Source organism: Miscanthus floridulus, chromosome 5 (genome assembly GCF_019320115.1).
Source record: "Miscanthus floridulus cultivar M001 chromosome 5, ASM1932011v1, whole genome shotgun sequence".
NCBI lineage: Eukaryota > Viridiplantae > Streptophyta > Magnoliopsida > Poales > Poaceae > Miscanthus > Miscanthus floridulus.
In genome coordinates, this window is record NC_089584.1 from 55,495,246 (window position 1) to 55,567,334 (window position 72,089).

Below are 72,089 nucleotides of genomic sequence, written 5' to 3' on the forward strand. Positions count from 1 at the left end.
TTAGTGGTCTTCTTCTTTTATTAGCATAACTCTTTTGTCTTGATTAAGCTACTTTCATATGTTGTTGGATAATGTGTACCTGCTCTTCAGCTTTGGTGACAAAGTCAATGCCAAAATATCTTCTTTCTCTGAGCTCAATCCAATTCAAGGGAGTTCTACATTTCTAACCGTAAAAGGCCTCAAAAGGAGCCATCTTGATGCTCGCTTGATAACTGTTGTTGTAGGAGAACTCGGCTAAAGGTAACCACTTCTCCCATGAACCCTTGGAAGATATAACACATGTTCTCAATATATCTTCTAAGATCTGGTTCACTCGCTTGGTCTGTCATGAATTTTGCAGATGATATGCTGAACTTCTAATTAGTTTAGTTCCCAAGGCCTGGTGCAAGTGCTCCCAAAAATGAGCTATAAACTGTGGTCCCTGATATGAGATTATGGTCCTTGGTACTCCATGTAGTCTTATGATCTGAGAAACATATAGCTCAGTGTACTTCCAAGCTAGATACCTTGTGTTCACCGGTATAAAATGTGCTGACTTGGTGAGGTGATGTACAATGACCCATATAGAATCATGACCTTGCTATGTCATTGGATGGCCTGTAATAAATGCTAGACTTATTTCCTCCCATTTCCTAGTCTAGAATAGGCAATGGTTGAAATAATCCAGCAGATTTCAAATGAATGGCCTTGACTCTACTATAATTATCACACCTAGCGACATAGGCGGTGATCTATTTCTTCATCTTGGTCCATCAAAAACATGTTTTTAAATCTTGATATATTTTGCTACTACCCAGATGGATAGACAACTTGGATGAATTAGCTTTATCCAAAATTTGATTTCTAAGCTCATGGTCTTTTGGTACCACAAGTCGGTCCTCAAACCATAGCACACCTCTTTTATCCAACCTAAAATGCTTGGTTTCTTGTTCTTTCATCTTTCACTTGATGAGAAATACACCTACATCTGTCTTCTATAGTTCTATGATTTTGCTCTCAAGTGAGCAACTGACAATGATATTGTGTAGCACAATAGGTTGTAACAAATTAAATCCATCTTCCAACAAGGCTTCCAAAGTGTTGTAATGAGATTTCTGACTAAGTGCATCAGGTACAACATTGGCTTTCCCTGGATGGTAGTGCACTTCCAAATTATAGACCTTAATCAGCTCTAACCATCTTCGTTGCCTCATGTTTAGCTTAGGTTGAGTGAAGATATAATTGAGACTTTTGTGGTCAGTATATATGTGACACATGTTTCCCAACAAGTAGTGTCTCCATATCTTCAATGCATGAACAACTACTGCAAGCTCTAAATCATGCATAGGATAATTGACTTCATGCTTTCTCAACTATCAAGAAGCATAGGCAATAACTCTTCCTTCATGCATGAGCACACACCCCAAACCTATATCTGAAGCATCACAGAACACATCGAAAGGCTTTTCAATGTCGGGTTGTGCTAAAACTAGAGCTATAGTTAACAAGGTCATTAGCGTGTGAATAGTAGCTTCACACTCTAGCATCCAACTGAACTTTTCATCCTTCTAGAGTAGTTTGGTCATGGGCTTAGCTATCTTGGAGAAATCAGTAATGAAACGACGATAGTAACCTGCTAACCCTAGAAAACTCTGAACTTCATTAACCAAAGTCAGGGCCTTCCAATCCATGACCTCTTATACTTTGGATGGGTGTACAGAAATTCCATCTTTAGATAAGATGTGACCCAAGAAAGGTACTTTGCTCAACCAAAATTCCAATCTTGCTAAATTTGGCATATAACTTATGTTCCCTCAATCTGGACAAAACAACTCTCAGATGCTCTACATGGTCTACCTCATTCTTTGAGTAAATCAAGATATCATCGATAAACACAACCACAAACTTGTCGAGCTTAGGCATGAATACCGAATTCATCAAGTACATGAAGTATATAGGAGCATTTGTCAGTCCAAAAGACATGACCGAATACTCATACAAGCCATACCTAGTGGAGAAAGTTGTTTTAGGTATATCCTCTGGCTTGATCTTAATCTGATGATAGCCAAACCTCAAGTCAATCTTAGAGAATACCTTTGCTTTTTCCAACTGATCGAACAGGATATTCGATACGAGGCAAAGGATACTTGTTTTTAATTGGTCACAACATTAAGCGGCCTATAATCCACACACATTCTCAAGGACTTGTCCTTCTTTACAAATAAAGCTAGACATCCTCATGGAGATGAACTAAGGTTGAATGAGACCTTTGTCCAATAGTTCTTGTAACTAGATTTTAAGTTTAGCTAACTCATCTGATGGCATCCTATATGGTCTTCTTGAGATAGGTGCCGTACCTAGCACTAACTCAATCTTAATCTCCACATCCCTATCAGGCGGTAAACCCAACAACTCAACTAGAAATACATCAGGAAGCTCACAAACCACTGGAATACCGCAAAGGGTAGTGGCTTGGATAGCACAAGATATGTTTTGGAGATCAAAACTTTGGGGAAGTGGTACTAGAAAAGCATTACCACCCTTTGGTTCTCTCAACATAATTGTCCTAGTGCTAGTGTCAATTAGAACCCCATGATCACTCATCCATTACATGCCTAAGATCACATCTATGGCTAATCCTAGGCAATACTATCAGATCCATCTGTGTACTCCATCTCTTGTATAGAGATGAGCACATCTCTGACTATTTGATTTGTAGAAATAGTAGCCCTAGCCGAACTTATACTATAACCACCCTTGTTTACCTCAATTATTTTCTGATCATACTTAGATGCAAATGCTTGGCTCATAAATGAATGAGAAGCTCTAGAATCAAATAAAACAATGGCGGGATATTTGTTAATAAGAAACATATTGGTGGTGACAACTTCTCTAGCAGGAACTTCTTCAACAACTGTGTAATGCATGTATCTAGGACATGCCTTAGGATTGACCTACTTCTGATTTCCCTAGTTTTCATTGCTGTTCTTCTTAGGATGGGGACACTCCTTAGACCAATGGCCCAACTGATTATAGTTGAATCATGGTTGATTGCTCTTGGGTACTACTGAGCTTCCTTGCCCTCCATTCGCCTTAGGTAGGGCAATGGTGAATGCCTTATGAAACACCTTCTAAGGATGGCTGGTCTGGGCTTTTCGCAGAGGAGGCCTAAAATTGGGCGCTGGTGGACGAAACTATGGCCTAGCTACCACTAGAGCTCTGACTAGGAAGATCCTAAGGCGCCTACCTTAGCTGCTCTTTTGTGCCCCTTACCTACTATATGCAAATTGTTCTAGTTCTCCTAGGTCAAGACATCACTGATGAACTCATTGTATGTGGTACACCTTGAGTTGGCCATAGTTTTCATTAGCTTAGTGCCAAGGCCTCTCTTGAAGCTTTCAATCTTCTTTTCCTCTGTATCGATGAACCCTAGGGCATAATGGGATAAATTGTTGAATGCATGCATGTACTCCATAAGGGTCTTGGTCCCTTGTGTGAGTCGCATGAACTCAGCTGCTTTCATGCGCATTAGCCCTGGGGGAATGTGATGTCCCCTAAAGGCTAACTTGAATTGCTCTCATGTGACCTAAAAGTTGGCATGTAGAGATGATAGGAAATGGGTCCTACCATATCTCAGCCAGTCCCTGCAGTTGATGGGATGCATATTCTGCCTTCTGATGCTCTGTAACCCTCAATAGATAGAACTTTTGCTCGATTGTGTTAAGCCATTCATCCACTTGGAGTGGTTCTTCAACCACCTTGAAGATAGGAGGCTTGGTGTCTAGGAAATCCTTGAAAGAGTTATATTGATCCGACTTAGGCCCTTGTCACTATTGATGGACATGAGCGGTGTTCTACGCAATGAGGCACAGTGTCTCCTCCATTGTTCTCTGACTACCTAGGAACTGTGCGAAGAATTCATTCACAGACGGTGATGGCGGTGGTGGTAAATCACCATTGTTGCCACCTTGGCTATTGTTCGCTCCAGCGTGAGTGCAAGTCATCTGCAAAGTTGCAACAATAAGTGATTATTGGATGATGTCAGGAGATTGTAGATGAATTGTATAATCATGCCAAACTAAAATTATTGGAGAATATTAAATTCATACAATAAAACAGAGGCATAATAATTCATTCTCACAACATGATATCACTAATTTGATCACTTATCATGCTCACAACGCATTAACATGGATGTCATAATCCACTAGTAAAATGAAACTAGAATTTTATTAAAGTTCAACCCATAGTGAAACAACATGCAAGGTGCCAATATTACATTGAAGTCAATTCACGAATACTAAACCTCTAGCTACAAGTCCATTACATAAATAATAGGGATACATCTAGCGCTTTAACTAGTCACTAGGCGACTCTAATCTTTCACGTGCTCTCTATTGAGGTTGGAGATAGGATCATCCTGATCCTCTAGCTCCACTTCTTCTTCCTCCCAACTGTCATCGTCGACCAACATCTCTAGATCTTCTTCTTCCTCCTCAAGGATTGGGTGCAGTTGGTTGTTTAGAAAATGCACCTCATGCTGAAGATCAACCACCATGTTCTAGGTCTGTGCAAGCTACTGGTGAAGGTCCCTATCGACACTATCCTATTGTATGCTCAAGGCTTAGGTCCTATCTCGTTCTGCTTCTGCCATAGCTGCATAGTTGTTTGCTAGGATCCGGTAGTGCGTAGCTATCAATGCCTCAGCACGGGTGGCCTCCAGCATCTCCCATAGTCCTACTAGTACTACCTCTTGGGCAGCAGCTCTCTGCTGATCAACTTGCTCCATTTGGGTGTGGAGATTTCCTAATGCTACATATGCCTGATCAGTTTCCCATCGAGCCTCACTTGCTACCTTTTTGAGCTTGCACACATGCTTCTTTATCTTATACTATGCAGCTTCGGCTCTCATGAGCTTATCCATGCAAGACGTATAGGATTCCTGCCAGAAGTCCATGGTGTCCTAACGAGTATAGAACATCTTCATCACTGCAAACATTGCGCTCATAGCAGGGCAAGAACTGCCTACCCGCTCATCTCGATCTCAGATCAACACATTACTATTGCGTTGTGCCCATACTATTGTGGTTGGATCCACCCTGAGGAAAAGTACCAACAGCACTACTAGTAAGCTCATCCCCGTGCTGCTGACAAATCTAACTCAGCACCTCAAAAGCCACTACTTATGTAGCCTCCCAAGGAGTTCTTCCTTTAGATTCCGCCTTCTATTCCTGCTAGAAGGGTGCTTGGTTATGAGCTGGTATGGTCACCTATACTTCATACCATGGTTGTCCCTCTAGGTATACTTTGTTCCAGTAATAGAGGGCGGTTCATAATACCCCGCATAATGCAACTCTCCAAAGTTGGGCAGGAGTAACAAACATCAACAGGAAATTCTTACTTCCAGCCAGTGCTGCCATCTATACCAACAACATGGTGCAACTCTCCTAAGACAACGTCATAATGGATAAGAGTTACATAACCGAGAAAGAAACATATAAGGTGAGGAACAATGCAAGTATGAAATAATTATTTATCATGATGCATGCATGTTCCGTATGTCCTCACAAACTTAGGAAAATTTAAAACTTCTAATGGCATACATATGTTCTCTCATATATAATGTAGCAAATTGGGCTACATGTTTCGTTGTTAACGTACATGCACAAGAATTTCATTTCAACCCAACCCCACAATTATATATGCAGAATGTAAATCTGGGCTCTAAGTTGGAAGCTAAATACTTCCATATATATATATACCCAAATAAATATACTTCCGTATCAAAACTACCTGAGAGTATATATGTCCTATATATACATACAATTATGCATATAAAGACATATTAAAGCTAACCCATAATTAAATACCTCCATATATATATGAGACATATATATACTTCAGTATCAAAGCTAACTCTCCCCATAGACCGCACACTCACATCTTGTGGTCATGCCACTGTGATGATGATTGGCATCTTACCTTGGGTGTAGAGGCATTTGTGTCATAGAACCGACCAATTTATAAGAGTACAAGTACAATGGTAGCCCGTAAGCGGTCACACTGTCATACTTGAGCCTATATAAACCCGGTAGTCCATTGAGTACCACGACAGGTCTCGATAAACGATCCACATACAACCAAGATCATACATGATTCAACATACATGTCACATGTTACATAAAGTTCACAGATACAGTTCATTCATCAGAGTACGAAATAGAGTTATTACAAACCAAGTTCGATAGATAGTAGCGGAAGCAAATTAAAGTTCAAAAGTAGCATTTGCTAACATAGTTCATAAAAGCATATAGAAGGATTATTAAAGATGACTACCCAAGGCTCAATCCTCATCCATGGCTAGATAGAAGCAATTCTTGCAATAGCCATGATAGACAGTACCATCTACAACAATGGGAATAAAACCTTGAGTACGAGAAGGTGCTCAGCTAGACTAACCCATCATAAACCAGAAATAAATTAACTCCAAGGATTATGCAAGGCTTTGTAAGTGAAGGTAGCTTGACAACATTTTGCATAAAAAGCGATTAACTCATTTATACAGTTGTACTTATGTCATCAAGTTAATTATAGCTATTCATCTCTAAATTAGCAACTATCCTATGCCAAACATGTGGTATATCATTTTCAGAGCATACAATAGTAACCATAGCCAGTGTAGTAATTCCACGTTTATCCGAACCATCACATTCCATAATACAATTACTACGATGTTGGGACTAGCCAAATTTATCACTATCAGGGAGAGATGGTGATTCGAATTGATTTCAACTAGCTAGGAATTTATTCCTAACACAAACCTAGGTAGACCAGATCAACGGTCACCTTAGGTCACCTTTGGTACAACTCAAGTACACATTTCGCAGGTTCGCCTAGTGCAACACAATCAGGGACAACCAGCTGCCAGGATGATCAGGACTACCCTACCCTTGGACTCAAGGCTGGCTCACAACACATCCTTACTACCATCCAGAGTGCGCACTCTAATAGAGTGGGGCCCGGCTTGAGTTGATCTACTCAGCTTCGTGGTCGGAATGAGTTATTTATCCAGCTAAGTGATAGGCATGTGTTCAATCTTGTCAAAAGTGCCAACAATGGTACAATCCTTAATCGGCGTAGACTGAAATCACATGAGTCAACCAACACATAGACTCCGCTTGACCTCCATTTACTTTACCCCATTGTTCTTTTCCACGATAGCAAATATAGCCAACCGTGCTTCGGTATCCACCTATATCTCGTAGGTGATAGGAAATCACCCAACTTCTACCGGTCTAAGCATGGCTAAGCATATATTCAATCCTGGACCTACTCAGGGTTAAAGGTGTATATATCTGGACAAGGTAGTTCCATGCATCAAGTGTTTCTAGTCAACTCTTATAACCGAATGCATCAATCATAAAGGACTCAAGTAGTATTTTGTAAAACACTAGGAGACTTAGAATGCTCCGGGGCTTGCCTTTGAGAAAAGAGGTGGGGCGGTGATCTGGGCACTCAGGGAGCTCTTCTAGAGTTTGCTCATCTTCTTCTAGAGCTACTGTCTTGAGGAGTCTCCTGTTGATCCCCTTCCTCTTCTTCGTTGAATTCCTAGCAATGTTATCTCTTCGGTCGATCCTATATGCATGAATATGGCATAAGATATCGTAAATGCATATATGATGACACGTATAATATGATAAAATATGATGAATGCATCATCATAAGTATTTTCAATAGTATGGTATTAAAGTAATACAAGTGCATCCTATTCTACTAAGTAGGTGCATATCTCTTCTCTATTACTTTAGCAAACACTTCTACAATTCATTTACCGAATCCACAAAATAGCTATCTACTTGTTTTAACCATAACTGGAGTTATATACATCAAAATCATATAGTTATGGACATTCTAGAAAGCTTATGAAATTGTCTACAACTTTATTTTAATACTCTTATTGTGATTCAATAGTTATCTAGGCCAAACAATTCAGTCAATCAAATATATCCTGAGAGCAAACAATTAGGGCAGCAAACTTCCAACAGCCAAAACTCTTAAACCCTAAGGCCTATGACCATGAAAATTTAACACAATGTAGATTAGTAAGTTATCTACAACTTTGTTATTAACAAGTTTTACAGAAAAGGCCATTATCAACATGAAATCATCCACACAACCAAAACTGATACATGCAGCCCTTTATTTGAATTATAAAGTGATAATTAATTAGTTGCATACAACCATTTGATTCTAAGCCTTACTATTAACATCAACAAGTTCATATGTATCACAAGCACCATAGAAAACATTATGGTCAAGCACAATCTATTTATTCTATTTATTTAAATGCCTTTATTAATTTAATTAAATAATTAGGGGAAATAACAAACATATACCAAATATGCACCACAAATTCTCATAAAATTATAGTAGCTCCCAAGTGCTGACAATAGATTACTGTGAAAATTTCATACCGTTTGGACATGTATAACATCCTATACAAAAATGACAACCTAGCAAGGTCCATTTTAGTGAAAATAGTAACCCTATAGAGAAGTGTCAAACAATAGATTCCATATTTTTTCTAGCTTCATATTAGTGCCATACTACTGTACAAAACTTTGCATAGCAATATGTTACATATTTTTATCTCTATAATTTTCCTTAGAAAATGCCATTTATTAATAGATAAATAGAAAGATCATGTTTCCATCAAGTTTACTGCTAAGTTTACTATTTTTCCTAGCTATATCATGTCAACACAAGACTAGTAAAATTGGAATCACAATTTTTTCACATTCCTAGCTCAAGTTACACATTTTACAAAATTGTAAGCATTCAAAAAGCACTTATCTAGCCATATTTTATTCACCACTAAAAATACTAGAATCTTCACATCTCATATTTTTATAAAATACTACACTTCATAAGGAACACAATAAAATTTGGTTCACCAAAAATGGATATATAGAACTCAACTTATGATTTTTCAAAGTTATTACAAAAATCTGTGAAAGAATTAACAAAAACCCTAACTAGTAGTCGCTGACAGAGGGGAACCCACGAGTCAGTGGGGTCCACCCATCAGTGAGCCAAAGCAGAGCATGATGATCAGCCAATGTTATCTCACCAACGGTGAGCACTCCGGTGAAACCGACCACACCTACGTACTCGGCTCACCAAGCCACTGTCGATTGGTAACCATGGTGACTGCAGCGGACATACCAGAGCTACCTCGTCGTCAGGCCATGGTGGCATGGCAGTGCTACGCTGGAGGTGCGCCAGCCACTATAGGCCACTGGTAGTGCTCGGCAAGAAGCGCACGAGCTCCACGGTGTCCGAATGAGTCTACCGAGGCTACTACAAATAGGTGAGAGGCACCGATGAGTCCTACCCGCATGTGTGGTGGCGCGGCGGTGAGAGCGCGGTGGCGCTGCATGTCATGTTTTGCGCTTGGTGAGGCAAACAAACTCAGTGAGGTCATGCCACTAGCTAGTCTACACTCTGACCAAGCTTTAACTAGAGGAATCAAAAGCAATGCACATGCGAGCTAAGCAGCGGCGAGCTCACCGTGGAGGCAGGCCATGGGAGGCAAGATCTCCAGCGAGGATGGGAACGATGATTTCACCCGCACCGTAGCTCATCTAGCATAGTAACCACAGTCAAGGAGGTAGAGGGGAATGCGGCGAAGCTATCTACGAGATGGAGGCGGCAATGGCATGGTGGAGCGGGCGCTAGGAGATGGCGGAGCTACTTAGTTGCTCGGTGGAGCTCGGTGGTTCCACGGCGAGAGTGAGAGAGGGTAGTGGCGAGTGAGCGGGTGAATGCAAATGAGGCATGTAGGGTCTCAGGTATTGAGCGCCAGCACGCTACAGGCGAGTGCCCGATGCCAGTCACACGGCGGCCTGTCTTTGCCCATGGTCGACCACCTCGGCGCGCAACGCGACGTTCAGCAGAGCCTGAATCAGCGACTGATAGAGCATTTTTGAGGCGCTAAATCTCTCGATCCACGGTGAATCAGTGAATGGTGGTAAAACCAAATTTGTAGAGCTACATATCAGCTACAAATTTGCTTAAGAAGCCAACGTCCAATTCTCAATGGTTTGGAAGATATATCAGCACAAAGTTGAGCACGTCACACTATAAACTCCAAATGACTTAGCAAATTTTCTAAGTGCTAAAAATAATAAAATCTTGATTCTTGTGAGATAAATTCAAGCATGTTAGGAGCTGAACTAGCCTACGACCCAAAAATAAAAGTTGTTGCTCTACTCAAATACTACAACTTTGCTTTAGTGAACACATCCATGCAAAGGCTCTATGATATAGTTCAAACTAGGTCAAACATACCACTTTCAAATGATGGCTTACACTAGAATTATAACTTAGAGATCAAACTAGCCCTAGTCATGAATACCAAAGTTGTTCAGTAATGACATTATAAACATGGTTAAGGTGTTGCTAGGGTCAAACAAGCATTTCATACTTTGGTTACACATAATGCTTCCTAGGTGAACAAGCATATCATCACTTAGGAGCTTAATTAGATAAAGTGATCTACATGAACATGGTTCCCTTAGTCATCCTAAGTGTAGCTAAGGTGCTTTAGTGACCAACATCAACCATTTACACTTATTCACTCATGATCATAAGCATACACAAAGGAAACATGAAATAACAAGGCATGTTTCAGTTGTATGTTTCATATGTAAAAGCTCATATATGAATGCTTGATGATTATGCTCATGCAATGCAAGTCAAATTATGCAAGCCTAACACCTAGGGTGTTACAATTTGATCCATACATTACCACTCAAGTAAATGACATCCATACAATAGCATGCCTTATGGACGACGAAAATAAAAACCCCAAGTTAGTACTTAATTAGCCACCTAAAGTTCTTAACTAGGCATAAAGGAAGTGATCACTAGCACACTTTAGATTCAACTCTAGGTTTTAAACACCTATATATAACTATAAGTTGCTCAAAACTAGTTTTGGAAAATAAAAACATTTGTTTTAAATACACATGTGGCAATTAATGTTGAATCTTGCTCTGAATGCCAGCTGTAGCAGAACCGACCAATTTATAAGAGCATAAGTACAATAGCAGGCCCACAAGCTGTCGCTCTGTCATACTTAAGCCCATATAAACCTGGTAGTCCACCGAGTACCATAAAGGGTCTTGATTAACCATCAACATACAACCAAGATCGTACATGATTCAGCATACATGTCACATGTTACATAAAGTTCACAAATATAGTTCATTCAGCAGAGTACGAATTTAGGTTATTACAAACCAAGTTCAATAAAATAGTAGCAGAAGTAAATTAAAGTTTGAAACTAACATCTGCCATCATAGTTCAAATATTATGCCAGCTCATGATCACATCCAAAAAAGCATATGAGAAGTATTAATAAGAGATGCCTGCCCAAGGCTTACTCCTTCATCCACGGCAGGACAAAAGTAGTTTTTGTAATAGCCATGATAAACTATACCATCTGCAATAATGGGAATAAAACCTTGAGTACGAGAAGGTACTCGTCTAGACATACCCATCATAAACCAAAAATAAGGTGACTCCAAGGATCATGCAAGGCTTTATAAGTGGAGGTAGCTTGACAACATTTTGCATAAAAAGCTTACCAATTCAAGTATATAGTTATAATTCAGTCATGAAGTTAATTATAGCTATTCACCTCTAGATTAGCAACTAACCTGTGCCAAACATATGGTCTATGATTTAGTAGCATACAATAGTAACCATAGCTAGTGTGGTAATTCCATGTTCATCTAAACCATCACATTCCATAACATAGTTACTACGATGTTGGGACTAGCCAAGTTTCTCACTGTCCAGGAGAGATGGGGATTCAAATTGATTTCAACTAGCTGGGAATTTATTTCTAACACAAACCTAGTTAGACCAGATCAAAGGTCACCTTAGGTCACCTTTGGTACAACTTAGGTACACATTTTGTGGGTTCGACCAGCGCCGCACAATTAGGGACAACCAGCAGCTAGGACGATCAGGACTACCCTGCCCTTGGGCTCATGTCTAGCTCCCCACACATCCTTACTTCCATCTAGAGTGCGCACTTTTATAGAACGGGGCCCAGCATAAGTTGAGCTACTTGGCTTTGTGGTCAAAATGAGTTATCTGGCTAGCTAAGTGAGAGGCATGCGTTCAATCTCAACTAAAGCGCCAACAATGGTACGGTCCTTAATTGGCACAGATGGAATCACATGAGTCAACCTACACATAGACTCTGCTTGGCCTCCATTTACACTACCCCCATGGTTCTTTTTCACGATAGCAAATATAGTCAACTGTGCTTTGGTATCCACCTATATCTCACAGGTGACAGGAAATCACTCGACTTCTATCGGTCTAAGCATGGCTAAGCATATATTCGATCCTAGACCTACATAGGGTCAAAGGTATATGTAACTCTACAAGGTAGTTCTATGCATCAAATCTTTCCAATCAACTCTTATAACCTAATGCATTAAACATAAAGGACTCAAGTGATATTTTGTAAAACATGGAAGACTTAGAATGCTCCGGTGCTTGCCTTTGAGGAAAGAGGTTGGCCAGTGATCCAGGCACTTAGGGTGGTCCTTGAGAGTTTGCTCCTCTTCTCCTGGTGATTCCCCTCTTCTTCCTCGTTGAACTCCAAAAGAGTTATCTCTTCGGACGATCCTATATGCATGAGCATGAAATAAGATATCACAAATGTATATATGATGACATGTATAATATGATATGATGTGATGAATGCATCCCCATAAGTGTTTTCAACAGCATTGCATTAAAGTAATAACAAGTTGCATCTTATTTTACTAAGTACAGTGCATATCTCTTCTCTAGTAACTTAACCAAACACTTATGTAAATCATTTTCTGGACTACAAGATAGCAACCACTTGTTTTGACCATAACTAGAGTTATACACATCAAAATAATATGGTTGTTCCTACAACTTTCATTTAATCATATTAATGTGATTCAGCAGTTATCTAGGTTAAACAAATCAATCCTTTAGATCTATCCAGAGAGCAAGCATTTCTGACAGCAGACTTCTAACAGCCATAATTCTTAAACTATATGGCCTATGACTATGAAAATTTAACACAAGGTAGATAAGTAAGTTATCTACAACTTTGTTATTAATAAGTTTTACAGAAAAGACCATTATCTCCATGAAATTATCATCACAACTGAAACTATACATGCAACCATCTAGTTGAATTATAAAACAATAATTAACTAGTTGCTTACAACCAATTGCTTCTATGCCTAACTAATAACATGAACAGATCATATGCATCACAAGAACCACATAAAATATCATGGTTAAATATAACAAATTTATTTATATTCATTTATTAATTTCCTTAGATAATAAGGTGATTTAAAGGATAAATATTTCCAGTACTTCATAAATTCTGAGAACATTACAGTAGCCTACAAATGACCTCAATAGTCTACTGTACAAATTTCATGCAATTTGAATAAGTATAACTACCTTTAAAAAATGATAAGTTATATAGGCTTATTTTAGCAAAAATAGTTTAGCATAGTAAAAAGTGTCAAGCAACAGATTTAATATTTTTCTTACATTCCTCCAAGCATAAGAATACTGTGCAAAAATTTGCATGAGCCCAAGTTATGTATTTTTGCCTTATTTATTTTTACTAGAAGCTACCATTTATTTATGATTAAATAAGAAGACCATATTTTAATAAGATTACTATAGATTTAATATTTTTCCTAGCTATAGTATGTAAACACAAGACCAGAAAAATTGGAATCACAATTTTATCACCTTCCTAGCTCAAGTTATGCAATTTATAAGATATAAACTACTTTAAAAGCACTTATCTTGCTCAATTTAATTCTCTTAGAAAAATACCCTAAATAGTATATTTCATATTTTTAGCAAATAGTACACTTTAATATGAAACTAACAAAATTTGGTTCACCCCATTTGGACACTCCTACCTCTAGATGTGAATTTTTGAGGTTTGCAATCAAATTTGTGAAATAAATCCAGAAAATCAAATTCAAAATCCGACTGACAGCTAGGGCCCGCAGTCAACGGGACCCACCCATCAGCGAGACCAAGATAGGGGATGGCACTGACCGGCAAGAACACACTGACGGTGAGGTCTCTGGTGGTTGCGTCTTCACCGTTGCACTCTTCTCACCCCCGCACATCAACTGGTAGGCTTAGTTGGCTCGGTGGCTCACCGAAGCAAGCTCAACGATGGTCATGGTGGATGGCAGAGGTTGGGTGGTGGTATGCTAGCCATCTCCTACTATGGCACACTCAGGCAAGGACATCTACTACATCCTAGTGACCTAGCGAAGCTACACGGTGCTGGTGAGGGCTCGAGGTGGCATCGATGAGCATGTCCACGTGCATGGTCATGTGGCGGTGCACGGAGCACAATAGTGCTCTCACTATTCTAGCCAGACAGTAGTGAAAGGTGGGTCTCCATCATGCCACTAGCTAGGTCTAGGGTTACTGAAGGGTCATTGTTTGGTTTTGGTAATTGAGTGACAACCTACGTGGACTAATTATGTTTATGTGAGATACACAAGTGATTAGTCCATAGGTACATATGTGTGAGCAACATATGCCATGAAGGTGAAAATGGCTTGGAAATGTTGCAAAGCTCACACATGTGATGATGAAGGAGCTTAAATGCACATGAGACATGACATTGAGTCATGTGATCAAGGTGGAGAAGATCAAGACAAGACTTGGCTTGATGGACCGGTTGCAAGCGTGAAGGGCAAGTCGAAGGCTTTGGAGTGATGGACCACATGGCGGTGAATCTTGAGCATGACTTGGCGCTGATGGATGATGGCAATGGTGAAGAGCAAGTGAAGTCAAGATCGATGAACCAATATGATCACGTGATGATATGAAGTGGATCATATCATTGTTGATTGTGTTGGTGCATGTGTTGCATCGACATTGGAGGAGATGGAATGGAATGCGCAAGGCAAAGGTATAACCTAGGGCATTTCATTTCACTGGTCATAGGTGTGTAGAGAAGTATATGACTGGGTTTATGATAGATGGCCATACTATCAAGAGGGGCAAACTTGTTTGCATATCGGTCATCTAGTGCCACTCGAGTGATCCAACTATGCATCGTCGCTAGGATCGAATGGCGAGGCAAGTTGAGTGGCTAACATCCTTTGGGACATGATTGTGAAAAGCTAACACACATACACATGGTGGTGTACACTTGGTGGTGTTGGCACATTTACAAAGGAGATGGAGTTGGAGTTGATGTGGATCAACTTGGTGAAGAAACTCCACCGGTAGAGTGTCCGCCCGTAGAGTGCGGATAGTCCGATGGTGCCACCAGCACCCTAGATAGAAAAGACCAAGTCTCACAGAGTGCACCGGACGCTGGTCATGTGGTGACCAGATGTTGGGGTCCTACGTTCAGTCAGTGGTGGCCGAGAGCATGCAGCATTGGTCTTCAACCAGACGCTGGCACTAGAAGTGACTTGACGCTGGCAGGGTGCATCCGATCAGGCTGACGTACGGTGATGCAGAAGCTGGAGTGTGATTGGACGCTGGGCTACGTCCGATCATGTGCAATCAGATGCATCTGATCATGTTTGGTACCTTACTGGAAACGACCGGACACTAGGGTTGCTACATCCGGTCAGTTGAAGCTGCTGCGTCTAGTCAGAAGATGACTGTTGAGATCGGAAGAATGCCATTGAACGCAGTGACACATGGCTGTCATCGAGCGACCGGACATTGAGGTCCAACGTCCGGTCAACACGATCGGAGCGTTCGGTCGACCCGACAGTTGCCCAATGAAGGGGTAATGGCTAGTTTAGCCCTTGGGGCTATAAATAGAAGTGGCCTTCAGCCATGGCTGGTGCTAAGCACCTCAGGGGACTTTGTGTCCATGCTTGTGAGTGCTTAGGAGCCCTCCATCTCACACATACTTGATAGTGATCATCCGATTGTGTGAGTGAGCGATTCTAGTGTGATTGCATCGTGAGGTTGCATCAAGTGGCACTAGGTGATCGAGTTGCAAGCCGGTGGTGCTTGTTACTCTTGGAGGTTGCCACCTCCTAGATGGCTTGGTGGTGGTCTCTGTCAAAGCGCGTGAGAAGCTTGTGCGGCGCTCCGAAGAAGAGCTTGTGAGGGGCATTGTGCTCGCCCCATGGGAGTCACGAAGAGCAACTTTAGTAAAGCGTGTCATTGAGCTACCCTCACTTCTAGGGTAGGTTCTTGTGGTGCTCGATGTGCGGGCTTGGCGGGTGATGCCAATTAGCCGCCGAACCACCAAGTGAGCGGTCGACACAACGGGGACTAGCGTGTTGGCAAACACGTGAACCTCGGGAGAAAAATCATTGTGTCAACCTTGTTCTTCCTGTTGGTTTGCATTCCCGTTACACAAGCTTGCAATTACTTTTATATACATTGAGCTTGTGTTGTTGCTTTAATAATTAGTTAGCTTACATAGCTTGCTAATTATCTTCTTGCTTGTGTAGCATAGAAGTAGCTCTCTTGTGTGGCTAATTTGGTTTGTGTAACCTTGTTAGTCACATTGCTCAGTTTATGTAGCTAAGTAATTGCGCTCTCTAATTTGGCATTGGTTGCCTTGTTATTGAGCATTGCTAGTGAGCTTAGTTGGCTTTGTGCTTTTGCTTACTAGCATGTGTAGGAGCTCCCTTGTTGCTTAAAGTACTAGTGGCATAGGTTTGTGTGATCTTCCTCCTAGAATTGGTTAGGTGAGCTCTAGCTAGCCTGGCACCTTTGTTGCTTGATTAGTATCTTTGCAAGGTGCTAGTGAACATAGATAGAGGGGTGTAGTCTTGGCTAGACTGATAGTTTTAATTCCACACTTGTTTTGGTTAGCCAACGTGATTAAGTTTTAAAAAGGACTATTCACCCCCTCTCTAGTCGCCATCTCGACCCATTCAGTTACTCGACCTAAGACGTGAGAGAAAGAAGGGAGACGGTGAACCAACTCGACGGCTACGAGCTTGAGTGCCACGGCGGCCATGATGGCCGCACACGGAACGACAACTTGTTTTGGCGCAGTCAAGTGGTGGCATCATTCATAGATCCGGCCTAAGCATCTAGACTCTAGCATGGTGCTAGACTAGAGAAGATGGATGCTTGCAGTGTAGTGGAACAGCCAGGCCATGATGAGCCGCGAGCGTAGTGGCACTCTGGTGACGACGGTGGCTACGGTGAGGCTAAATGCCGCTATACCTAGGGTCGATAGGTGACGCTGGTGGCTCGAGGAGGTGGAGGTGATGGTAGAGCAGCTATGGCTAAGACAAATTGGTCGGTGAGGCTACATCGGTGGTGAGCGGCTATGGTGGAGCTACGGCGGCGCAAAGCGAGCTCGGCATGGTGCTTTGGTGAGGCAGAGCGAGTGGAAGAAGGCGAGAACGAGTGAGTGGAGTGAGCGGTGAGTGCACGATGCTTATGTGCTTGCTCTGGCCTGATAGGTTGGGCCAACACTGGCATATGGACACCATGCGGTGGTCGCGGCCTATGGCTGGTCGGCCATGACGCGCGTGCTCGGCGCCGATTCAGGTGCCTCTAAATCTGTCTAACAATGTGACTTAGCAATTCTATTAGTCCTAATCTGTGGTGAATTAGCAAAAACTTCCTTAATAACAATTGTAGAGCTACATGAGATCTCCAACTTTGCTTTAGGAACCATCATCAAATTCTCACTAGTTTACAAACTATATTGCTCCAAAGTGAGGTACTTTGAAACTAAAAACCGTTTCAACACTTTGAAAATTTCTTAAGTCACAAGACAACATTTTGTTGATACTTGTGAGCTCTAGTTGACCATGTGAGACACTAAATTTGCTCATGACCCTTAAATAAAGTTTGTTACCCATGGCAATAACTACAACTTTTATTTAGGGCACACAGCCATGCAAACTATCTAGTCTATTGTTCAACTTTAGTCAAACTAGCATCATGAAAATGGCATTTCAAATGAAACCAACACATAGAAGCAAAATTGGCCCATGCCATGAATATAAACAATGTTCCATTTACCATCCTAGATGTGTCTAATATGTTTTCATGACCTCACAACCATCTCATACTTTGGTCATACATGATTGCAAGCATAAGCATATATATAAAATCAACATTTTATGTGATAATGTATAAGAATGAGATGAAATTTCATAAGCTCATGTTCATGAATACTTGGATGATGCTTGTGCTCATGAAATGCAAGTGCTAAATACAAAGCTTAACACCAGGGTGTCACACCTAGGCCCATCCAGCAAATGACCCTAAGAAGGCAGTTCGGGGAGGCGCCACCTAGGGGCTGCTAACCAGGCCCACCTTCCGAGAGGTGGTATAATTAATACCCCAAGGATGGTTGTATGTGTATCCCTAGGAATATTCCCCCACAACCGTCCTTGGTGAGCTATAAAAGCATGGGGAGGCCTTCTCATTTCAACACACAAGTATACACAAGATTGAGGGGTAGGCGGGAGGTGGTGATAGTCCATCCTTTGTAATCCCTCACGTTTGGGTTTAGCGTAGAGCTACAAGCTGGTATCCCCTAGCAGACTAGGTGCCCTCCACCGCCCAAAGCTAGTCTTTAGTGGCAAAGCTATCTACACTCAAGATCTTTGTTCTCTAGAGAACCTCACTACCCAAGTTATCCTTCTTCTTAGGTGACTTTTATTAATTTTGTTCCCTGCTACCTGTGTCCCAATTTACTCGGGTGTTTGGTGATTTTTGTTCATTCAAACTATCCTTGCATTTTTTTGGGCCCCCTCCTGACCCGATGGGTAGTTAGTATAACTCTGGGTTTATGTAGGTGATGAGATCCTAACATATGGGTATGTTAAGCATCGGGTCCAATGGTTTCTGAATGAAGAAGACCCCTGACCGCCCCCTCTAGGATTGCCCGAGGGCTCGAGGGCTATACCCATTGGGTATGCTCATGCGTACCCTCTGAGAAGAAATTCGGCCAAGCCTAACTCCACCATGACCTCCACTTGGGGCTCGGGGGCTTTCCCGAGCCATGAGACTGCTGATCAATGATGATGCTTTAGCCCGACCCTTGGCTCCTGCCCTACTAATGACACCAGCCAAGGCCCAAACGCAAGAAGACACGCCTTGACCTACCAAGGCTTAGGGGCTCCTCGATGCTACCCCTTGGGCATGGCATTGCCAACCACTTTTCCAACAAGGCCACGCATGGGGTGTGACATAAGAAGACAAAGCTTCCTAGCAGCCTTTAAGGGCTTAGAGACCCCTGGGCCCATGCATCAGCCCTGGAGCTGACCTCCTTCACCACCAAGAAGGCTCTAGAAGGTCCACCTGGGCAAGGCCATCCAAACCAACATAGCATGACACGCAGAGTGTCAGAACAGAGTAGCCAGATAGTGCCTAAGGCTTCTTTGGCTCCATGACACTGCCATAGTCCACAACACATCACTACAAGGCCCTATTGGACTCCGGCGCATGTACCCAACCTATCTCGTTATATAAGGGATAAGGTCAGACCTAGCAAGGGGGAGGATGAAACTTAGATCACTAGAAGACATTCCACTCCATTCTCTTGTCCTCTGCTCAGCATCGAGAGCAAGGCAACCCACGGAGGGGCAACAAGAGCTCCTCCACCAGATCCCACCAGTCTTCCTCCTCTCAGATGAGGGGAAGGCTCCACAGGTGGTGAGGCAACCTTAGGATTAGCATTGAGCTGTTGTAACCCCTGATTTTGGGCGCTTTTGAGTATAAGATCATTAGCTACTAGATGTAGGACACCGATTGACCCGAACTAGGATAAACCGTTGCGTCCTCTCTGTTATTTTTGTGTTGTTGAGTCCACCTAAACCACCAGAGACCCATACTCTAACACCAACTCAAAAACACAAAGCTTGCTATGGTTCTGACCCCACAATAGCTGGTTCACTAGGTAGGGACCAGCGTCAAGTGCGATTCTAGCTCTACGGTGGCTGGAGCCACCCGCTTTGTCATCAAAGCAAGCGATGCCACCCTAGACGGTGGGTTCTACTTCCCCGATGAGTTCTCCATCATGGCCGATGTAACACCCCTAGGTGTTTGTCACTAGTTGAGCAATGGATTTGAGCTCAAACATGACATGTTAAGTGGCGATGAAGGTGTCAAGATCAAATCTACAAGATGAGCTCCAACTTAAACTTGGACAACGCACCTTTGCTTACATGTGGACCCTTGTTAAGATTATGCATGAGTAAAGTTAAACATGCTTATTTCATGTACATTGCATCAACATGCATCCATCTTGACCAGTGAAAAAGTTTCATGAAGTTTGGAATCAAGAAGTCTCATGAAATGATAAGTTAAATTCTTTCTTGGATTGCTTTATTAAGTGAATGGAATTATAGGTTATCAACCAAACCTTTCTACCTTGCCCAAATGACTCTAATCGAACCCTACAACAAAAGTCATGAAGGGTTCATGTTGAGCAGAAGTCAAGAAAATGCCTCAATTGGTCAAAAACTCTAATTCAAGTGTTACCGTGATGCTATTTTGACCGGTGTTGACCCATCGCTTACATTACTTGCATGGAGTTGTACCTGAAATAAAAGTTGAAGTTTGAGGGGAGTAGAACAAACTTTGTTTTTTTACAAAGAGCCAGATTAGCTTGTAAGCAAGTCAAACTGAGGCTCAAACTTTAAATCTACTACTGTTCTCAGAGTCCAAAAAAATTTGCTAAGTCTGGGATGACTGAATTCATGATTTTAGTTTCATGTACCCTACTTTGGAGCCTTGTATCTCTTCAAGCATGCCAAATTAGACTTTGGCACTTTAAGCAAAGTTGGAGATATCGTGTTGAAAGCATCTAGGCCCTAGTTGGGTTTCGTTGATTAATGACAATACATGATTACTGTGACTAACGTGTGTTTTGCAGAGGCAATTAAGTTAGGTCACGGTAATAGACATCGATTGGGCTATCATGGTGGTCATGCCCCTACGATGGAAATCATTTTGGTTTTCAAAGGATGGACGATAAGGTTAAGGATAGACTAGTTCTAAGTGTCGTTTGGTGTTGAAGAGACACTTAAAGTAGTTTAGGACTTTGTTTTTCCTTTGGCCATACTATTAAGGGGGGTATGGACGGGTAGCTTGACCTAGGTGAGTCTAGTGAGTTAGGTGTGGTGGACACTTGCTAAATCTAGCACTAGGTAGCTCCAAAATAGCCATTAGATCCATTGGAGCAAACTTTATTCACGTATGATGGAGAGTTGGAAGTAAATGGAGGGTCAAATGTTGACCGAACATTGGCTTTGGTGTGACCAGATGCTGGCATAGAGTCTGGTCAGTTCATTTGATCAAGGTGAAGTTGTCTGGAAGTGACTAGACGCTGAGAGGTGAAGTGACCGGATGCTGAGGGCCAGTGTCTGGTCGACTCCAGTAAGGTTCCAGAGAGGGAAAATCATGATCGGACATGTCCGGTCAGTGCTGACCGAACGCTGTCCAGCGTCCGGTCACCATTTGATCACTGGATTTTGGGGTGAACTGACCGGAGCATCCAGTCAACATGACCGGAGCGTCCGATCACCCCATAGAGGCACATAACGATTCATTTTTCAGCCCATGTTATAAATACTTCCTCCATTCGTGTGTGGGGATACTTTTGCTCATTCCAACAACTAATAAACATCTTTGTGAGTGCCAAGAAGAGCAAGGTCCTAGTGAGGTGATTGAGATTTGAGAATCCCAAAGAGAGCCCACATTAGTGAGATCAAGAGTAGCAAAGTGTGCATCCACCCTTCTCATTAGGCTTGTCGTGGTCAAGTGAGAGTTCATACTTGTTACTCTTAGTGATCGCCATCACCTAGATGGCTTGGTGGTGATTGGGAGCTTGGTGATCATCCAGCGGAGCTTGTGGATGACCCAACTTAAGTTGTGAGCGGTTGTGGGTGATTCACCGCAATAGAGTGTCAAAGAATCAACCCATAGAGAGCACTTGATCCTTGCGCAGATCAAGGGGGAGCTACACCCTTGTGCGGGTGCTCCAACGAGGACTAGTGGGGAGTGGCGACTCTCTGATACCTCGGCAAAACATCGCCATGTTCCTCCTTCTCTCTTTACTTTGAGCATTTACTTTGAGCAATTCAATACTTGTCTTTACATTCATAGAATTGCCATGCTAGAGTAGGATTGGAACTTAGGTTGCAAGACTTTTTGGGTGGTAGAACATTAGGAACACTTTCCAGGAACAAGGGGTTAATTGGGCTAACAATAGGTTTTAATTATTGCAAAGAAATTTAGAATTAGCCCAATTCACCCCATCTCTTGGGCATCTTAATCCTTTCATGCGTAACACTACAACATTGGTTACTACCTCTTGTGCCAAAACTAAACGGATTCGGGGTTATGAAGGGACGAAGATTGAGACTTTAGTGGTATGTTTGAGGTGGTATTGGATTTCTTTCTTTCTTGATCAGTAGAAGCAGCAAGGCCGACAACGCATAGAGTCTCGACGCCATGTGGCTCCCTCATCTCACCTCACTCGTGCATGCTCACCACCTCGCGCCCATGTGCATGAGTATACAGACCCAAACTCCCCTACCCTCTCCACTCTCTCCCTCTCCCTTCCCCTTCCCTCTCCTGCTCTCTCTAGCTAGCACCATGCTGCTACCATGCTGCTGCTAGAGCTCCATCACCACCGGCCACTCTCTCGTAGTCGCCCATATAAGGCCGCTGTCGGCTCCGTCGTCGCCTCCTCCCTTGTCCTATGTTGCTTTGCCAACCGCGCTGCTGCCCCTCACCATGCCGCTGCTACACGTGCTGCCCTGCAGCCATGGCCACCTATGGAAGCTTCGTGGCCATGCCGCTGGTGGCTAGCTCGGGCCGAGCTAGTGCTAGTTGTGAGCGTGCCCTACCCCAGCGCCCTGCCTCCGCTACCTCCAGCCACCCTGGCTGCCTGAACCGGCTGGTCCTGATGTCCTCCCCTGCTCGCTCTGTTGTTGAAGAAGGCCAGGGACTTCACGTGGAAATTTGAAGGAAGTGAAGGATCTTTCTGCGAAACTATAGACTCATTTAAATAGTGCCTAAAGGACTTGTTCGCTGAACTTGATTTATGTTTTCTGCAGGGTCCCCGATGGAAGATTTACATCCTTTTTTCTTTGGTTTTTGCAGATTCAAATGATCAACTTTGAAAATTTGTAGTAATTAGTATAAAAATCGTTAAATAGTAAATGAGGACTTTTTGGAATCCTTGTGAAATTATATATGCATTAGATACATAATATTGCATGTTTTAGTTTAAATAATTTGCTGTAAAAATAGATTCATGTAGTTAGGTTTTAAATACTAATTATGTCTTGTCTTTTTCATAACTGTATTTGTTGTGCTCAAATAAATGTGAAATTTTTATGGAGTGCTACTGAGGTGATGGTTGATGTCTGGTAAAAATTTCAAGAGTTTAGGTTTGATGGTTTCAGAGTTATAAAAAACAAATACCCTATGTTGCTTTGCTCCTATTCTGAATAGGTCTGCATTTTTTAATTAATTGGCTCAGTTAAGTTATGAATCATGACTTCATGACAATACATGAGTTTTAGGACTTTTGTAAGATATCGAAAAAGCTAAAGAGCATAATTTTTTGTTAAGTAGATTTTTAGTTAGAGTTGCTTAAATCTCTGTGGCTGTTTCTGCCCAAACCCAGACAAGATTGTCTTGTGGGTACTGTGGGGCCTTTTTAACAGTAGAATTAGCTTTAGGCGTTTATAACAAAGTTGTTTAGAACTTGATAATATTTCTAAAAAGTCTAGAACCACATTTATTGGATAGGTAGAACTCAAGTCATAGCTGTCTAAAGTAGCCAGTCAGATTCTAGTCCATGATTTGGACAGAGATGCAATTATTGAATTAATTGACTATGTTAACTATAGAATCATCTTCTGATGAGAATAAGAAAGTTGTAGGACACTTCCTAATATTTTCAAAAAGTTATGATTCATGATTGTTGGAGGTCTAGAACTCTAGTTATGCTTCTCTGAAGTTCCTATCAGTTTTCTATACCACTGTAGTTGGGCCTGAATGTGCAGTTTTGCTTGTGCAATCATTTTCGTGGTAGAAATAATGTTTTTTGTAGTTGTAGTGAATACCAAAGTTGTAGCTAATTTCATAATATTGCTTGTGTTCAAATTGCATGGCCATAGGCCTGATAATTTAGGAACTATAGATTTTGTAAGTTCATGGTCAGATTTTGCTATGCTCTCTGTATAGATCTAAATGATTGTGTTGTTTGACTTATGTACGCTTTGAATTGTGTCTTGAAGATAATAGAATAAGTGTAGTGACTTTCATGATCTTTCCAAATTGTTAAATATCACCCCTTTTGGTGTTGTAGAGCTCCAGTTATAAGCTTGCGAAGTTGCTTGGCAGAATCTGTCCAAGTCTAGATAGAAATGCTCAGTTGTTCTTGATTGACCTTGTTAATTGTGGAATCACCTTGTTATGATAATAAATATGTTTTATATAATTTAATAATATTTATAGAAAGTTAAAGTTCATGCTTGTTTGATAGTCTGTAACTCTAGTTATGCCGTTTTGAAACTACTACTACTTTTCTGTCCTAATTTTATGCAGATATGAAACATTAGGCATGTTTGACCTAGTTAGCTTTGTAATAAGCTTTTGGGGATAATAACAATGTTGTAGGCAATTTTGTTAGCTTTCCAGAAAGTCTAGGTCACCCCTATTGGATGCTTATATCTCTAGTTAGGGTTAAAACAAGTAACTATTGTGCTGTTGTCCAGATTCCTATACATTTGCTAGGTGATTGCTTTAGCTTGTTGTTGTTTTGGCTAAACATGTGGGTTAATTCTTGATCAATGCATCGGTGCCATATCTGAACTTAAGTTCCATTGTGTGTCATACCTAATATGCTTGCTATCCCTTTATAATAGGTTGGGTGATGGTTAGTTAAATAACTCTAGGTGTCTATGTCTTGCATGATCTTATATTTTCCTTGAATGCTATTATGTAATACAACTCATATTACCAATCCTCATATTCATGCACTTGCATCTTGGATCTCATCTAGGTACCCTAGCTGAACCACGTGAAGGACGTGATGTTGGAAACTGAACCCAAAGACGATGTATGGTGGACCTATTCTGAAGGTGGAAGGACTGGACAAGTGCTAGAATGGGAGATACTCGCCAAGCAAGTGTCATCTAACAAACACCGACCTAGTATTGGATTCTAGGCAAGCCCCGGAGCATTCTAAGTCTCCTAGTGTTTTATAAAATATCACTTGAGTCCTTTATGATTGATGCATTCGGTTATAAGAGTTGATTGGAACACTTGATGCATGGAATTACCTTATCCAGATACAAATACCTTTAACCCTGTGTAGGTCTAGGATTGAATATCTGCTTAGCCATGCTTAGACTAGTAGAAGTTGGGTGATTTCCTATCACCTACGAGATATAGGTGGATATCGAAGCACGGTTGGCTATATTTGCTATCGTGGAAAAGAACCATGGGGTAATGTAAATGGAGATCCGTGCGGGATGTCGATAGAGAAGCAACAAGATATGGAGGTCTTGGGTGTGGATCTATCCCTGTCTGTGTCGATTAAGGACCAGTACCATTGTTGGCGCTTCTGACAAGATTGAACACATACCTGTCACTTAGCTAGGGCTGAATAACTCGTTCTGACCGTGAAGCCGAGTTGCTCAACTCAGGCCGAGCCTCGTTCTATTGTGTGCCCTCTATGAGGAGCAGATCAATAGACCGTGGGCAAGCATGACCTGAGTGACCTGGTTCAGGACCATGGGCAGGCATGGCTTGAGCGACCTAGCTACCATCAGTCCCTAATTGTGCAGCACTGTATGAACCCGCGAAATGTGTATCTGAGTTGTACCAAAGGTGACCTAAGGCTACCTTCATGTGGTATGCCTGGGTTTGTGTTGGGAATAAATTCCTAGCTGGTTGAAAATCGATTTGAAATCGCCGTCTCTCTTCGAATAGTGAGAAACTTGGCTAGTCCCAACATCGTAGTAATTGTATTATGGAATGTGATGGTTCGGATAAACATGGAATTACTACACTGGCTATGGTTACTATTGTATGCTCTTAAAATGATATATCGCATGTTTGGCATAGGATAGTTGCTAATCTAGAGATGGATAGCTATAATTAACTTGATGATAGAATTGTAATTGTATAACTGAGTTAATCGCTTTTTATGCAAAAATGTTGTTACGCTACCTCCACCTATAAAGCCTTGTATACTCCTTGGTGTCACTTTATTTCTGGTTTATGACGGGTAAGTCTAGCTGAGTACATTTGAGTACTCAGGGTTTATCCCACCATGTTGCAGGTGAAGTTTTGGTCTGCTGAAGATGGTGGCTAACCGCCGGTGGGCTCGGTGACTCTATATTTACTTCTCATCTATATGCTTTTATCTGAGGATGTCACTTATACTAGCAATGTATTTGGAACTTCTATTATTGTAATCCTTTGAAAGCTATGTTGTTTTCACTAATCGGTTTTGAAACCCAAACTTGTACTATTATTTGTGAAACCATTTGTAATATTATTTCCACTACAACTCTGCATATGTGATGTGTATTTGCTTAATCACGCGATCTTGGTTGTGATGTTGATTTACCGAGGTCCTTCAGTGACACTCGGCGGACTACTAGGTTTATATAAGTGAAAGTATGCGTGTGTCAACTGTGTTAGCGGGGACAACCTGTACTTGATCTTATATAAATTGGGCGGTTCTATCACAGCTGGCATCAGAGCAAGATTAAGCATAATACTGTCATGTACATAGTTTTAAAAACAAAGTTTTGGTTTTAAAAAGCCTATTTTGACTAAAACTTTAGCTACAGGCAAATTTGTCAAAACTAATTTGCAACACTATGCTAGCGACATCCTCCTTTATGCCTAGTTAAGGACTATTAGGTGGCTATCTAAGTACTAACATGGGGGGGTTTTACTTTCATCGTCCATACGGCATGCTATTGTATGGATGCCATTCACTTGAATGGTAATGTATGGATCAATTGCCTCTACGCCCAGGTAAGTGTGAGTTGTGATAGCATGACCGTCCAACTATCGGTCTAGGGGAGAGTTGGCTATGGTTACTAGAATATTTACATGTTACACACATGTATATATATGAAGGCACTTAATTGTAGGTATATCTGTCAGGTAGCTATGGATATCGAAGTATATATATCTGGGGATGTATATATGGAGAGTATCTTAGTTTACAGCTTTCATTGTGTACTTATTTATCTCTTGTGGGGATGGGCTGCAATGAATTTGCCTGTAGGTACGCTAACCACGAATGCGTAGATTGAATGTAGCTGATGACTAGCTATATATCGAGAGAGTACGTGTTATGCCACCAACATAGAACGTGATTGTCGCCTTAGGCTGGCAATTTTGTGAGGACAAATAGGACAAGCATGCATCATGATTGTGCTTGTGCATAAATATGCTTCCCTCACTTTGCTCTAATACTAAGTAACTTGTGATCCATGTGTGGTTACTATCTTCCCTGTGTGAAGCTAGACAAAATGCCTTGTCCCATGCTGCTTGAATAGCTATGCTGGAAGATAGTGTGTGATTAGCTTTGCCTTGTATGTTTGCTTCCAAAGGAAATAAAAGATAACCGTACCTTACCTCCATGTTTCACATGTTTATGTGTAGTGGTGTTGTTGTAGGTGACTGCTTGTTGTGTGCAAGCTTTGTGCTTAGAAATACTCACTTAAGCTAATTGGATTGAGTGATTCGAAAGGCTTGCTTAAGACCATGATGTAGGTGTCGATGCTCATTATCTAGGTAGTGCCATAGTTGTCGCCTCTTTTGTCCTCAGTAAGCATACGAATGTTGAAGAGTGCTATCCTAGAATAGTGTCCAAGTTTTTGGAATCTCATGGTTGTTGTCTCCAATTAAGTTCTCTCTTCGAAGCCTAAGCCTGTACATGTGTTTGCTAGCCCTTGAATGTTGCGCTACGAAGACCTTTATCCATGCCTTTGTTAAGCCCACGCTTAGTTCCCTTGAATGCTTTCATGTGTCATGGTTGTCCCGCTCCTATGTGGGTTGACCTTGCTTGAAAATCCTTGTCGGATCTCATTGCTCCTTCTTCTACAAATGATCTGGTCAATGCTAATCGCTATCTACCCTGGCTTTAGAACCTTTTCCTTGTAGATCATGTCATTGTTTTATCAACTGAATCCCTAGTCAGTGCCTTGGCTCTATCCCTCAAATCTCATGTATTTTGTCTCCAACTCTTTCAAGTATCTGGATATTTATCAGTCTTAATCTCATGTTGCTCCTCGGTAAGACCAAATCTCATATTAATCTTTATATGGTAATCACTTTGGTGAACACAAGGCATATATGGAAATTAGGCAAGAGTCCCCTGCTTAGTTGTCTTCAGTAATTAGGCTATGTTCTCTTGCGCTGTGTTTTGATCTTTGGATCACCTCCTTGTTGACTCCTAACCTTATGACTACCTTTTCTTGCTATTCCTCCTTCGCATGGTGCTTGCTCCTATGCAACCAAATTTGTGCCACGTGAAAATTCTTGTGGGCTATATGTTTAGTAATGGTGTTATGAGTAGCAACTACGGTGCCACGATGAAACTGAGAGCCTCCTATGGCGCGCGACACAAGGATGTGCTGCTCGGCACACGCTGGTATCGAGGTTTCAGTTATTATCCATTGCAGAACTACATTGATGTGTTATTTTCACATGAGCTCTGCCTTGGTTATCTCTGCTTATCGTGTCAAAAAATCTCTATGTCGAACTAGATGCAATAGGACTCCCTTCCGAAGTCATCCAAAGGATAAACTTTGAGGAACAGGTCACTGACAACAATGTTAATAGACTACAAAAGGTAGTAGACAAGTGACTCTACTTGACTATCCCTGTAATGATGTTGGTCATCTAGTGAGCAACTTATGTCATCCCCGTTGGATCAAAAGGGCACACAACACTTAAAGTTGGACAAGTTATCAATCGAAAGATAAATGGATAGGGATATTATGTGCTGTAATAGGTCACCTAGTGTTTATGAGTTTTCTATCCAAGTCTTGACCTTTATGTGTAAGATGATCAACCGACCTTCTTAGGTGTGACCCCTTTTTGCTGACTTCAATGGCGACCATCTGTTTATGCTTTGACCATAATTTTTATTATCAAGAGTGAAGATTTGGAACCTTTTTGGCGTTCAGAGACAACTGATTAGTTACCAGTAGGAAGATCAATCTCTAGCTAGGTAACGATTCTTTCGTAGCTTCTAAGGTTATGTCTCACCGGACACTGTTAGACGAAGAAATAGCAAAGCTAGTCAGTGATACTAGTACAACTTTCTTCTCCAAGCCCTATGTCGTCAAGTCAAGTCCACCTTGGACAATCACACAGGTAGTGCAAGTTACTGTATCGGCTAAGTAAAGAGCTAGAGAAAGCACATCTCTAGTCTCGGTCAGCATCATTATGTATATGGTGCTATCAAAGGATTTGTTCAGGACTCTATTAGATGAAGCACAGAAGGATAATCAAAGACGTTTCCTTATCTTTGTGGGACTATCACTCCACATGAAGTATGCATTGCGCCCTACAAAAATAGCCCACCAGTCTAATGCTTGTGCATTGTTGAGCTGGTGCCTAAATCAACAGGTTGAAGTTGTTCCCTAGGAAGCACCTGAGGAAAACCCTAGCTTCCATCCTCAGCGAGAAAGCTACCGTGGTTATAACAAAAATTAGAGAGTGCAGAACACCCTCCACAACTGTGTGAAGCAAGGAAAAAGAAGAGCTAGAAATCTATCAAGGTTTTATGGCCCTCCACTAGCTATCTTAAGCTAGTGATTAGTGGCTCAAACATGGTTGAATTCACACCAAACTTGGTAATCTCATTCCTTGCTTAAGGTACTTTGGTGTCTTAAGTTAGGTTTGACAATTGGTTAAGTAAAGCATTGGATTTGAGAGATGTTTTGATAGTTTGGTCCCAAAATTTCAGAACAAAGCAGTTTTGGTAGATGATTTGTTTGGATAGTCAAACAGTGTCCGTTTGAGCTGAATTTTGATCAATAGTTAAAGGACCCTTGGATATAAATGCCTACCAAAATTTGTGCACAATGGAGTAGTAGTTTGTAGGATATGAACTGATTACCGAGAGGTACAGAATCTATGATTTCTCTACTGACTACTAGTATTCCTCATATTAGTAGGTTGTGTTGTAGTTCAGGTCATGTTGGCAATCTGATGACTGTTAATACTTTAGATGCCCTAGAGAAGACTTTTGGAACCCCTTTTTTCCTCACTTTTGCCCTCTGATATCAACAATGCTTGAGCAGTCCTGGTGTTCTACAAGTCAATTTGTGCTTTTCTGAATCGAAAGCAATTTGAAAAGTGTCAAACAACAAATTTCAGGCTTTGATTTTTGAGTTGTTGATTGACATTAGTAAGGAAGCTCCAATGTCAAATGTAGTTCAACAAAGCTAATTTTGCGATAGTGCAAGTCAACCCAACTTACTGCGCCACTGCACCATGAAGGCAAATTATGCTCAACCTACTGAGTAGTATACTGTTTTTCCAGTCGGTGTATACTTGCAACTTTTGTTGACCTCTAGGCCTTGCTAATATCTTTTTTCAGCAAGGATTTCCAAGGTGGACTTGTCCTTGGTACCTTCCATGTGTTTTTACCCACGAGGTTGCCTCGGATTCAACCCAGATAACTGTTGCCACTTGGATACGAGGATTCCCTCAAATAATGATCGTTGAAAATGCTGAGTCAACAGAGTCAGCTATCACATTCACCGCTCACTCAACAGACTCAGATAATATAGTGTTATCATTAGAGAAAGAGAACTACACACATGGAACATTATGTAGTTTTCCATTAGTTGGCATCTAAGAGATTGAACGGTTACAACTGGTACAGACATTGTCTGTTGGTTGCTCGGTTTCTCACAGCCACAAAGAATGCTTACCCCGTCTATAATCTCATTCCTTATGAAGAGTTGTACTCAAGCTACTTTGGTAGAGGACTCCTTTTCGAACTTTGTGAATGAACATTGAACGATTATAATGAGTAGTTTTTAGAAGCTTGCAGTCAAATGAAAGGTTCTCATGGTCCATGCTATATTCACTAGGGAAAATAGATATTATGGGTAATTAGTTTATGGTCTGTAGTACTCTCCGTATCCCGAGAACGTAGTGTTGTGCTATCTTGGAATCCTCCCAAAGTAACAATGCTTCATGGACACCAACGAAGGAAATTCTTCAGACAAAACTTACTACGAAGGGCAAGAATCAAAAATTATCTTGACCAAATTAGCCTCTCTGATACTCCGAAGTTGAGTAGCCTAATGCTATCACTGATGTTGGAAAATGGATGACATGCTCCTCTTCCCTTAAAAGTCTTTTGCACCGAATCTTAGGGCGAGATTCCCATAAGGGGGGAGGGCTGTAACACCCCAAGTGTTTGTCACTAGTTGAGCAATGGGTTTGAGCTCAAACATGACATGTTAATTGGTGATGAAGGTGTCAAGATCAAATCTACAAGAGTGAGCTCCAACTTAAACTTGGACAACGCACCTTTGCTTACATGTGGACCCTTGTTAAGATTATGCAAGAGTAATGTTAAACGTGCTTATTTCATGTACATTACATCAACATGCATCCATCTTGACCAGTGGAAAAGTTTCATTAAGTTTGGAATCAAGAAGTCTCATGAAATGATAAGTTAAAATCTTTCTTGGATTGCTTTATTAAGTGAATGGAATTATAGGTCATCAACCAAACCTTCCTACCTTACCCAAATGACTCTAATAGAACTCTACAACAAAAGTCATGAAGGGTTCGTGTTGAGCAGAAGTCAAGAAAATGCTTCAATTGGTCAAAAACTCTAATTCAAGTGTTACCATGATGCTATTTTGACCGGTGTTGACCCATCACTTACATTACTTGCATGGAGTTGTACCTGATATAAAAGTTGAAGTTCAAGGGGAGTAGAACAAACTTAGTTTTTGTACAAAGAGCCATATCAGCTTGTAAGCAAGCCAAACTAAGGCTCAAGCTTTGAATCTACTGCTGTTTTCAGAGTCCAAAAAAATGTGCTAAGTCTGGGATAACTGAATTTGTGATTTCAGTTTCGTGTACCCCGCTTTGGAGCCTTGTATCTCTTCAACCAGGCCGAATTAGACTTTGGCACTTTAAGCAAAGTTGGAGATATCACGTAACTCTACAACACTGGTTACTACCTCTTGTGCCAAAACTAAACGGATTCAGGGTTATGAAGGGACGGAGATTGAGACTTCAGTGGTATGTTCGAGGTGGTATTGGATTTCTTTCTTTCTTGATTAGCAGAAGTAGCAAGGCCGACAGCGCATAGAGTCTCGACGCCGCGTGGCTCCCTCGGCTCACCTCGCTCGTGCATGCTCACCACCTCTCCCCATGTGCATGAGTATATAGACCCGAAACTCCCGTGCCCTCTCCACTCTCTCCCTCTCCCTTCCCCTTCCCTCTCCTGCTCTCTCCAGCCGGCACCTTACCGCTACCATGCTACTGCTGGAGCTCCATCACCGCCGGCCACTCTCGCATAGTCGCCCAGATAAGGCCGCTGCCGGCCCTATCGTCGCCTCCTCCCTTGTCCTGCATCGCTTTGCCAACAGCGCCGCTGCCCCTCATCGTGCCGCTGCTGCACATGCTGCCCTACAGCCATGGTCACCTATGGAAGCTTCATAGCCATGCCACTGGTGGCTAGCTCGAGCTGAGCTAGTGCCAGCCGTGGGCACGGCCTACCCCAGCGCCCTTCCTCCGCTACCTTCGGCCACCCTGGCTGCCTGAACCGGCCGGTCCCGACGTCCTCCCCTGCTTGCTCTGTTGTTGAAGAAGGCCAGGGACTTTGCACGGAAATTTAAAGGAAGTGAAGGATCTTTCTGTGAAACTATAGACTCATTTAAATAGTGCCTAAAGGACCTATTCGCTGAACTTGATTTATGTTTTCTACAGGGTCCCCGATGGAAGATTTACAACCCTTTTTTCTTTGGTTTTTGCAGATTTGAATGATCAACTTTGAAAATTTGTAGTAATTAGTATAAAAATCGTCAAATAGTAAATGAGGACTTTTTGGAATCCTTGTGAAATTATATATGCATTAGATATATAATATGGCATGTTTTAGTTTAAATATTTTGCTGTAAAAATAGATTCATATAGTTAGGTTTTAAATACTAGTTATGTTTTGTCTTTTCATAACTGTATTTGTTTTGCTCAAATTAATGTGAAATTTTTATGGACTGCTACTGAGGTGATGGTTGATGTCTGGTAAAAATTTCAGGAGTTTAAGTTTGATGGTTTAAGAGTTATAAAAATAACAAATACCCTATGTTGCTTTGCTCCTATTCTGAATAGGTCTGCATTTTTGAATTAATTGGCTCAGTTAAGTTATGAATCATGACTTGATGACAATACATGAGTTTTATTACTTTTCTTAATCTATCCAAAAAGCTAAAGAGCATAATTTTTGGTTAAGTAGATTTTTAGTTAGAGTTGCTTAAATCTCTGTGGCTGTTTCTGCCCAAACCTAGGTAGGATTGCCTTGTGGGTACTGTGGGGCCTTTTTAACTATAGAATTAGCTTTAGGTATTTATAAAAAAGCTGTTTAGAATTTTACAATCTTTCTAAAAAGTCTAGAAACGCATTTATTGGACATGTAGAACTCTAGTTATAGCTGTTTAAAATAGCATATCAGATTTTGTCCATATTTTGGACAGAGATGCAATTATTGAATTAATTGACCTTATTAACTGTAGAATCATCTTATGATGAGAATAAGAAAGTTGTAGGTCACATCCTAATATTTTCAAAAAGTTATGATTCATGATTGTTGGAGGTCTAGAACTCCAGTTATGCTTCTCTGAAGTTTCTATCAGTTTTCGGTACCACTGCTGTTGGGATGAATGTGTAGTTTTGCTTGTGCAATCATTTTTGTGGTGGAAATGAAGTTTTCTGTAGTTGTAGTGAATACCAAAGTTGTAGCTAATTTCATAATATTGCTTATGTTCAAATTGCATGGCCATAGGCCTGACAATTTAGGGACTATAGATTTTGTAAGTTCATGGTTAGATTTTGCATGCTCTCTATACAGATATGAATGATTGTGTTGTTTGACTTATGTATGCTTTGAATCGTGTCCTAGAGATAGTAGAATAAGTGTAGTGACTTTCATGAGCTTTCCAAAGTGTTAAAGATGACCCCTTTTGATGTTGTTGAGCTCCAGTTATAAGCTTGTGAAGTTGCATGGTAGAATCTGTCCAAGTCTGGATAGAGGTGCTCAGTTGTACTTGATTGGCCTTGTTAATTATGGAATCACCTTGTTATGATAATAAACATATTTTAGATAATTTAATAATCTTTCTAGAAAGTTAAAGTTCATGCTTGTTTGATGTCTGTAACTCTAGTTATGCAGTTTTGCGCTTGAGCGCCCATAGGAACGGGCGGCCCGTGGCCTCGAGCCCCAACGCCAGCTTCGCGGACCTTGTTCAGGGCCAATCGACCCCACCCAGCTACCGAACGAGATGGTACGTGTCGTCGTTCTCATTCTCAGCGGCTGCTAGACACCTAGCCTCAGCCTCGGTGGGGAAGGAGTGCCTCGCGACAGCGCTTCGTCCCCTCCTCTAGCTCCAGCGTGGCCATGGCGTTCTCCGGTGTGATCAACCCGCACAGCAGGTTCTCACACAGGGGCCGCATCCTCTCCACCAGCTAGTACTGCTCCACGACCACCAGCAGATCGCCGGCCAACCACACCATGCTGCTCGACGACGGCTGCTTCTCGGCTCCGGCGACGCGCACTAGGTCGTCCATCGGTGGTAGCTCGTCCATGTAGACAAAGTGGAGCAGGGCCTTGAAGACGACGACTTTGATGCCCTCGATCCATATCATCATCTTCCTATCCTTCTTCTTCTTCTTGCCCTTCTTGCTCTTCACCACCTCCGCCCATGTCTTCCAAAGGAGGGCCAGCGCCCACTCATTGACCACCAGCATGTGTGCCTCGAACTCACCGTCCTCCACGGAGAAGGTGACGTTCGATCCCATGCCGGTGTCCAGCAGCCGCTCGAGGTGCCAGGAGATGCTGGGCGGTGACACCACCATGTCCTGCTCTGGGGCCAGCAGGCGTGCGCGTGCGGCGGTCATTATCGTCTTGCTGGCCACCACCTGGAACTCGAAGCTGCACTCCACCGTGAGGCTGTCGTCGGGACCCACGAGACATGAGATGGTTAGGTTTCTACATCCTTCGGCTGGCTCATCGCATCGACACGAGGTCACCTTCTGCTTCACGTCCCTCGCGCTGTCTGACACGCGTGGGAATGGCAGCCGCCGCCAGCTCGCGTGCCGGCTTGAGTCCCTCGCGGCGCGAGAGGTGGAGCTGGTGTTCGCGCTCTGCGAGGGCGACCGGAGCGCACTGCTCGCCGAGCTGAGCGCCTCATGGGGCATGCTCCCGCGGGAGCGTAGCATGTCCTAGGTGTGGCAGCTGCCCGGGAGTGCCGCGGCCATCGTGTGCTAGGTCAGTGAGGCCAACCTGCTCCCACGCGTCGCTGCATGGGACAAGTCCGAGACGCTCGCGGCCAAGATCATGTACGCCATCGAGAGCTAGATGCAGGGCTGCACCTTCACGCTCAGCCTCGGCAAGCCCAACCTCGCCGGCAAGCCCATGCTCGAGTACGACCGCGTCGTGCGCCCGCACGAGCTGCACGCGCTCAAGCCCAGGCCAGTGCCGGAGCCCAAGTCTGGCTACCGCAACCGGGAGCTCGAGACGCTGTTCACCATGTACCAGATACTCGAGTCATGGCTACGCGCTGCGTCGCAACTCCTCACCCGCCTCAACGAATGGATCGAAGCCAAGAACTGGGAGGCGGCGGCCAGCGACTGCTGGATCCTAGAGCGCGTGTGGAAGCTGCTCGCTGACGTCGAGGACCTCCACATGCTGATGGACCCAGACGACTTCCTGTGGCTCAAGAGCCAGCTCGCTGTACGAGCGGCTCTGGGGTCTGACGTGTCGTTCTGTTTCCGGTCCAGGGCACTCCTGCACATCGCTAACACTACTAGGGACCTCAAGAAGCGTGTGCCCTAGGTGCTCGATGTCGAGGTGGACCCCAACGGCGGCCCACGGGTGTAGGAGGCGGCCATGAAGCTGTACCACAGTCGTAGGCGCTGGTGAGGGCGAGGAGGCTGGCAAGGTGGAGCTGCTCCAAGCTTTCCAAGCAGTGGAGGTGGCCGTGAGAAGATTCTTCTCGGTGTACAGGGCGTCGGAAAGTGTGGAGAGGCAGGCACCAGTTCACCGTCCCGGGCCACAGCGCCGTGCGTAGGACCCACAACAATGGTGAGTTCATCCGTTCCGGCGCCTTCGAGGTGGGCGGCTACGAGTGGCGGATCCTGTGCTACCCGTCGAGATACGACGACGAACACGACGGGCACGAAACCGTCTTGCTGCAGCTGCAGGTGGCGACGACTCCCATGGATCCCGATGTCGTCTTGGAGGCGTCGGGGAGCATCGCCATCGGTGATGGCAGCAGCTCTGTCTCCGAGTCTGAGAGCGAAAATGATTTCTGCTGCATGGCCGATTTCTGCGGCGCCTCCGATGTGTTCGCCATCCCCGGGGACTTCAACCTCACCCTGCTCGACTACCTCATCGCGGAGCTGGGGCTGAGCCTCGTCGGACGACAGCCTCACGGTGGAGTGCAACGAGCTCAACGCCGGGTACACGGGGTCGAGGGCGCACACAAGGTCGGCAAGGGCGCGCTCGAGTGCGCGGTTTGCCTCAGCGAGTTCGACGACGACGAGATGCTCCAGCCGCGGCGATAGCACACGCCATGGCGTCAGCGTCTGGACAGGAGCAGGAAGGGTGAGCGCGTAGAAGATAAAGAAAGGTAGGGGATTTTCTGCAAATGTACTTTGAATTTAATATTAAATAAATATGTATGGACCTACAGTGAACCATTTTAAAAGTTTATAGACCTAAAAAAGCCACTTTGAAAGTTGATAGGACCTAACTGAAACCTTCTCACAAGTTAATGGATCTCTGGTGCATTTAACTCTTCATTTTATCATATCTATCTCAAGTTATTACATTTCTCAAATAAAATCGCAAAGGTATTATCACACGCGTAAATTACTAGTTAGTCAGTTGTAAAGACTCGAGCGGGGAAAACATTTTTAATATAAAACCTTGCAGTTACTAGAAAATAAAAAAGAGAAAATAAGAAAACAGAAGAGAAAAGAACAAGAGTCCTGCTCCGTCACTTTGCCCACTCTGCAGCTGCACGGGCACCCACACAGTTCATCCAACGCCACCGGGCCTCAACAATCTCCCCACCTGCCGCCGCCGCCGCCGCCGCCGCATCAAGCGCTAGAACTAGGAACCCCTCCCAAAGAATCTCAAGAAGACAAGGACACCGTAGAGTCGCCGCCAGCCGCTTCGATGGGGTGCAGGCAGATCGATCAGGAGGAGGCGGTGTGTCGGTGCCGGGAGCGGAAGCGGCTGATGGCCGACGCCGTGGTCTCGCGGAACGGTTTTGCTGCCGCCCACACTGGCTACACCGTCCGCCTCAAGAGCACCGGCGGCGCGCTATCCGATTTCGCCCAAGGCGAGGCGCCCAACCTAGCCTGGTGTCCTCCCATACCCACCACGCTCCCGCTGCGGCGGCGGCATCTGTCTCGACTCCGCCAGGCCCTTCCGCAGCTTCCGTCAGCAGCCCCTCCCCGCCGCCGCCGCCGCCATTCGCCGACTTCTCTCATTCTAGCCTCCAAAGGTCCTCCTCCACTCCCAATATTCCTAGAGATTCCTAAGCCGGAGCCGAGGGCCCCCGCCAAAAAACGCCCTCCTGCCGATGCTCCTATACGAGAGGAGGATGAGGATGAGGACGAGGAGGAAGACGATGGGCATATCAAGACCGACAGCGACAGCGACAGCAGCGACGACGACGATAGTGATGAAGACGACGATCACCATGAGCATGACGATGTTAATGTGGACGGCATGGAGCATGGACACCAATCAAAGCGGATTTTGATGAGTAGTGTGGGATCTTCTCCAGTAACACCACCTCCGCCTCAAGGCTGAACCAGACCCCACCAACGCCTGCCACCGCAATGCTACCGCCCCCAGTGCTGGAGTCACAGATGGCTACCTGGGATTACTTCTTTGGCCCAACTCCCACCCCACCACCCACCCTAGAGCAGCCTGCTGATGATACTTTGTGGATGGAAAGGCGTGATACTGAGCCAGTGGCTGAGGTGAAGGCACCTGTGGCAAAACCAGTTGTTAGTGAGCCAGCTGCTACTGAGGAAAGGCCACCACAGACGGACGCAGAGAAGGAGAAAGCAATTGAGGAGATGGTGGCTAATCTACCGCCATCGAAACCTATTGTGAGGAAACCACCCAAAGCACCTGGCCCACCACCAGCAGCACACTACCAGCATGCCTCTTCGATGGGTGCAGTTGAAACTCGGAAGGGGAAGGTAATGGTGGCATCAGGAACTGCCAGTTTGCTACATATTGTTACGCAACTTGATGATCACTTCCTTAGAGCTTAAGAGAGTGCACATGATGTGTCAAAAAAATTGGAGGCCACCTGAATGCATTATCACTCCAACCTTGCTGACAGCCGAGGCAAGTATTGGTGCTACTCAATTTGCTTCCTAATGTTTATGTGATGCTGCACACCTATTGAGTCCAAAAAATATAGCATGTTACTTTTAACTTGCTTTTGGATCGATTTCAAATTGTTGCTCTTGTGTGTCAATATATACTTTCGGAATCACAAAATGTGGAGTTCAGAATTCTGACCTTCAGTTGTAATGTGACAAGCATGAGATATCTTATAGCTTTAGTAATAGCAACACATTTGTTTTTTCCCCTATGTGATCCACTAGAAACTAAGTTCCTTTTATATTTTGTAGCAGTAGCACCTTGAAACATTATTTTATATATATAGGCTTATTTATCTAAATTTTAGAATGCCTGGTTGTAGTGCAAGTTTACTAAGGACATCAATTTTGTTTTTTGCCCAAGATCATTACTTTTATTGAAGGTTTATTACATGATTCTTGATGCGAATACAAAATTTGGCTGAAGATTTTATGCTGTAACCCAGTTGATGGCTTGGAAAATTGTTTTAGAAGTTTCCTGGCTGTATAGCCACCTCAGTGAACAGATTACTTTATCCTCTGTTGTCATATCCTTAGACATTGAAGTAATGAGTGCAAACTTTCTTCAGAAAGCTATGTGGATCATCAAATCAATTGTAATAAATGCTTTAAATTGTTTCAACACGTGCACTCATTTGAAGTGGAAACACTCAGTTTGGCCTAATACTTTGATTCCATACTTGTGCTTTGCCAGAGTTTCCTCATGTTTCATTTATATTTACTTTATTCTTTATAGGTGGTTTCATATCATACACGTATTGCATGCTGGTTTCGAAAAAAAATTCTTTTATCCTGTTAATGTGTTTGATCCAAGGTTTATGATTAGATCATTGAGCAGCATGATGAAGGCTCAACAAGTTATTTGCGAGTAAACTAGTCATTATTAGTACTATTTTATTACTGTCATTCCCTACTTTCTATTCCTTTGCTTTGGACACAAATTTTAGTAACATATCAATGATGTAAGTTTCTTCAATTTTATTATGAGCCAACTGCATAAATGCACAGGTAATTTTGGTAAATGTTACAGAATGCCCAGATATATTGCTTACTGGCACAAAATATTTGGTCTTTGGCCCAAGCATCGCATATAATTTCATTAATGTGATAAAAAGATACGAGCAGCATGTACAACGCGTTAATGCCCATTTCATATCTGGCTGCCGCCAGCTGTCCCCATGATTGGAAATTGGACAATTTTCTTGATTACATGACAAAATCACATATGAAAACTTGTTGCTGAGATGTCATTAATTTTTTGCACAGCTCGAGCTCTGAGATCCGAGATTGGATATGTAGTATTTAGATTAAATTAAAGTGATGTCCAAACTATAAACAAAATGAATCATCTAAACTCCTTTGTGATGGTGCGGTCCAGGGTCATCGGCGGCAGGGGGGCCACGGCCGGTGGCAGCCGCAGCATGAGCGTCGGAAGGTGTCTGCCCAGTCCCTGTTGCAGGAGTGGGACTAGGCAGCGTGCCAACAAGAGGAGGCACCAGCTCACCTGCAGGCCTGGCGGATGGCAGAGGGGCCAGCAGGAAATTACCGACTGAGATGATGTAGTCGTCGAAGGCCAGCGAAGAAGACCACGAACGCTCGACACCCGAAACGGGTGGAGCTACCGTGGGAGGGCATGGCTGCTCAACACCCGTAGAGGGTGGAGCTACCGTCGTCAAATCCTGCAGCAAAAAATCAAGAGCCGATGGGGCTGTTGAACAGCCGCAAATGGAAAGACTGTCTCATCAAACACAATGTGACGAGAGACATGGACGCGGCGTGTAGATAAATCCATGCAGCGATAGCCTTTGTGAGCGGAGGGGTAACTGAGGAACACGCAAGTAGCAGAGCGTGGAGAAAGTTTATCGGAAGTCGTGGCACTAAGGTTTGGGTAGCATAAACTCCTAAAAACCTGGAGATGAGAATAATCAGGAATCTTATTACGAAGGACCTGAAAAGGGAGGAGGGGCGATGGTTGAGCACATAGGTGGTGGTAGCTAGAGCCTCCGTCCAGTAAGCAGGGGGCATAGAGGCATGAATGAGCATGGTGCACACTACATTGTTGAGGGTGCGAAGCATCCGTTCTGCTTTGCCATTTGTGGGGAAGTATAGGGGCACGACATTTGCAACAAGATACCTTTGCTGGACAGCAAGGAAGTGGTAGCAGTGTTGATGAACTCGGTGCCGTTATCAGCCTGAAAGCACTTGGGCAGGGAGCCGAACTGGGTCTGGGTGTAAGCGAGGAAATCAACAATATGAGAATGAACATCAGATTTATGGCGCAAAGGAAAAATCTAGACAAAGTGACTGTAATCATCAACTATGACCAAATAATATTTGAAGCCAGAAGTGCTCAACACAGGAAACATCCATACATCGCAATGAAGAAGCTCAAAAGGAGCAGAAGTACTAGAACTGGAACTAGCAAAAGGCAGATGCTTGTGTTTGCTAAGTTAACAATGTGGTGCTTTATTACAATTTATTGCCGACAATTTACAAAAAGTGGAGACAGCTACAGGATTGGGATGACCAAGACGGTGATGTCACAGGGATGATGAAACAGCAAGGTTGTAGGCGGTAGAGGTGGACGGCGAGGCTGACATAGGAAGGGTGTAGAGATCCCATCACTATTGCAATGAAGAATCACGCGAGAGGTCTGCAGATCCTTAACAGAGAAACCAAAGGCATCAAATTCGATAGAACAATTATTGTCACATGTGAATTGGCGAACAGAAAGTAAGTTTCGAATAAGATTAGGCACAACAAGAATATTGTTCAAAATGAAGCTAGTTCCAGCAATTGGGAGAATAGAGGTGCCACGACCAGAAATAAGCAAAGTGTGACCATTGCCTACGGTGATGAAGGAAGGAGGGATAGGAAGGCGAGTGAGGAGCATACCATCAGAAGATGACATGTGGGAGGCGCTGCTGTTGAGGACCCAAGGACCAGCGCCCGAGAGCTGTACTCTATCTCTAATACTTTCCTTTTAGGATGCTTTCAGTCTCCAAATGACACACTGTGGCATTGCTTTCTATATCTGTGTGCTAGCAAATGTTACTAACCTTTGAGATTTGAGAAGATGATCACTCCAGTAGTGGAGATAGTTATATATATAGAGCCTCATGGGCCATATGGGCCTATATTAGATGGACCTTCATATGCTTAACACCCCCCTTCAAACTCAAGGTGGAAGTGGAGGATCTGAAGCATTGAGTTTGATCAAGTGAAGCCGATGCCGCTCTCGAGTTTGTGCTTTAGTGAAGAAATCAGCTGCCGCTCTCGAGTTTGTGCTTTAGTGAAGAAATCAGCCAACTGCAGCTCAGAAGGCACATACCGAAGAGCAATGGTTTTCTGATGACAATGAGACCGAGTAAAGAAGGCATCAACACCAATGTGTTTAGTAAGTTCATGCTTCATAGGATCATTGGCAATTTGTATAGCTCCTGTATTGTCACAAAGAAGAGGTGTGGTGGCAACATCACAAGAAATCCCAAAGTCAGCCAACAACAATCGAAACCATACAAGCTCTGAAGTAATAGTGGCAAGTGCTCGAAGTTCTGCCTTCGTACAAGAGCGAGATACAGCTGCCTGCTTCTTGGACTTCCATGCAATAGGAGAGGAGCCAAGAAGAATACAATATCCGGTGATGGAATGACGATCCGTTGAGTCACTCGCCCAAGTGGAGTTCGAGTAAGCATGTAGCTGAAGCGGACTATTACGGGCATAGAATAAACATCGAGATGCTGTCCCCTGCGGACAAGGCTCCTGAGAGGCACCCTTTGGTGTACTGAACTTCTGAGAAGCAGCCAACACACTATGAGACACATGCATGGAAGAGGTCATAGACCGGAGACGTGTCTCTTCAGCGAGCAAATCTGACAGTGCCTTTGACATGGTTAGAATGGAAGAATCATGAAGCAACCGAGTACGTATGGAATCAAATTCCGCTCTTACACCCATGATAAAACGATAAGGAACTTTTCAATAAAATTTGTGGGCTGGACAATCATCAGCTGTACAGTCAGGCACCATAGAGGTCAAGGATCCCATCAGACGACCAAAAGTTGAGAAGTACTCATCAACAGACATGTCTTGCTGCTCAATAACATGAGCTTGCTGCATAAGAGTGTGCAAAACATAGCGCGCCTTCAAGCATGACCAGATAGCCTTGGCTGTTTTACACTTGGACAGACTCATAATCATAGATTGCTTAGTACTGTTAACCATGGCAGCCATCACCTTGCCATCAATAGTCTGCCAAGTTTTGACATCAGCAGCATTACTCCGATCTTGCTGAAACGCAGGAGGATCATCAGTGAGATGAAAAAGGAGCCCATGACCCCTTAAAGCAGTTTCCACACAATGCCCACTCTGGGTAATTCTGACCATCAAGGGTAATATTTATAACAGTAGTGTTGATCTGAGACATGACTAAAAATTTGGAGCACCAACCAACAGTGAGAGCAGGAGGATCATCAGTGAGATGAAAAAGGAGCCCATGACCCCTTAAAGCAGTTTCCACACAAAATGCCCACTCTGGGTAATTCTGACCATCAAGGGTAATATTTATAACAGTAGTGTTGATCTGAGACATGACTAAAAATTTGGAGCACCAACCAACAGTGAGAGAAGTCTGTTACCACCGTTCTTGAAAGCAGCAACAGGAGATTGTCTCTGTGGAAAAAGAGGATGAAGCTGGTTGCAGGAGTCCAAATCTCCACGGGCGGACAGCAGGAAGCCGGGCGGATGACAAGTGTGAGACCACACAGACAGGCACAGACGCGCACACAGGCAGACCCGCAAGTGAGGGCAGACGACTTGGATGAAGGTCGCGTGGGCTGCCCACACACGACGTGGACGAAGACGTGCTCGTAGGAGAAGGGGCGTTGACGACGCTGAGCGGATGACGAATCCCCATGGCGCAGAAGACGGGCCGCTCACGCATAAGACGGGCCGCGGACGGCACTCATGGACGCGACACAGCGCAGATGGGCGCGATACGAGTGGACGGGATTCCGCACCGTGGTAAGATGCGCGCGTGACGAAGACTGACGAGGCGAACGGCAACAGGCCGATCCGCGCGAAGAACAGTGGATCCCGCGAGTGACGAATACGGACAGGGCGAACGGCGACAGGCCTGATCTGTAGCCTGGAAAAAAATGGATCTTGGGTGATTAGGGATTAGATGAGCCCTAATTCGACCCCTAAACCTTACTTTGTTACCATGTTACTAACCTTTGAGATTTGAGAAGGTGATCACTCCAGTAGTGGAGATAGCTATATATCTAGAGAGCCTCATGGGCCTTAGATGGGCCTTCATATACTTAAGAGCAAACATACTGGAATTGTAATGGTATTGAAATACTTCTTACTTTTAATGGATTCTAGTATGATTTAATGAGACAACTTAAAAGCCTAAATGTAAGAGCCCTGTTGGGAGGGGGGGGCTAGGGGTGCGGCGGCTAGGGTTAGGGGCGGCGGCTAGGGTGGAGGAGAGGTGGCGGCTAGGGTTTGGGGAGAGAGGAGAAGGAGATGGCGCAGGGAGAGAGGAGAGGGAGACGCTAGAGAGAGAGAGAGAGAGGAGAGGGATATGGAAGCCCTTACGCTGTTCTTTCTTGATTCTAGATGATTACAATACCTCTGTATTTATAGTCTCGAGTAGACTTGCATCTTATGTAATATAACGAGGAAGGTCCTTATAGAATTGGACTCCTTTGGATCCTATCTAATCTAAACCGACTCCTCGCGACGGCGGCGTGCGCGCTATAGTACCATGTGAACAGTACCCATGGCACTTCCCTATCCCTCTCCTCTTTGGGCCTCCTTGGGCCTATCGCCTATCATTAGACGTATGACACTAAATATTTATATGCATATTGCTGATCAATTTGTTCAAAAAAAGAAATTGACCATGTGGATTCTAGCATGGCAACTGACAAGCTTAAATATTTATATGCATATTTAATGTGGTAGCATTAGTTGTACCTTTCTATAGTACTTTTGTGTGTTGGCAGTAGTAAACAACTGAAGATGGGCCTTGCACATACAATTTGTTATAATATAAAATGCATTCTTAACTGACAGGTATGTCCTACTGTATAGAACTTTATACCTAGATAAACTATTACCCCTTCTGTCCAAAAAGGATATCAACCTTTTCTCTTGAACTTTTCTGAGTCATGTACTGAACTTTATAGCACGCAAAGACGCAATCAATAGTGTCTTACTAAACATCATGGTCCTTGATTATTTATTTAAGAATTGAGGTTTGCTTCAAATTTTCAATCAAGCAAATCATTAGAAAGACGTGAAAAGAAAATATACCTTCTAAGGGTTCTTGACAAACCATCACCTTTTACTTCCATGTCAACAGGGTCTATCTAATATAGGTGATATTTAAACTTATTTTCTATGTAAGTTTATCATCCAATTTCCACATTGACATCACTCTATTTTAATTCAATCTTTTTATTTGTCTCACCATGGAATAGGGAGCAAAAAAAATATGTCTGTTACTTTCTCTTCCTCGCATTGCATCCTGACGGAGGTTTCTACACTGAGGTTAATATAAAATTGCTTGAGGTGTATGTTGTTACTAAATATCTACCTAAATCAAGAGAAGAATCATTGGAGAACACCTGTACGTTTGATTGTTGATAGGCCTTCACGTACTATTAAACCCAGCATGTTGGTAAAGTCCATGCTCCAAGTCTGTCCGTGCTTCGAGTAGCCGCAGTATGTAGAGCCTACAACGGAGCGGTGGCTGAAGCAGTACTGCAGTAGACAGTGGTGCACTGGAGCTGGGCAATAGGCTTCCAGAATGCCTCCTGTCTGGAACCGGCTTGTGGCTGCGCTTTCCCCAAGCATGGGGGACACACTGCTTTATCTCTTTCTGAACCTTATCACTTCTCCATATGGCTTATCTTTTCTTCTCCCTGGTTTATCTCTTCACGCCACCATGCCTGCAGCAACCAGCAGACCACGGGCAAGCGGCAAACCACAGTAGGCAAGTGCAGTAGCGTGGGTACCCATGACGAGTGTGCCATGACGGATAGCAGAGCACCACAACCGGCAAGCGCGGTGACGTGGCCACCCACGATGGGCAAGCGTTGTGGCACAGCCACACTCGTACGGCCAGCAAAGTGCGGCAGTAGAGCCACCCACGTCAGGCATCGTGCTACAACAGGCAAGGATGACGGTATGGCCACCCATGGTGAGCGCTGCCAAATCAGGCGGCGGCATGGTCACATTGTGCAGCGGTGTGCACATCCACGTCGAGTGAGCCGCGGTGGGGATTCACCGGAGGCAGTAGCGGACCTGGAACATTTTCTGAACCTGGTGGTTTAACAGGCTAAATAGCAGAGTAGGCCTAATCTCCACTGTACATGGGCTATACATTAATTAGATCCAGTGGAGTTCAACGCCGAGGAGCCTGGGCGGAGGCCCAGGGTCACCGGGCCCTCGGTCCGCTTGTGACCGAAGGAATTCCTTCACCGCCTCCTCTCGCCGTTACCTTTGAGAGTGGAGAGAGGAGATAAAAATGGGGAGAAGAAAAATGATGAGGAGAAACATGGATCTATCTGTTGGCGTGAATGTTTTTTATATGATGGCAGGGGTGTTGGGGGTGGGGGCACCAACTTCACCATGGGTTGAGTTGTGTCTCTTTAGTCAATGTCAAAAATAGAAAATTAAGTTTTTCAATCAACAGACTATCACAAACTAATGAATTCATGAGTGATGGCCTCAATAAACAAATAAATTGCTTTACATTTTCTGTTGGATTTGTCTTGTTGAATGAGGAGAAATGTCTGCTATATATGGCTTGCTGTCACTGGCAGACTTTGGAACTTTTTTCTTATCATTTCCCCATATTTACCTTTTGCTGAATGGCCAAGATGTGGAGTTCTATGCACCGTCATCATCGAAGTCAGTTTCTGATCATTTCTGGAATAAGAGGATTTGAGATTCCTCCTGTTCCAAGAGAGACAACTGATTCTCATTACATCCAGACTTGTGAGCTACGTGACATTGTTAGGGAGTGGCATACGCAGTTTGAGAAACTGATAGACAATCAGAAAGCATACATCAGAGCGCTCAATGCATGGCTGAAGCTCAATCTCATCCCAATTGAGAGCAACATAAAGGAGAAGGTCTCCTCCCCTCCAAGGCTGGTGGATCCACCCATCAAGCACCTGCTGCACGCCTGGCATGACGAGCTCGAAAGGCTTCCAATTGAGCTTGCAAAAACAGCCATTAAAATTTTTGCCGAAGTCATAAGCAATATCGTGCACCTTCAGGAGGAGGAAGTAAACCTAAGGAGGAGGTGTGATGAAACTCGTAGGGATCTGACCTGAAAGAGGGCACAGTTTGAAGATTGGCATCAAAACTACTTGGAGAGACGGGCAGCATTTGGTGAGGATACAAACCCAGATGCAGCAGAAACTCAAAACATAGATCCTGTCGAGGATAGGAAACGCAACATCGAGGAATTAGAGGTTCGGCTGAGAGAGGAGGGGCACCATCTTAGGCATGCCAGGCAGGTGCGGGAGAAATCACTTGCAAACCTCCGGACACACCTGCCAGAACTTTTCAGGAACATGGCCGATTTTGCTTACTTTTGCCGTGACATGTACAATAATCTTAGAAAAACTGCTGTGCTGCCCAAAGATTAAGTCTAAGGCTGATATTTGTGCGTCTGTAGTCGTACTCAACAAGCAGTGTAAGGGACTCTGGTTTTAGGTGTTTGCTGGTAACTTGGGATCCCGAGGCCATCTAGAATTTATCGGAACTTAGTCTTGTAGAGCTAATAGTCGGAATTAATTATGTTTATAAATTGGAATGGACATTCCTGAGTTCCCATTGTTTATTGCCATGCTCTGTACTGCATTGATGCGTTATTAAATCTAAGATTGCTCTAAGCTATCGCTGAGCCAATCGAGCAAAATGCACATGTTCATTAACTTTTCCACTTGTGTGTTGGATCTATTAACTTTCAAAGCCAAGATTTAGGTCATTAAAAATGTTATCTATACCAGTTTGGGGAGCATAGATCCGACGTGTACACGTTTGTACACGGTTGGAACTCTACTATAGACCAAAGGCACCTTTAGCCCTGCCTATATTGAAAGCAAAGAGTTTTGTTGGGATACCAGCTTACAATGAAGACTCAAAGTTCAGTAACATAGCAGGGAAACAAAAACCTCTCCACGTCAGAACTTAACAAAAGACATCTAGACCCAACGTTTTAGGCAAAGGAACAAGAATGAAATAAAAAACACAACGCTGGGCACGTCAGAAACAACACCCTTCAACGTAGGACGCCAAGTCTTCAGCAGCCTTTGATCACCATGCCCTGAGCCCCTCCTGGAGTTTCTGATGGTTGGAACTCTACGTTCGGCAGTCCCCTGTCCCCCCCCCCCCCCCCCCCCCCCCCCCCGTCCCTTCCCAAGAGCATAGTGAAAGCATGTAGACCCCTAGTTAGGTTTCGGTGATTAATGACAATATGTGATTACTATGACTAACGTATGTTTTACAGAGGCAATTAAGTTAGGTCACGGTAATGACAATTGATTGAGCAATCATGGTTGTCATGCCCCTACGATGGAAATCGTTTTGGTTTTCAAAGGATGGACGACAAGGTTAAGGATAGAAAAGTTCTTAGTGTCGTGTGGTGTTGAAGAGACACTTAGAGTAGTTTAGAACTTTGTTTTTCCTTTAACCGTACTATTAAGAGAGTATGGACGGGTAGCTTGACCTAGGTGAGTCTAGTGTGTTAGGTGTGGTGCACACTTGTCAAATCTAGCACTAGGTAGCTCCTAAATAGCCATAAGATCAATTGGAGCGAACTTTATTCACATATGATTGCGAGTTGAAAGTAAACGGAGGGTCAAATGTTGACCGAACGTTGGTTCCGGTATGACCGGACGATGGCGCAGAGTCCGGTCAGTTCATTTGATCAAGGTGAAGTCGTCTAGATGCGACCGGACGCTGAGAGAAGAGTGACCGGACGATGGGTGCTAGAGTTCGGTCAACTCCAGTAAGGTCCTAAAGAGGGAGAATCATGATCGGACGCGTCCGGTCAGTGCTGACCGGATGCTGGTCAGGTTCCGGCTACTGACCGGACGCTGAGAAGCAAAGTGATCGAACGCTGGGTTCCAGAGTCCGGTCAATATTAGTAAGGTTCCAGAGGGCAGTTTTTGTGACCGGACGCGTCCAGTCAGTGCTGACCAGACGCTGGACAGAGTCCGGTCACAACTTAACTGCTTGGTGCCGGGGAGAACTGACCGGAGCGTCCGATCACCCGCAAAGGCACATAACGGTTCGTTTTGAATGAGGGGTTATAAATACTTCCTCTATTCACTTAAGGGATCACTTTTTGCTCATTTCAACAGCTGAGAAACAACTTTGAGAGTGCCAAGAAGAGCAAGGTCCTAGTGAGGTGATTGAGATTTGAGAATCCAAGAGAGGCCTTATTAGTGAAAGCAAGAGTAGCAAAGTATGCATCCACCCTTCTCATTAGGCTTGTCGTGGTCAAGTGAGAGTTCGTGCTTGTTACTCTTAGTAATCGCCATCACCTAGACGGCTTGGTGGTGATTGGGAGTTTGGTGATCATCCAGCAGAGCTTATGGATGACCCAACTTAAGTTGTGAACGGTTGTGGGTGATCCACCACGATAGAGTGTCGAAGAATCAACCCGTAGAGAGTACTTGATCCTTGCGCAGATCAAGGGAGAGCTACACCCTTGCGTGGGTGCTCCAACAAGAACTAGTGGGGAGTGGCGACTCTTCGATACCTCGGCAAAACATCGCCACATTCCTCCTTTCCCTCTTTACTTTAAGCATTTATATTTGAGCAATTCAATTCTTGTTTTTACATACTTAGAATTGCCATGCTAGAGTAGGATTGGAACTTAGGGTGCTAAACTTTTATGCAGTAGAACATTAGAAACACTTTCTAGGCATAAGGGGTGAAGTGGGCTAAGTGTAGGGTTTAATTATTGCAAAGAATTTTAGAATTAGCCCAATTCACCCCCCCCCTCTTGAGCATCTTGATCCTTTCAATTGGTATTGGAGCCTTGTGCTCACGTATTTAGGCTTAACCGCCAAGAGAAAGATGTCTCACGGGGATGGTCCTCCTCCTACCTTTGAGGGAGATGATTTTCCTTATTGGGAAATCTGTATGGAGATGTATTTAGAAGGTCTAGATGTTGGAATACTTAGAGCCACCTCACAAGGATTCCCAAAACCTCGGGATCCCATGCACCTTCAAGGCGATGAAGTGAACTACGAAAAATGGAATGCAAATGCTAGAAACACCATCTTTAGAGGCCTTTGTAAAGATGTGTTTAACTGGATGAGGAACCATAAGGACACCCATGCACTATAGTCGGACATTTGTGCGCTCCATGAGGGAACTAAGAGCGAGCGTGAGGAACGCTATCATCTCATAATAAAAAAGCTTAATTCTTTTGAGATGCTTCCTAAAGAGAGTGCTAATGAAATGTACTCACGCTTGAATGTTCTTATAGAGGAAGTCAATGTGCTTGGACTTACTCAAATGCAACTATTCGACATTGTAGGAAAAATCTTGAGTGTCCTCCCCATTGACAAATATAGGAATATTGTGACCGTGCTTCATCAAGGTGATCTTTCCAACGCTACACCAACACAAATCTTGGGAAAGATCAATGCTCATGAGATGTACATGCACATCACACCATAAGATGGCTCATCCTCTACCAAGAAGAAAGACAAAGACTTAGCATTCAAGGCAAGCCAAGAGAAGGGCAAAGCAAGAATTGAGTATGAGAGCTCAAGTGATGATGAAGTTGATGATGCAAGTCTTGCTCTCATGGTGAGAAAAACCACCAAGATGCTAAAGAAGCTCAACAAGAATGGCGTCAAGTTTGATGGCAAGAAAAAGAAGTTCTTCACTAGCACTAGAAGGAAGTCAATCTCTGAGATGGATTGCTACAATTTTGGAGAACTTGGTCATCTAGCTCATCAATGCACCAAGCCCAAGAAAGACAAGTACAAGAAGAAGTACAAGGGCAAGAAAGATGACTCAAGTGATGAAGATGAAGATAATAAGAACAAAAACAAAGCCATACAAGAAGAAGGATAGCAAGAAAAAGGACTTCCACAAAAAGAAGAAAAATGGCAAGGCCTACATCATCATCATCTAGTTGTGACAATGATTCATCTAGTTGCTCATCCGATGATGATAGTGACAACGAGAAGGTGGCCGCCATTGTGATTGACTCTTCATCATCTTCACCGATACCACCACCATCATCCTCTATACACCTATGCCTTATGGCCAAGGGTGAACGAAAGGTATCAAATGATGATGATAGTAGTGGTGATGATCATGCTAACAATTATGATAGTGATAGTGATGATGATGAATTTGAATCACCTTCATATGATGATCTTGTCAAATTGCTAAACCAATACACTAAGATCGTTAGAAAGACTAGAGCTAAGAATGACAAGCTAGAAGCTATGAATGATTCTCTTTTAGCTAAATGTGATATAGTGGAAAAGGCTAGTGTTGAGCTTAGAGAAGCAAATGATGCTATGTCATCCAAACTCAAGGAGCTCAAATCTTCTAAGAAAGAGCTTAAAGAAAAACATGATAAACTTGAGAGGATACATAATGAGCTCATCACTAGCCACAATATGCTAAAAGAAGAATATACAACTCTCAAGATCAATCATGATAATCTTGTTATCACTCAAGAATTTTTATCCAATGAGCCACATTATGCTACTAACGATGTTGTTAAGATTGATATAGCTACATTATGTGATGATTTAATTGTTGAGAGCATTGAGCAAGGATCTAGTGGCAAAGGCAAGCAAGTGGTTGAAACCAAAAACTATGATGAGTATGTCAAGCTCAAGCATGATAATGAAAAGCTCAAGAAAGATCTTGAAGAGCTCAAAACCACCAACACTATAGTGTTAGAAACTCTTGATCATGATGGTGATTTGATTCTTGAGAATGAGAAGCTCAAAGAAGAGAACAAGAGACTCAAGGAAGAGAAAATGATGATGCACTCAAAGAAGAGAACAAGAAGCTCAAGTTGGAAAAAGAACATCTCAAGATTGGATTGAGCAAGTTCACAAGAGGCAAACATCTTCAAAGTAAGTTACTAATGAACATCATCATGAAGATGGATAGAAGTGGCATTGGGTACATGGCAAACCATGAGAAGAAGGCTCAAGCTCAACAACAACAACACAAGTCAAAGCCAAAGCCAAAGAGGTGTTTTGAGTGTGGACAATAAAGTCACTTTGCTCATGAGTGTCAAACTCCACCACCACAACCCTTGCCCAAGCATGCTAGACCCTTTGCTTTCAATGCTCATTACATGCTTAGAAAGGACTCTAGTGGAAAGATTAAAGTTATGTTCTTAGGACCTCCAAACAAGAATAGGCCTAAGAAAATTTGGGTTGCAAAATCACTTGTTGAGAAAGTCAAGGGCCCTCAATAAGTTTGGGCTCCTAAAGCTTGATCTCTTGTGTGTAGGTGAACTACAAGACCGGTGGAAGTCATTGGGTAATTGATAGTGGTTGCACACAACATATGACCGGTAATCCTCTATGTTCACCTCCCTAGATGAAGAAGTAGATGGACAAGAAAGAATAACATTTGGAAATAATTCAAAGGGCAAAGTTAAAGGATTGGGTAAAGTGGCAATATCAAATGATCATTCAATCTCAAATGTGCTATATGTTGCTTCATTGAGTTTCAACTTGCTATCCATTGGACAATTGTGTGATCTTGGCTTTCAATGCCTATTTACCGAGAAGGAAGTTGTTGTATCTAAGAAGGATGATGATCAAGTGATATTCAAAGGATTTAGATACAACAACCTATATCTAGTGGATTTCACCTCTGAAGATGCTAACTTGAAGACATGCTTATTCACCAAAATATCACTTGGGTGGCTATGGCATAGAAGACTTGCTCATGTTGGGATGAGCTCACTCAAGAAGCTAATGAAGAATGAATTGGTGAGAGGATTGAAGGATGTGAAATTTGAGAAGGACAAGCTTTGTAGTGCATGTCAAGCCAGCAAACAAGTTGCAAACACTCATCCTACAAAAGCTTTTATGTCAACCACAAGAGTGCTAGAGCTCCTTCACATGGACTTATTTGGACCAACAACATACAAGAGTTTGGGAGGAAATCTTTATTGTCTTGTGATTGTTGATGACTACTCAAGATACACATAGGTATTCTTCCTTCATAGCAAATCCAAAGTTTCATCATGCTTCAAGAAGTTTGCCAAGAGAGCATAAAATGAGTTTGAAGTGAAGCTCAAGAAGATTAGAACGACAATGGGAAATAATTTGACAACACAAACATTGAAGTCTATTGTGATGAAGTTGGGATCAAGCATGAGGTCTCTGCAACATATACTCCTCAACAAAATGGTGTAGTTGAGAGAAAGAATAGGACATTAATCACACTAGCAAGAACAATGCTTGATGAGTACAACACCCCCGAAGCTCTATGGGTGGAAGCTATCAATACCGCATGTTATGCATCCAACTACCTATTTCTTCAAAAGTTTCTTGGCAAGACACCTTATGAGTTGCTAAATGGGAAGAAGCTAGACGTCTCCTTCTTTAGGGTGTTTGGTTGCAAATGCTATATCTACAAGAAGTGGCAACACCTAGGGAAGTTTCAAAGATATTGTGATATTGGTTTTCTTGTTGGTCACTCATCAAAGTCCAAAGCATATAGAGTATTTAATCATGCCACTGTCTTGGTTGAAGAAACATATGATGTGGAATTTAATGAATCTAACGGCTCCCAAGGAGCACATGAGAATCTTGATGATGTAGGTGATGAACCATTAACGGAGGCCATGAAGAATATTTTGGTTGGAGACATCAAGCCACAAGATGATGAAGATGATGTACAAGTGATTAATCCACCTTCATCAAATATACCACAAGATGGTGATAAAGATAGGAGAGTAGAAAATGAAGATACTCATGTATCCCATGAGCAAATGGTGACACAAGTACATGATGTTGATGCTCCACAACCTCCCCCTCAAGTGGTTGATAGAAGAAATTCACCTCTACTACAAGCTCATCCACAAGATCTCATCATAGGGAGTCCATCAAAGGGTGTAATGACTCGATCTCAAAAACTTGCTTTGTTTATTGAACATTACTCTTTTGTCTCTTGCTTTGAGCCTACTAAGGTAGAAGAAGCTCTTCAAGATCTAGATTGGATAAATGTCATGCATGAATAGTTGAACAACTTCGCCCACAATAAAGTTTGGACTCTTGAAGAGCGACCACAAGGTGCAAGAGTCATTGGAACAAAGTGGGTGTTCTGCAACAAGCAAGATGATCAAGGCGTTGTTGTGAGGAACAAGGCAAGACTAGTTGCAAAGGGGTTCTCTCAAGTTGAAGAGTTGGATTTTAGAGAGACCTTTGCACCGGTTGAAAGACTAGAAGCCATTCGTATCCTCCTTGCATATGCATCACATCATGAAATGAAACTATATCAAATGGATGAGAAAAGTGAATTTTTAAATGGCTTTATAAATAAACTAGTCTATGTTGATCAACCTCCTGGGTTTGAAGACCCTAGATATCTTAATCATGTTTATAGGTTCTCCAAGGCTGCTATATGGGCTTAAGCAAGCCCCAAGAGCTTGGTATGAGCGTCTTTAGGATTTCCTCATTGAGAAGGGCTTCACCATTAGGAAGGTTCGACACCACACTATTCACCAAGAAGCTTGATGGATATATCTTCATTTGTCAAGTATATGTTGATGATGTCATATTTGGATCATCAAATCAAGATTCTTGCAAAGAGTTTGGTGAATTGATGTCGAAGGAGTTTGAGATGTCAATGATTGGAGAGCTTACATTCTTTCTTGGTTTTCAAGTCAAGCAAATGACAGAAGGGATTTTCATCTCTCAAAAAAAGTACACCAAAGATCTTCTCAAGAGGTTCAATATGGATGAATGTAAGCCAATCAAGACACCAATGCCATCTAATGGACATCTCAACCTAGATGAGGGAGGTAAAATGGTTGATCAAACTCTCTACCGCTCTATAATTGGTAGCTTGTTATATTTAACCGCATCTAGGCCCGATATCATGTTTAGTGTGTGTATGTGTGCTAGATTTCAAGCTAATCCAAAGGAAGCTCATTTGATTGCTGTTAAAAGAATCTATAGGTACCTTAAGCACACACCAAGCACTGCCTTTGGTATCCCAAAGGAGCTATATTTGAATTCGTTGGCTATTCCGATTTGGATTATGCCGGTTGCAAAGTTGATAGAAAAAGCACATCTGGAGGGTGCTATTTGCTTGGTAGATCACTTGTGTCTTGGTCCTCCAATAAGCAAAATAGGTCTACCGCCGAAGCGGAATACATTGCCGCGGATGCTTGTTGTGCACAAATACTTTACATGAAACAAACTTTGCTAGACTATGGTGTAGTTCTAGAAAAGGTACCACTTTTGTGTGACAATGAGAGTACGGTAAAACTTGCTAATAATCCAGTTCAACACTCTCGCACCAAGCACATAGATATTCACCATCACTTTCTTAGAGATCATGTTGCTAAGAATGATATTTCATTGGAAGGTGTAAGGACCGAGGATCAATTGGCGGATATCTTCACTAAACCGCTAGATGAGGCAACTTTTTGTCGGTTGAGGAATGAGCTCAATGTGCTTGATTTTAGCAACTTCACTAGAAAATGAGCTTGTGTTGTCCCTTACATTGCATTGTAACATACAACATGTTTAACTTTTGGTAATGCATTTAGGGCTTGTTTAACATGGTTAAGATAACCGCAGAAAAGCGTGTGAAGAAGCTTAACCTTGGATCAAACTTGACAAGCAACTAGAATTACTTTCAAGTATTGCATTGCATATGCATGAATGTTGTTTTGTCATTTCTCTTCAATCACCCTTTTATTTCCTATTTTCTTAAAAAGAATTATATCCTAAGGCAAAATACTTTAAAAAAATTTGAGGGTTTGAGAGAGGTCACTCACATTAGTCCTAATTGGTGTTTATTTGGGTCTTACTGAAGTGGGGACTCGATTGAGAACATGCAGCGTGAAGGACTTTGAAGATTTCTAAAAAAGAGTAACCGAACGCTGTATCGGACTCTGAAGTCTAGCGTCTAGTCAGTTCACAGGTGGTGAACCTGTTGATACGAAGGAGTGACTGGACACTAGAACAGTGTTCTCCCTATGTCCGGTCAGAAGGTGATCCTGTGCCCGGTCAAGCGAAGAAGACAAAGACAGGATCGACCGGGCTCTAGCTGCATCCGGTCAGTTGGGATCGGATGCATCCGATTGTGACTTGAGGGGATTTGGACCTCTCTAGAGTCAACCAGACTCTAGGGTGGCAGCGTTCGGTCATTGCCACTAGAGCGTCTGATCAATAGTAATCGTGCGGGATCCGGATTCTTCTCTGTTTCCTTTTCTATCATGTTGGGGGCCACCATAAAATCGGGCCACGCCATGACCTAACCCGCACCACCGTGCCGACTTCGCTGCTCCTATGCACACCTTGCTCATGCCCTCACTGTCGCTCGTAGTGTCGCTGACCCGTGCCATCGTGTCCATGCTCTAGCGTCGCTCCCAATCCACGCAACAGAGCTCCGCCGCGCCATGCCCACGCAACACTCATGTCGCTCCCGAGCACCACCGTGCCCATGCCTTGCTCCATGTCATCACAGCAGCACCACCCATGCCCTAGCGCCTCTACCTCACTGTGCCACCATAGTGCTGCCACTAGCTACATCTCCCTATCTAGTGCCACATTGCGTCGTTGGAACCCTAATTGCTGATTTGGTGGTGCCCACGTTTTGTTCCTCTGCTCTTTGGTTCGCTGGTTCATTAGGTAGCAAGACTTTGATTCCAATTGTGTATCTATTGCTTGTTTTTTAGGGTTTTGTATCTCAAGATGTATATTGAAATTATTCATATATCCAATCTATTCTATCATGCAGCGAGTTGGTGTTGTTGAGGTCACTTTGGTAGTTGTCAGTCAACTTGGGGCCATGCTCGTGAGTATGGATCGAGGCCAAGCCTTGGGAGTGTCAGTGACAGTTGTTTCTTGTCCGAGGCAGCAGATCGTTCTAGATGGCATGTGTCAAGAACGCCAGAGGTGGTCTAGGTGATGAGGATCCAAGGCCTCCACCTCGCTTGCCTACTAATGTGAAAGACAAGGCGATGAAGAAGATCACAGTCGAAGAAGTGGAAGTATGCAGATGCTAATACAGCGAGAGTAGTCATAGTTGTAGCTGCCGCAGAGTGTGCAGAGAGAGGAGGTGCTAGGAGTGGAGTCTAGATTGCAGATCAGCTTTCACCAGCATAGAGGGAAGCAGGTTGAGCATCATCATGGTAGTCTAGCTAGGACTATCATGCTTGAGGGACAGCCATGTTGCTTTGGAGGAGACTCAGCCTTAGGGGGAGCCACAGCAGCAGACTAAGTAGACACAGGCGGCAAAGCAGACCACGGAGACAGAGTAGGCATCTCAGCCACAACTTCGCTGCTCTAGTCGTACCCATACCCAGGTGACACCGAGGGCAGAGACATAGTGGAGGGGTTCTCGTCCTGCCTCCTAGACCATAGGGTCTGCCTCTAGTGACTCATCTAGATTTGAGGGCCGCCATAGCCAAGCAAGTGTAGCAGCTCAGATTTCTATAGTTCGAGGAGTGGTTCCCTGCCTAGGAGGGATGAGCGTGCTTCTGAGGGGTTCTATACACCACTGCAGGAGGATTTTTATAATGCATATCTTAACAGTGGGGTTGCATTCAGGTCTGAGAGGGTTTGTTCTATTAAGGCCATTATAGCAGCTGTAGGAGAGCAGATACATCCATACCTCTCTTACTTGCTAGGGCTAATAGATTTACTTGGACAGACCCTGCTCTCCTTGCTATACTTGAGCAGATGAGGCAGGATCAGGCTCAGCCAGGCCTAGGAGACTGCAGCTACATTTGCACAGTTTCAGGCTAGACAAGACAAGTGCCAGTGACAATAGGAGGCTATCTAGCAGCAGCAGTAGGCCATGAAGCAGTAGTAGCAGCTCCTCATGCAGCACCAGTTACTTGGATTTATGCAGCATGTCATCTCTGCTATTGGAGCTCCACCACCACAGCTTATACCTTAGCTTGGTTAGCCTACCACCACTTTACAGATTCCAGTTGTATAGCCTAGTAAACTCTAGTTGTATAGCCTAGTGGGCTTTAGAGTTAGGGACAGCCAATAGCACAGTTTCCTTCACCTACATAGCAAGTGTCCCAATGGTTTGCCTCGCTAGTGACAACCCCGTAGTTCACACCTCTATAGACAGGCTTCACTCCACCTCAGAGTTCCTCAGTGCTCACCCTAGTTTTTAGGAGCCTTGGTGCGACATTTAGTGAGTTGACAGGGCAACCAACTCCGCCAGATCTACATGTCCCTAGTCCTTCCACAGTTGCTCCTATGACTAGGACTACAGAGACGCTGCCTTTGTTAGTTGCATCATTAGAGCCGCCTGCTTCAGTGATACCTAAAGAGTCATAGGCCGCACCAGTCCCCACTCTAACCTAGACCGTTTCAGCATCGCTTCTAGCCACAGAGGGTCAGACTGCACAGAGCTTAGGATCAGATGATGATGCAACACAGTTCTAGATCGCTCATCGCACCTCAACACCTGATTCGTCCGCTATAGTCCCATCGACCGACCCTTAGGTTTTGGTATTTGACACCAAAGGGGGAGAGGGATCGAGTATGTTAGGCATAGGGGGAGCGATACATTTAGGGGGAGCTTATATATTATATTTGGCTTTTTATGTGTGATACACTATTATGCATTCATGTTTACTATTATGCATTGAACTACATAAGTGTGATCATAATCATGATATTAATGTGATCGTGATATTTATGTGATATGTGACATGTGTGCTCTCTACTTGAATTATTTATATGTCATGTCACTTGGTTATGCTCATTTGCTTTGCTTCCGCGTTTTACTCCAATGCAAATGAGCTTTATTTCTTGTACTCATGTTTATTTCATATCTATTGAGTACATCATGTTGGCTTGGGTCATATAAGATTGCCTAACTCCTTTGTTCTTATTGTCAAAAGCTTATATGAACCAAGCATGTTGAAAACCTCATCTCTTTTACATACTCGAGGTTGTATTATCATCAATCACCAAAAAGGAGGAGATTGAAAGCATCTAGGCCCCTAGTTGGGTTTTGGTGATTAATGACAATACGTGATTACTGTGACTAACATGTGTTTTGCAGAGGCAATTAAGCTAGGTCACAGTAATGGCAATTGATTGGGCAATCATGGTTGTCATGCCCCTATGATGGAAATCATTTTGGTTTTCAAAGGATGGACGATAAGGTTAAGGATGGACTAGTTCTAAGTGTCGTGTGGTGTTGAAGAGACACTTAGAGTAGTTTAGGACTTTGTTTTTCCTTTGGCCATACTATTAAGGGGGTTATGGACATGTAGCTTGACCTAGGTGAGTCTAATGGGTTAGGTGTGGTGCACACTTGTCAAATCTAGCTACTAGGTAGCTCCTAAATAGCCCTAAGATCAATTGGAGAGAACTTCATTCACATATGATTGTGAGTTAGAAGTAAATGGAGGGTCAAATGTTGACCATACACTGGTTCCAGTGTGACCGGACGATGGCGCATAGAGTCCTGGTCAGTTCATTTGATCAAGGTGAAGTCATCTGGATGCGACTAGACGCTGAGAGAAGAGTGACCGGATGCTGGGTGCTAAAGTTCGATCAACTCTAGTAAGGTCCTAGAGAGGGAGAATCCTGATCGGACACATCCAGTCAGGGTTGACCAGACGCTGGTCAGGTTCTGGCTACTGACCGAATGCTGAGTAACAAAGTGACCAGACGCTGGGTTCCAGAGTTCGGTCAACATAAGTAAGGTTCTAGAGGGTAGTTTTTATGATCGACCGTGTCCAGTCAGTGCTGATCCAACTGCTGGACAGACTCCGATCACAACTTAATTGCTCAGTGGCAGGGGAGAACTGACCGGAGCAGTCCAGTCACCCCATAGTGGCACATAACGGTTCGTTTTAAATGAGGGGTTATAAATACTTCCTCTATTCACTCAAGGGATCACTTTTTGCTCATTTCAATAGCTGAGAAACACCCTTGAGAGTGCCAAGATGAGCAAGGTCCTAGTGAGGTGATTGAGATTTGAGAATCCCTGAGAGGGGCCTCATTAGTGAAAGCAAGAGTAGCAAAGTGTGCATCCACCCTTCTCATTAGGCTTGTCGTGGTCAAGTGAGAGTTCATGCTTGTTACTCTTGGTGATCGCCATCACCTAGACTGGCTTGGTGGTGATTGGGAGTTTGGTGATCATCCGGCGGAGCTTGTGGATGACCCAACTTAAGTTGTGAGCGGTTGTGGGTGATTCACCGTGACTGGAGTGTCGAAGAATCAACCCGTAGAGAGCACTTGATCCTTGCATGGATCAAAGGGGAGCTACACCCTTGCGCTGGTGCTCCAATGAGGACTAGTGGGGAGTGGTGACTCTCTGATACCTCAGCAAAACATCGCCGCGTTCTTCCTTCTCTCTTTACTTTAAGCATTTACATTTGAGCAATTCAATTCTTGTCTTTATATACTTAGAATTGCCATGCTAGAGTAGGATTGGAACTTAGGGTGCTAAACTTTTATGTGGTAGAACATTAGAAACACTTTCTAGGCACAAGGGGTGAAGTGGGCTAAGTGTAGGGTTTAATTATTGCAAAGAATTTTAGAATTAGCCCAATTCACCCCCATCGTGGGCATCTTGATCCTTTCATGTAGAGTGAACTAGGTGGTGGTGGCGGGATTCTTGGAGGATCCATGACAATATGTGAGCTTGGGGTGGAGAAGAGGGGTGTGTGCTGCTAGAAATCATGCATTTTCATGCCTGATCATAGTGAATCTTGTGGTCGTTTCTCATGGAAGTTCTCACTCATTTGAAATTTGGCAAGTCGGTGTAATCTCATTTCTAATCTACTTTGTACCGCTTCCACTCGGATCCTTCTGAATGGACAACCAGAAGCAGAAAAGAGACATCAACCTGAGCTCGGACAAGGAGATCGACTCTCTCCGATGCTGTTTATTTTGGTGATGGACGTCCTAAATAGTCTTTTCAACAAGGCTGGTGAGATTGGGTTGCTATCACCTCTATCTTGTCGCAACCCGGGGTAGCGGATATCATTTTATGCCAATGATGTGGCTATCTAATACCTGCATAGGAAAGATGAATGTCACCATTCATATATTTGGAAAAGTTTGATGAAGCATTAAGACTTAGGACCAATTTGTAGAAAAGTTGTGTTATTTCTATTAGGTGTGAATGATAGGCTATTGATAGAGTGAGTATGACTCTTCCTTGTACATTGGCGGAATTTCCATGTACGTACTTGGGGTTACCAAATTCAGATAAGAAACTAAAAAGGTCAAGCTTGCTGCCTTGGATTGAGAAGATTGGAGATAAACTACCGGGATCGAAAGCTATGCTTATGAACATGGCAGGGAGAGCTACTATGGTTTGGTTTATTCTGTCCGTAATTCTAGTTTATGTGTTGATTGCTATCAAGGTACTGAAATGGTTCGTCAAGGCAATGGATAAAATCTGATGTGCTTTCCTTTGGAAACATAAAAACTTAGTTGGTTTCTATGAACATAGTGATTGTTTTGGGTGCTTGGCTACTTTGGAAACATATAAACTCAGTTGGTTTTGAAGGAGCTATCCCAAATTAGGGTGTTATTTTCCAGTCCTTCAGGGACTGAACGTCACCTTTGGTCCTTCAGTGGGAGTGCGAGGTCTCTGATCTTTAGGTTAAATGTTGTGGTAACTTAGCTATATGGGTGTGTGTGGTCAGGTCTTGCCTTTTGTGTTTTTATAGTTTTTGCTCAGTCATTTACTTCATGGCCTCGTTATAGCTTGGTCCTAGAGTAAGGAGGTTAATTTTGTAAGGGCCATTTTCCTCCTAGCTCTCCTAAGTGTTCAAGAAAAGAAGGATGGTGGCCATGCTACATGCAAAGGGGTCAGCCAATCAAAGCCCTAATCTCTAAATTAGTTGGTAGTAGGATGACAATTTGGATGTGCATGTCCTAGTTTTCTAATTTTGGCGGTGATGGAGGTATTGGCTCTGGCAATGCAGGTCAACGCATCACGCACAGGGAATTAGAAGGGTAGCACATAGGAAAATTTTATATTGGTTCAAGTATGGGGTACCCTATGTCCTAGTTGTGAACAGATCTGTTTACATCATATGCTCGAGTTTACAAGGGTGATGATGACTAGTTGTCTATGCAATGTAGCCTAAAAGTTTGAAGATGCTGATCGAGGGCTCCCAACTCCTCCCTATATAGTCTAGGGGGTAGGGTTACAAGGTTCCCGATCAGTTTATAGATGGGTTTCCTAGTGTCACAGGGGTAGATGCCACGGCAAGCATCGTTGTTCGTCGAGTGTCACTGATTGTGGGTCTCCGGTAGCTCGGGTGGACTCAAGAATACAAGAGAAGACATAGCGATGTATCCTGGTTTAGGCTATCAGAGCTGTAACATTCCGTAATTCTATGTAATAGAAAAATCCCAACTTTTTAAATTTTTTGCTTGAATGTGTGTTGCATGTAAATGTTAGGTCAAACTTAAGTCAAATGTTTTCCCTTCTCAGTGTGAAATTCAAAATCTGAGCTTCAAAACTTTTTACAACAAACTTGCTTGTCATGAAGATTGATCACCTACGTGATGAGAGGTGTTTTTAAAGAAGATGTTTTCGAGGAAAAAAATAAAAATTAAAACCATGGTTGAATTCGAGGTGCACTCAAATTCAACATGCAACCTCTAAATGATTTATTATTTCCTAAAACGAAAACCTAAATAACTCTCATCTCCCTCAAATTGAGTTTACAATAATTGATGCACCATTTAGTATAAGATGCATGTGTGATTTGGTTCTTTGTTGTGCTTGGAGGTAGCCCCTTCTCTTAGAAATCCCAAGAGCTAAATAGGAAAATCTCCTCCTTTGTACCCTGGCCGACAGGCCCTTTCTAGTCCAGCTGTGCCTCTGGCCCGAGCCCACTCTCCCCTCCTCCCTTTCCGGCCCAGCCCACTCACCGATCTAGGCCATAGCCCAGCAGCAGCAGAGGCCGCTCCCCCCACTCACGCGCGCGGCACGTGCGGATGAAGACGCCGCCTGCTCCCTTCTTGCGTACGAAGGAGCCAACGCCACCGTCGCTCTTCCCTTCACGTGCATGCTCCTATACGGCTTCACTCCTTAGGACCCATGCTTCAGCATCAGGTGGAGAAAGGAGGAAGCCGAGGATGCCGTTTCCTTCCGTCGCGCGACCATCAGCAACGCTGTCTCCTCCTTCCTCACCGTACCGCCCCTCCTCCTTTCCGTCCGCACCTTCCGTCCCCGCCCTGGCTTCTGTCCGTCGCTGGATTGGTTAGTGTGCGCATCATCTGGGCCTGCCTAAAGCCTCGCCCCACGCCATGAATTGCGGGCGAGCGCCCTTGACCGCGCGGACCAGCGTCGCGATCTGCCTCTCTTCACGAAGCTGCCTAAGTTGGTACACAGATGTCCGCCGCATGTCCCTGCGACACGGTCACTCGACGATCGCCGCCGTCCCCGGAACGTTCCACCTCTCCATGAACCCTAGCGGACCGCCTATAAGAGCCAGTCGAGCCCTCGCCCTCGCCAGCTCGCTCCCTCCTATCTGCCGCCATAGAACCCTCCTTGCTCTCTGCCTCCTTCCCAAGTCCATGGCCACCATGGCCATGGTGCTTTGAGGTCGCGATGGTGCCAACCACGGCATCACCGCGGGGCAGCAGCAGCTCCACGACAACATGAGCCACCTCAACCTTGCCCCTCCGGCACCGGGCAGTCCACCGCCATTAGACCTCGGTGAGCACCCAAGCCTTCACCTTTCTCGCCATGGAAGCCTTGTCTCCCCGCCGCGACCTTCACCATGTTCTTAGTCACAACTCGGGAGGCCACCTTCATCGTCACCACATTCACCGCCACAGACAACCTGCGCACGACCATCCTCATCAAACGCCGGCCGTGCACACTGCCTACAACGGCCCTGCATGCTCCAACCCTGACCTGCACCACGCTGACGCCCAGCGTCAAGCCCGTCCGTGAGCACCAAAGACCGCTCCTTTCTTGTCCTTGTGCTACACTCATGTCTGCCTAGCCATCGAGTCGCTGCCTGGCCACCTATGGTCGCGGACGTGCACTCCCGAACGCACCGCCCCGGCATCGGCACACGAGCACCGCACGAGCATGGCGCGGCCACCGTAACCGTGACGAGCCATGGCCACGACTGTGCCGCCGAACCACACAGCGCACCTCGGCTTGGCCCTCACTTGGCTGCATGGAGGCCAAGGTGAGGCCTTTCGTGAGCACCGGCACCCTCCTACACCAAACGCTCACGGGTTGCTGCCATAGCCGCGTTTGGCACTATGTGAAAAACTGGTTTGTAGCAACGGAGTAAATTTTTTTGTAGGAGCGGCTGGTGATGTAGCCATCCCTACAGTGGCATGCTCGGGAGCCCAGAGACCAGTCGCCCCTACAAATGGAACAAGCAGGGGCGGCTGGTGATACGAGCCGCCCCTACAAATTGGTCTGATTTGTAGGGTGGCTCACTCACTAGCCGCCCTTGGTGTTGGTATTTGTAAGGGCTAGCTGGTTATTGAACCACCCCTACAAATGCTGCGCTTATAAACACCTGCTGTTTGTTGGACCGGCTTAATCACCAGCTACGCCTACAAATGACTCACATATAAAAAAACTACAGCACCTTCTTCCTCCTCGAGTCACTCACTCCAACCCATGAAAGAAAGGTGGGGAGGCCTTGAGCACCTCTCAAAAATTGCTCTACTAAGGGGGAAGGTTTTGGTCTCAAATCCTTTGGTGGAGAGGTTGTAGAAGGTAAGAAAATGCTATTCCATACTTTTTTTAAAGTTTTAATGGTTGGTTAGTGAGTAATTAGAGTTTTGTTTTTCTCTCTCTTCTATGATGTTTGAGCTACTTATGAAGCAAATTAGACCCAAGTTTTGAATGTACTAGGGTAAATTAGGTAGGGGAACAAGATCATACCCTTATTTGGACCATGTTTCTTGATTTTAGTGAACAATTAGTTTGTTTTGTGGATGTTTCATGTGCATGTAAATCTAGATCTAGGTTTTTTTTTATTAATTTCATTTTTTAAATTTTTGTTTGATGAAATTGGACTAGGATTTGTATGAAAGATATTGGGTAAAATATAATTGTTGCTAATTGTTGTCTTTGAAATTGTTTATTGTAATCAACAAATATGTATTTTAATTATTTATGGATAAATAGGCCATTAATTAATTTTCCTCTATCATGGTAGTGTTTGTATGCTTCATGTAATTATATTTGATTTATATTCATATATATCTAAAGTATATACAATTATTCTTAAGTAATTATTAATTTGATTTATTTTTATATATATCTGAATAAGTAGTCCTTTAATGTTTGTTTTGTTATTGTTGTAAAAGATGGAGTACAAGAACTCTTGGATGTATGGTTCGTTAAGGTTCAAGGCAAGTTTCCGTGAAGAGGTGGATAAATTTATTGAAGCCGCAAAGAAGCATGCAATGACATTGACATAGAATAAGGATACAATTATTTGTCCTTGTAAAGATTGCAAGAACCGTATGGCATGGACAGATGTGACTATCATCAGATCACATTTGATTATGCGAGAATTTGTTGAGGACTACATAGTGTGGATTCATCATGGTGAAACGGTTATTGTTAACTGATGAGGATGAGGAGGAATACGATGATAAAACTATAGAATCCCTGTCCCAATATTCAGCAGAGCTTGATGCACGAATGGATTCCGAGTTTGGCAATGAACAAGGTGGTGATGCTGGTGGGTGGGATGGTAACGACAAAGGTGGTGCCAATAATGATGGTGGAGCACGTGTCAGGGATGAAGATGATTTCGAGGACATGATTCGAGCCCTTAGACCAGAGATTTTACTAAATAGCCCAAAAGGTCTAGAAAATTTGGAAAGGGTAACAAAAGCGTCGAAGGAGACTGTGTATGGTGTTGAAAAGGGTTATCCGACACATTGGACATTGCTACGTTTTGTGCTTGAGCTACTCATCCTGAAGGCTAAGTACGGCTGGTTAGACTATAGTTTCAATGATCTATTGCACCTCCTATCATAGGGTGCTACCACAATCAAACTCAGTTCTCGCCAACACATACCAAGCGAAGAAGATCATAAGTCCATTGACAATAGGGGTTGAAAAAAATCCATGCATGCCCCAACCACTGTATACTTTTTCATGGTGAAACGTTCAAGTCACTAGATAAATGTCCCCGGTGTGGGGCTAGCCGTTATAAGAACAATGACCTTTACGGTGGGGACGAAGCCTCCATAGGGAAAAAGAGGAATAAGAAGGGTACAAAAAAGGTGGTACAAGAATCTCAGCCCCCTAGAGGACACACCATTAGGCAACGATGCAAAGCAGAGAAGAATTCCTACCTTGGTAATGTGGTACCTGCCAGTGACCGACCGCTTGAGACGTATCTTCCTAAACCCTAAAGAAGCCACGCTCATGACATGGTGGGATGATGAGCGCAAGGTGGATGATGATAAGATTGTATACCCGGCTGATTGTAGTCAGTGGCAAAGGTTCGATGAGAAGCACAAAGAATTCAACGATGACCCAAGGAATGTACGATTTGGCTTGAGCACCGATGGAATGAATCCCTTCAATGAGAGGATGAGCGACCACAACACTTGGCCAGTGATTTTGACCATGTACAACATCCCAGCGTGGTTATGTCAGAAGAGAAAGTACCTTCTCCTTACTATTCTTATTTCTGGCCCTAAACAACTAGGCATTGATATAGACGTGTTCCTCGAGCCTTTGATGCAAGAAATGGAGAGGCTATGGAGGCATGGGGAGCAGATGTATGATGCTTTCCAAAAGGAGGACTTCATATGTAGAGCAATAATATTTGTTACTACCAATGATTACTCCACGCTGTTTGATTTGTCTGGACAGATCAAAGGGAAGACGGGATGCTTGGTTTACTTGGATGGTACTACATGGGTGTACCTGGATGCATCTAAGAAGATAGTTTACCTAAGGAACCGACGCTTCTTAAAGACAAGTCACAAGTACTGCAGCAAATTATTCTTTAGATTTTATGACAACACCCCAGAGATTGAACCCCCTCCAGAGAGACGTCATAACGGAGAACACGTGTACACAAGATTGAATGCATGCCTATCAGTTAGCTGGCCGGATGACTCGTTTCGACCACGAAGCCGAGTAGCTCAACTTAGGCCGGGCCTCGCTCTGTAAGAGTGCGCACTCTGGATGGTAGTAAGGATGTGCGGGGAGCCAAACTGAGCCCAAGGGCAGGCTAGGCCTGAACGTCCTGGCATTTGGTGTCCCTGATTGTGCGGCGCTGGGCGAACCCACGAAATGTGTACTTGAGTTGTACCAAAGGTGACCTAAGGCTACCGTGGCTGGTAGACCCGGGTTTGTGTTAGGAATAAATTCCTAGCTGGTTGAAATTGATTCGAATCGCCGTCTCTCCCAGATAATGAGAAACTTGGCTAGCTCCAACCTTGTAGTAACTGTACTATGGAACATGATGGTTCGGATAAACATGGAATTACAATACCTACTATGGTTACTATTGCATGCTCTTAAAATGATATACCACATGTTTGGCATAGGATAGTTGCTAATTTAGAGATGGATAGTCATAATTAACTTGATAACAGAATTATAATTATATAACTGAGTTAATCGCCTTTTATGCAAAATGTTGTCAAGTTATCTCCACTTATACAGCCTTGCATGATCCTTAGAGTCATTTTATTTTTGGTTTATGATGGGTAAGTCTAGTTGAGTACCTTCTCATACTCAGGGTTTATTTTCCAATTGTTGCAGATGGCACTGTGTATCATGGTTATTGCAAGAGTTGCTTCTATCCCGCCATGGATGAGGAGTAAGCCTTGGGCAGGCTTCTTATTTAATCCTTCTACATGCTTTTGTGGATTGTGATCGTATGTTGGCACGGTATCAAACTATGTTGGCAAATGCTACTTTCAAGCTTATTTTTCTTCTGCTTTTATCTATCAAACTTGGTTTATAATAACTTTGTTTTATACTCTGATGATGAAAATATATCTGTGAACTTTACGTAATATGTGACATGTATGTTGAATCCTGTATGATCTTGGTTGTTGTAAATCGTTTATCGAGACCTGTCGTGGTACTCGACGGACTACTTGGGGTTATATGGGTTCAAGTATGACAGTGCGACCACTTGCGACTGCCATTGTACTTGTACTCTTATAGATTGGTCGGTTCCGCAACAGCTCGCATCAAAGCAAGGTTCAACGTTAATTGTCACATGTGTATTTAAAACAAAAGTTTTTTTTCCAAAACCCTTTCTAGCAACCAATAGCTATATAAATAGGTATTTGAAATCTAAAGTGTGCTAGTGATCACTTTCCTTATGCCCAAGTTAAGGACTATTAGGTGGCTATTTAAGTACTAACATGGGGGTTTTAATTTCGTCGTCCATACGGCGTGCTATTGTATGGATGCCATTCACTTGAATGGTAATGTATGGATCAAGTGCCTCTACACCAAGGTAAGTTGATGAGTGGCATGACCGCAAGATGTGAGCGTGCGATCGGGGAGAGTTAGCTTTGGTACGACTATGTATGCATGCTTGCATGTGTATGTGGTGCGTATTTAATTGTGGGTATAAACTGTTATCGGGTAGCTTTGGTATGGAAGTATATGTATGGGTATATATATATGGAAGTATTTAGATTTACATTCTACATATTTAATTATGGGTTTGGGCTAAAATGAAACTCTTATGCAGGTACACTAACAATGAAACGTGTAGCTCGACTAGTTACGCTATATATGAGAGAACGTATGTATGCCACCGTATATGTCGTTAGAAATAATTTTTCCTAAGTTTGGGAGGATGTACGGAACGAGCATGCATCATGATAATTATCATTCAAATAAGTACATTGTTCCTCCCCTTATAAATTTCTTACTCGGTTATGTAACTCTTATCCACTATGGCCTTATCTCACCAAAAGTTGTACATGTTGATGGTACAGATGGCAGCACTAGTTGGATATGAGAATTTCCTGATGGTTTTCGGAACGCCTACTCTACTGTGGAGAGTTTTGCACTTTGCGGGGTACCATGAACCGCCATTTTATCATTGGAATGAAGAGTACTTGGTGGGGCAGCCATGGTACGAGGTGTGGCTAACTATACCAGCCCGCACACAAGCACCCTTGTAGCAGGAGTGGAAGGCGGAATCAGAAGGGAAAACTCCTTGGGAGGCTGCCCAAGTAGTGGCCTTTGAGGTTTTGAGTCAAATCTGCCAGCAGCATGGGGATGCACTTACCGGCAGTGCCGTGGGTATGTTTCTGTGGGTGGACCCATCCACAGCAATATGGGAATAACGCAACCAAAATGCATTGATCAGAGATCGGGATGAGCGGGCAAATAGCTCTAGTCCCGATATGAGTGCCATGTTTGTAGTGATGAAGATGTTTTGTACATGCTAGGACACCAGGGATTTATGGCAGGAATCATACACCACTTGCATGGACAAGCTCATGAGAGCTGAAGCCGCATAGCATAAGCTCAAGAAGTGTGTGTGCAAGCAAAAGAAAGCCGCAAGTAAAGCCCGATGGGAATCTAACCAAGCCTATGCAGCTTTGGGCACTCTCCATGCCCAAATGGAGCAAGTAGATCAATAGAGAGCAGCAGCCTAAGAAGCAAGAGCTAATGATCAAGCATTGCTTGTAGGACTACGGGAGCAGTTGGAGGCCGCCTATGCTGAGGTGTCCACAGCTAGACGCTAGCGAGATGCAGTAGAAAACCGTGCCGCTGCAGTAAGGATAGAACAAGATAGGCACAGCGACATGAGTAACACGTAGGACCGTGCTTAAAGGGGCTTATGTCAGCAGCTTGCACAGACTCAACTTCAAGTGATGAACCTTCAGCATGAGGTGCACTATTTGAACAACTAGCTGAACCCAATCCTTGATGGGGAAGAAGATGGTCCAAATATCACTACACCACAACCCACCTTTCCCTACAATTATCTGTTGGTAAATCAAGGGTTTTGGCAACACATAATGTGTTGGCAATTCTTTACTTTTTTAGTGTCACTTAAACTGTCGGCAATAGTAATGTAAGGCTACAACTTATATGTCGGCGTTTCTCCTTCCAACACATAAAGTGTCGGCAAAAGTTTTTAGACAAAAAAATGTCATTGTAGCCTACCTAATCCACTGTCCAAGTGTCGGCGAAAGGGCTAAGCCACTAAAACAGGAGGCCCACCCTTCATTCCTTACTCCCTTTCCACTTCCCTCCCCTCTCCCGCTGCACCGCCTCCCCTTCCCTCCCCTTCCCTCCCCTCTCCCATTGCACCACCAACCCTAGCCAATGGCGCGCCCCCTCCCCTTCCCTCCCCTCTCTTGCTACACCGCCAGTGGAGCAGGCCACTCAGGATGGCGGTGATGGGACTCTCCACTCGTCTGGTGGAGTGGTGGCATGGGATGACGTGGGCCGGCGGGCATCGCCTTGCCCGAGCCACGTGGGGCTTGACGAGGCTACCTGGCCATGACTGCAATGGCGCTAGCCAAAGGCCTGGGCAGGCACAGGGTGGTGGTGACGGCGGCGGGCTTCTCTTCCACTTTTTCCCCTCCATCATCCCATTTCCTCCTCGCATGGCGGCACCGACGGGGCTAGCCTGGGATGCTCCAGGGCCTAGGCTAGCGGATCTGGTGCTCTGGTGGCCAGATCTGTCACCCCCAGGTCATGGGGCGGTGCCGGCGGTGGTGAGGCAGTGGAGTGGAGAGGGGCCAGCGGTGGAGTGACTCATCCACCCATGTCGCACCTTGAGGATGATGCAGTGGCTATGTCAGTATCACGCAGTAGGCAGCCATAGCGAACGTGGGACCAAGAAGAGGGTCTTCCACGCCAAGCAACGGTGAGGCTATCCCTGATCTGATTTCATGGCATTTTTTTTGAAATTGAGTCAAGGGTCAAGAAATTTCAATTAACCTGCATAGTAGTCCACTAGTTCTTATGTTGGAAGTATTTGATTTCGTGTTCAAACTTCAAATTGGTTGCATCATAAATCATAATGCTTGGGATTTTTTTTGCGTTAAAAAAGTACTTGGGATTTTTGGATTTAGTTATTTATTCTGATATACTCTATGTGCAGTCAATATTGTTAATTGTACCTTATCACTATCTACTGTATTTTATCTCCATATGAAACATTATCACTACCTCATTCATCATATGCTACCGAGGGACTAAAAATATCTTTGTTCTCCCTGTGCTAAAGAACAAGTATTGGTAGGGTTTCACTTTCAGTCACGGATCATTATTGAGTAGGTTGGAGTCGTTGGACACATAACTAAAATTACTCAATCAGGGCTCCATTATATTACTGTGCTCTTATCTTACTCAATCAGGACCCTTCACATCCTAAAATAGGAGATGGTACATTTTACATCATCACTTGGTGGAAACTATACGATCCAATATATCCAATCATATCTAAAATAGCTCGTGACATGTGTTCCAGTGTCGACTGTGGTATCTGAATCGGCTTTTAGCACTGCTTGACTAGTGGTTGATAAAAACCGTTGTAGCTTACTCCCAACCACTTTCGAGGCACTGATGTGTACCCAAGATTGGTTAAGAGCTGACATACCAGGTATATATTTGTATAGTCATATTTTCTGCTGAAATTACATGTTGTAACTTGTAATGTATTGACAAACTTTGTAACTCTTTTTTCCTTTGAAACAGTTAAGGATGGGTACAGAGGACATATTTTGCACTGAAGCTTCTTCACTAAGTGTACATGAGCATGTTCAATCCAGTGATGCTTCTCGAGACATATTGTTAGAGTTAAGAGAACTATCATGTCATTTATAGCTATCTAATGTAAGCACTATGATTATATTCTTTTATTCCTGGAATGGCAAATGAATTCTGCTTTTGGTATGCAGGATTGAGGACAAGTGCTTGTTCCTATACAGGCCATTGTATTGGATTCTTGTGGTTTGGGAGCTCTAGGAGAAGGAGCTTTAATTATAGGAGAAGGAGAAGGAGCCATTAAATCAAAATGTAATATTTTTAATTTGGCATGTACATTTATTCTAAATTTCCTTCCTTTTCTCTCCATAGTACAGTCAATGGTAACCATGATCTTTTCATTGTCACAGAGAGAAATTTCCAAATAGGTACAGGAAAGTACAAATGCTTGACATGTTATGAACTCCTAG

The 72,089-nt window shown here is 43.6% G+C and overlaps 2 protein-coding genes and 1 pseudogene across 2 annotated transcripts; all 3 read left to right on the forward strand.

Moving 5' to 3' along the window:
- Positions 1-35,086: 35,086 nt before the first annotated feature.
- Positions 35,087-36,359, forward strand: LOC136454658 (nematode resistance protein-like HSPRO2; annotated as a pseudogene).
- Positions 36,360-37,293: 934 nt separating this feature from the next.
- LOC136449986 (nitrate regulatory gene2 protein-like) lies at positions 37,294-43,967 on the forward strand. Its single transcript, XM_066450234.1, has 2 exons — positions 37,294-38,662; positions 40,079-43,967. The coding sequence occupies exon 1, from the start codon at positions 37,472-37,474 to the stop codon at positions 38,111-38,113; it is 642 nt and encodes a 213-aa protein (XP_066306331.1). The 5' UTR covers positions 37,294-37,471; the 3' UTR covers positions 38,114-38,662; positions 40,079-43,967.
- A 2,616-nt stretch (positions 43,968-46,583) lies between these two features.
- On the forward strand, positions 46,584-47,051 carry LOC136454659 (protein ROLLING AND ERECT LEAF 2-like). Its single transcript, XM_066455013.1, has one exon. It carries the CDS (start codon positions 46,584-46,586, stop codon positions 47,049-47,051), a length of 468 nt encoding a protein of 155 aa, XP_066311110.1.
- The last annotated feature ends 25,038 nt before the right edge of the window (positions 47,052-72,089 follow it).

What these genes read in the sequence shown, in the direction of transcription:
- LOC136449986 (XM_066450234.1), top strand. Translation starts at nt 37,472, where the DNA reads ATGGGGTGCAGGCAGATCGATCAGGAGGAGGCGGTGTGTCGGTGCCGG.
- LOC136454659 (XM_066455013.1), top strand. Translation starts at nt 46,584, where the DNA reads ATGGCCAAGATGTGGAGTTCTATGCACCGTCATCATCGAAGTCAGTTT.